At 35.3% G+C, this 72,089-nt stretch overlaps 2 protein-coding genes across 3 annotated transcripts; both read left to right on the top strand.

The window, feature by feature from the left end:
* The first annotated feature begins 32,212 nt into the window (after nt 1-32,212).
* LOC143917822 (uncharacterized) lies at nt 32,213-39,494 on the top strand. 2 transcript variants are annotated; one of them, XM_077439415.1, is made up of 3 exons: nt 32,213-32,748; nt 32,930-33,275; nt 37,736-39,494. In XM_077439415.1, exon 3 carries the CDS (start codon nt 38,608-38,610, stop codon nt 39,073-39,075), a length of 468 nt encoding a protein of 155 aa, XP_077295541.1. In that variant the 5' UTR covers nt 32,213-32,748; nt 32,930-33,275; nt 37,736-38,607; the 3' UTR covers nt 39,076-39,494. The 2 variants fall into 2 exon arrangements, with proteins under 2 accessions (XP_077295541.1, XP_077295542.1); XM_077439416.1 differs by lacking the exons at nt 32,213-32,748; nt 32,930-33,275 and adding an exon at nt 35,550-37,405 and having other exon boundaries at nt 37,765-39,494.
* A 1,197-nt stretch (nt 39,495-40,691) lies between these two features.
* LOC143917821 (cytochrome P450 4C1-like) lies at nt 40,692-48,449 on the top strand. The gene is made up of 8 exons (XM_077439414.1): nt 40,692-40,900; nt 40,966-41,075; nt 41,995-42,085; nt 42,159-42,341; nt 43,405-43,790; nt 45,681-45,918; nt 46,020-46,199; nt 48,163-48,449. Exons 1-8 carry the CDS (start codon nt 40,750-40,752, stop codon nt 48,321-48,323), a joined length of 1,500 nt encoding a protein of 499 aa, XP_077295540.1. The 5' UTR covers nt 40,692-40,749; the 3' UTR covers nt 48,324-48,449.
* Nucleotides 48,450-72,089: the final 23,640 nt, after the last annotated feature.

The raw sequence follows: 72,089 nt of genomic DNA, 5'->3' as shown, positions 1-72,089 counted from the left end.
TGCCCCGTTAATACTTATGTTTTTATTGAATTGAATTTCAGTAAGCTTTATTTTATTATTGTTGCATACTTCTGCTTTGTGGTTGTAACCATAGCATTTATAGCATCTAAAAATGTTCAAATCTTCAATAACATTGCACCTATCCCAATTTTTATTAAGCTTTATTGAACTTGGAGTCGTTCAAGCAATTATTCTCGTTCGTTCTTCTATCAAAGAGAGGACGTTTATGACGTTAGAATATATTCTAAAATTCGTCGATATACCATATGTAACCGACAAGTCTTTGTCTCGGTCATTTAATAATGTTTTGAATCTCTTGGCTTAGACTTGTAATCTATATTGAAGAACATTCGATTTCAAGATTCGGGATTAATTTTGATTCGTATAATCTCTTGATATATTCCTTATTTTTGAATATTCATGCCGAATCAATTTTAGTGTTGGTTTTTGAGAATATTGAAATATTGAAAATAAGTCTTTTTATACTTCAATCTCATTTTTGTTACTACATAATGTAGTCAGGATTTACAAACCATCATGAAAACTTGCACTGAACAAGTACTTTGTTGTCTGCCTAATCCAATCTTGCAGATGAGGAAGTCACGAAATCATTCCATGTCCGTGTCTTCTTTTGATTGCCTCTTGCGTAATGAATTGCAGAATTTAATATTCCAGTTCTACGGTTTTTGTTGTCTTTTTTTACATTTTGTTATAAAATGTGAAGCATTTGGGTAAAAGATCTTTAAGATCCCATTCGAAATATATTTAATCCGACTGTTGGCAATCTCAAATTCACATCCAAGCTTGTATTTTAATATACTGAACCGTTATTGATTTAAAATATAACAGTAAATTTTGTTATGTTAACGGTCTTTGAGAACGGTATCGCAATGTAACTTTAATGTGATGATTTTCCCACACCTTTGTGGGATGCAGGCTCCCATATTGCTTCAGGTCATATCTGACTCCTTCATCAAGTTCGGATGAAGTTATTATTGAAGTAACATTATAAGAAGCGTAATTTGTTAAACATATTGTAATCATTCTTAGATGTTCTTACTAAGAATGCATTTTGTATAATGTATTTTCGTTCTTCCTTTCTTGGGAATGTTTTATTTGAATCTATGCCTTTTTATTCAGCTCGTGCGTTAACTTATGAGGCACAGCTTCCTTATGCGATTCATAAAAAAAGTACATGCCCACATAAAAACGGGCTTCTTTCTTACTGTATGTATGTCTGTGTGTGTGTGTGTGTGTAATTTTCATAAAAAGAAAAACGCTCGATTTACGCAATGGCTGCCACAGAATTTCCCTATAAAAATTATTTATATTTTCGTTTTCGCTTTCGTTGTTATTGCGTGTTAAGAGCGGAACTTTTTCGCTATACGCAATGTTGCCAGTATCTAAATTTAAAATGATAGCATGCCTCATTAAATACGAGAACGTCAAATCCACTTATCTATCTCATAAAATCTGTCCGTAGCAGTGGCGTGTCCATTCCGTGACAAATGACCGTCGGAGAGAAGAGAAAAGTCGCGGGGAAAACAAAAAAAAAAGTAGGAGAAAAAACGAAAACAGGCGGCCAAATTTTATTGCGCACCCCCGGTTTTACGAGTGCGTAAATAATAACAGTTTTGAGAACAGTTTCGGCCAAAAGTTTTTCGCGGCCGTTGGAGAGCGAACAACACAACAGGAAACGGTTTTCTTGCCGAGCTTCGGGGGTAATAACTTAAAATATGTGAGCAACTTGCACAATTTAGCCATTTACGCGAGAAAGAAAGGGTTTGTCCAATTTTTCTCCCGCGAAATGATATACGTCGGCGCAAGTTTACGACGCTTTTGGCGTGTCTCGTTCCGCGAGGGTGACTTCCGGTAGAAATGAGTCGTCCATCACGGTTGATATTTTGCATATGCTGTTTTCAGTGCCGGGTGGGAGGAAAACTTTCAAGTTTTCCTCCCATCCGTGTTGGCGTAGTTTTTTTTACTATTATTATACATACATACATATATTCAAGTTTTTAAATCGATGTTTTATTTTGTACTTAAAAAAAAGTTTGAGTTATAGCTGTGATATCTTTAATGGAAACATCTACGGTTTATAATAAATAAGTAACGCTTTAGAAAACTTTGTATGATCTAAATTATATCAGCATGAAATAGTTTATCAAATTTGGTAGAAGTATTAAAATTGAAACAAACAAAAACTCATCTTTATATTGTATATTTTGTATGTGAGTCCTTCGATTACGCGCTCCAACGCTGAGCGACTAATATACCAAATTTGTGAGGTAATATACCAAATTTGATGGTTCTAAGTCGAAAACTGTGGCTTTGAACAGAGGAATCAATCCATACAAACAAATATGATTATTTTTATGTATAATTGAGGGGTACCAAACCATAACGTTGTAAGTGCCACATAGGCTCAAATTCGTTTTATTCGTAATTTGCGGTGTATGTGTCAGTCTTTATTTGCACCCTTAAAATAATTTAGCGGTGGAAACTTGAAGTAGCAATATATAACATTGTAAGTGCCATATTAGTTGCAATGTCACTTGTATTGTCAGTTTAATTTTAAGTTGATGAATATTGATGCTAGGGAGATCATTATCACCAAAATGTTGATGATCTTCAGCCACCATGATTAGGGTAACATCTGAGAGTTGAAAGAGACGACGCTATAGAAGTTTTCCATTTATTAATATGAAAGTGGTATATACAATGCCATTTAATGGTGATACAAATCATGGCACTTACAACGTTTTTATATATTTTTTTATTTGATTTTCATTTATTTTTCTAATATCTATGTAAGCTTTATTGATTGCTGATTGAGTGATTATAATACTATGCCGAAAAGTTATGGTTTATTAATAAATGTTGCTAGAGTGAATTATTGCATTGTTTATTTATTTAAACAGTTTCTCATGTCACTTGAAACATTATGGGTTGGCACCTCTCAAATATCCAATAATGTCAAATTTTACGATATCAAACAACATTTTTAATCTTTTCATACTAAATGTACAAAACAATTTGTTTTTATATTGTATCGTTTACAAAACTTGTCTTTGGTCTAAGTTTTGTGCTGTGGACTGTGATTTAGATTAGCATGATATATGCAGAATTGTAGTTTTTCAAAATTTAAAACTATATTTCCATTGAGCTAAATAAATATTGATCTTTTTATGGTGCGTATATATTTTTATGTGGCAGTATATTTGACGTATACAAGTCGTGAATACAAAATATTGCTGCTGTTTAGTATGCATTGCGTTGCCTCTGTATTGTTTTGGCCGCTCGTATCACACATGTCTCGCAGCAGTTAACTTTTAAAACTTAATTTCGACCAAAGTGAATTAAATATGTATTGCGTTATATATAAATATAAATATGTTTTTGGAATTTTTGCGAGAAAGTTTTCGATTCGTCGATTTTTCTTCTCGAAGTAGTGTTACTCGATTTCAAGTGTTGTTTCTTCCCCGTTATTACTGTCTCTTTGTTGCGAAGTTTTCATGGAATCATACTTTAGTTGCTGTCTCGAACTTATGTTCGTAAACGCCGTGTACATTTGATACTTTTTTTGCGTAGAACTACGCAATACATGCCGGTATATAGATCGAAAAATATTGCCTTTAAAATCTTTATGAATTTGTGACTATTTCTTGCATAGCAATTTTACATACTTATATGTTGAATAGAGCAACAATAATTTTTTGTATGAGTAGTAATTAGTCTGCAATATTGAATTTAAGTTATGTTAAAAGTGTACTTATTATAATTTTGTATTTAAAAATTACTTGTATAAATGTATGTAATATTTGAAAGTTTGTAAATTATTGTAATAAACGAAACTATTGTTAATTGTAATGATGTTCACAAAGCAATTGTATAAAAAAAATTGACAATGATGAAGTAAATGAATCATTGTAAAATAGCAACCTTGGTATTTTAATTTCCACAAAAAATTATACATTAGGGTGTACGTAGTTTTACGTTTAAACACCTTCAAAAGGGCGAATTCATTTCGGAATTACATAGTTATATTTATAATATTTTCCAAATTCGAATTTTCGTTAAATTCGTTTTTGAGATTTTGACTGATTTGTACTTTGAATCGGCTTTTATTTATTATTAATAATTGATTAGTTAATCGCCTGTCAATTGATTATATCAAAGAGTGCTGCTTTTGGAAAAGATTTCGTATTATGATAAGATTACTTATTCCATTACATGAAATGGCAGTGGGCGTTTCAACGTAGCTAGAAATATGGACGAAAGAAGTGCTTGAATGGTACTTGAGAGAATGTATAAGATGGGTGAATGACGTTAGAGAAATGTGTGGAATAAGATGGATGAAAGTTGAATGGATGAATAGAAAGCGTGTTAGATACGCCTTCATCCAACAGTTTTTGGCGAATAGCTGTAATTGATAATGACGATGATTCCGTTACAAAAACACACATAAATACATATTGCCTGTGCCTCATAAATACCATTTATTCACAAAAAGCAATTACAGTCATATCACATACATTTAAATGTTTCAAAATAAGAGATTTTCCGAACACTGTTACACAGTAAATATATTTGTAGAAACAGAGCATATTAATTAATAATTAATTGCTCGGTAATAACGCTATTTAAAAGCATCCTCAAATGCGTCGAGAGAGTATTAACGTTATAATAAATTATTTAAAAAAAAAAACATTTTTGAAACATTTTAATCGAAATCGTGTAACGGTGTAGCTAATTCCCATCCCCGTCGCATTTTACATATAATCGCCCTTAAATTAAGCGAGCTCGTTAAAATGACTTTGTAAGTACTTACCTATGTTCAGTACTAGCACACACACACACACATACCAGCATTAATGTATATATCAAACGTTATCAAATTTTAGCAGGTAGCCAGAGCTTACAGAGTTCGCAAGGGTTTTCTGATAAATCGATGGCCGGCCGTTTCGGGGTCGACCCGTGGCGTTAACACGTACAGATTATCGCGGCTCATCCCGGCAACGCGATATCCACGGATTTACGTACATTATTAACTCCACATAAGCCCTGGGAAAAGCCGGCCGACCGCGACCCTAAATTGAGACGCCCTGGACCTGCTTGTCTCCTCCTGCCACCCCCTTTGGCCCTTCGCTCTAGGTACCGCACTGGCTAGGATCGATGCTCGTGAAACCGCATTAGCCGATGTGTACCAATTTTTTATACTGTCCCCCTTTTTATCTCTCGTGTCCCCCCCCCTCCAACAACCCCAGCCTCCTCTCTTTCGGCTAATTGAATTCGGATTATCAGCAGGGGTAGTTGTGTCGGGAATGTGCGAAACGTCCCCCGCCAAATATTAATTCGATGGAATAATTTCGATACACTAATTCCGGGTACTTAATTTGTACGTAGCAATGAGTGCTAATAGGATTTTAATCGAATGTAAATTGAATTGCATAATGTTAGCAATTAGACGGTGTTAGAATTTGCAGTACGTCTACATACATATGAGTATATCCATTTTAAATAACGACCAGTAACCAGGTGCACGCATTCATGTATTTAAAATATCACACATCTCTCGTATATTACTACCTATTATATACACTAATGTTTCATCCGCAATAAGATGTATCTTACAATTATTTACTATTTTAACATTTATATATAAGATAAAAGTAGAGGTCCGAAGGTTGATCCTTATGGTACTCTATGGAGTATACTAATTTCATTTACTATTTCCATCCTTTGGTTTCTATTATTCAAATAACATTTGAACGTATCCAAAATTATATAATTTCTGGTTGAATTAATTATCTTAGTTTTTTTAAGATAATTTTATTAGTTTCAAACGCCCTTTTGAAGTCTAGATTCCACAGTGATATCTAAAACATAAACCACTTCCATACAATTCGAAACGACTAACTGTTAAGCCGTTTCAGTAGACCGTTTCTCCCTAAAGTCAAAAGTCATTTTTCACAGTGAAATCTTTGAGTTGCTTCATCACAACAACTTCTAGGATTATTTCGACTACAGGCAGAATGTTAGCTGACCTTAATTCTTAAGTTACTTTATTTGTACCTAGTTGAGAAATATCTCCATCTCTCTCCGCTAATTTTTTCCACAATACTTTGGATCTTTGGTGACAGTAATTAATTCCTGAATCTGCATCTTTAAAGGGTCTTCTTTCACAATTTTTATTTTAGTTTATTTTAAAATATTTTTTTTGCATAGTGTTTTTACAGTTGCCCAAAATAACACTGTGGCCAACAAAAAAGTCACGATTCAACAAATAATAACATATTCAAGAATTGATAATAACACAGAAACAATATATAAATATTTCTGATTTATTATTAACAAGCATACGTATAATATAAGCAATTAAAACTTTGTTTTTTCCGGCGGGGGGAAATCTTCTGGAAGACACCACCAACGTGTTTAATGCTGGTGGTAGTGTGGGATTTTTACCCACTAAAACTCCCCTCCTCTTCAGCTACCACCCGGATACTAGTTAAGTATTGCTCAAGGGTGGCAAACAGGATAGCCATCCAGGCTCACATCATTTTACGAAGTCCGACTTCTGTTTTATCGGTCGCGGTCTGCCTCTTCTTTCTCCTGCATGATGCATACTGCAAACCTAGTGCACGCTGTCCACGCCTTTGCACTTTCAAGCATAACAGGAATCATGTTAATCGTCGTTAATGGGTTAACACCGAGTACATTTTTACTTTATTTAGGTTCTTTGTACGTTCCATGCTGGACAATCGAATGCAGTGTGTTCAGCATCGTCGTTTTCTGCACTGCAGTGATGACATCCTGATGTTGCTTTTTTTCCTATCTTGTGCAGATAGCTTCCGAAGCTGCCATGTCTTGTTAAAATTTGAGTTAGGTGGAAGCACAGTTCACCATGTTTTCCGTTCTCATTGCATCCGCCCATGTCGGAGCGCCGTACAACAAGAAGGAGTGCACCACTTCATTGTAAAGTTTTCTTCTGCTATTTTTGGGTCCTCCTATGTTGGGCATCAACCTGGCCAAGTCTTCGGCAACTCCTGCTGCTTTTGCCGCCGCCTTTTAATTAAAACTTACGTTCCGTTAGTGTGGTCGAACCTTGACTCTTGTTTTCTGAAATTTAAAAGCGATTACTAAACCTTGTTGGTCAGTGTTTACGCAATTCCATAACGGATGTTTGGCATTAAAGTCACCAGCTACCACTACCGAACTAACAATGCTAAATATTTTGTTAATAATAATAATAATAACTTTTATTCCAGAAGATAGGGAGAATATTCTACTCAAATAAACAGTTTCACATTCTAAGAACCATGTTTCTTGCAATAAAATAACATCGGCTTCATTACACAGTTTGGATATGTATGCTTCAGTACATCGAAAAGAGCGACAGTTATAGCTGACGATTATTATTTTGTCTCCCATTGATATAATTTTTTCGGAAACGTCGGAAAACAATTCCAGTCGGCCACAAATCTTGCACAAGCAGTTTTGTTGCATTCGTGGCTTTAGTTGCAACAAAGAACGACTTGAAACCACATTCTGTTCGAAATGATAATTCTTTTATGGTAAATTTTAAATTTACTTTCGTCTTTAAATATTTACTACCTCGATATCCGTCTCTAACGAGAATCTGGAGATGTAAATTTCTGATTCTGGAATTTACAAGTGCCTCTTAAGTTAGCACTTCGTCTAATGTTTTTTTTTTTGATTTTACTAATATAAAATTATCATCGTTAACATTCTCTTCTAGTGGAGCGCCGGCACTGGTTGACTCTTCCCTGATTGTTTGCATTGTTCGATGTAACATTTTTCGAGGCGCCGACACTGGTTGACGCTCCCTGCTTGTTTACATCGTTCGATGTAACATTATTTGACACGCTCGGTACAGGAGGTAGTTTTGAATTTTTGTACATTGAGTCACTATTCTTTTTGTTGCTTTTATAATAAGTCTGCTTACGTGCGAAGTCCTCAAAGGTTCCGGTTTTTTTTTTAATATCTCGTCAACCAAGTTAAAAGCATTCAAACCGCGATTTGAGACATCGGATGTGATCATGTTCACATCTTCGTGCAACTCAGCTATTGCACCCTTGATGAGAGAAATATCATTGGCCCGACCCTGAGACTCTCACCTCTTCCTTCAAATCCTGAATGGCGCTCAGAAGGGAAGTAACATCAATGGAATCAAATGATACCGGAGGCAATCGTTGCAGGTTGACAGCGCCAAAATTTGTTAGTACAGACACATCGGTTTCTTTTAGCATTTTAATTATATCTTGAATGCACTTCAACATTTTTAGGTCACCTTGTCGTCGTGTTTCTCGCACCTCAGACATACAGTAGGTGAAATGAGCAATGAAACGTTAAGATCGGATATCAATAATCTTTTTGGGGAGGATTGTATGCGTATGCTACTATGTGACGGGTGTTGTTAATTGATGGTTCGATGGCGGCTAGTTCTAGATTTTAGTGGCGGAGTTATGTTTGATTGAGGATTTTATCAAGATGGCAACTCCCGCTCCATGCTGTTCTCGGTCTTCACGATAGCAGTTAAAATTAGGTAGGTTAATGCGGATGTGAGGTTTTAAGAAGGTCTCAGAGACTAGAGCTTTGACGAACTTGAGTCGGCAATCGGCGAATACTGTGTCGACAATCTTATTCCGATAGCATTCCATACCGAGCATTCCAAACTAGAATGTTCAGGCACCTCCCGTCAATCGAAGACATTGAGATATTAAACTTGCACGAGTGCCAGCTGTAGTTTGTCAGTGCAACCGCTAGCTTTGGCACGACTCTCCTGGAGGATCTTCAAGATATTTTGAATAGACACCATGGAATTTAGGTCTGATGTTGGTTAAAAGTTGGAGTTGGTTGATGAGGATTTTTGGGGATATTTGGTGTAATTAAAAGAGTTTTAGCAGTTGGTAACTTTAGGAAGTTACAATCGTTAACGACCGGAATATGTTGATATGACTGCACCACTGGGATTTTCCACGGGTTGGCTTTGACAGTTGATGATCGATTCTTAATCGATTCCAGCATTTTCAAGTAAATCTATCTTTTCGGACAGTCTTTGAAGTTAGCGGAGTGAGATCCCGAACAGCCTGAGCAGACAGCCTGGGTAACTATGTATGTATACCTTGGCTGCATTGTGCGGTGAGGTGAGCGCCAACGCATTTGACACACTTGGCCTAGCGATTGCAATTTTTTTACGCGTGTCCGTATTCCTGGCATCTGAAACATTAAGTCATATTTTTTGTTATTTGTATACTTAACGACACTGACCTTAGTGTAAAAAATGCACCGGATTTCCTTGATCTTCTTTCCGGCTATGGATGGCTCGAAGAACACAAAGTATACCTCGGTGGCGTTGCTCCTAGGCTACTTCGTTTTCATAAGTATCACTTTAGATACGGAGAATCCCTGGTTGACGATATCCTCTTTTATGTCAGCCTCCGACAGTTTCGAAAGGCCACGGATGACACTTTTGATTTCCTTTTCCTCCTACCTGGAGAAGGTATGGAATTGTCGTTCAGGTGCCAGTCCATCACGAAGTTTGTAAAAGTCTCCAAGACTTTTACATTGGATCTTTAAATTATTTTGACCAATGTATGTCATGGTGAAGTCTTTTACGAACCTTTTGATAGACTCGATCATGGTACCATGAGTACCGTTAGCGGAAATTTCGAAGGGCGGGATTCTTCCTCCACTCCTGGGGACATTGGATACTTTTATTATTTGGATAATTTATTTTTCTCCTGGATTTGAAATTCAGAAGCAACGTCTTTCACGTGTTTGGCAGTTTTTTTGGTGTCCATCTCAGAGGTCAGAGTGCAGTCGGTAAAAGGGGTTGGGACGTAGCGATCAGCGTCTTCATCCATTTCCTTATGGTGGTTCTTCGCATGGTGCCAACATGTTATGTGTTTCTTTTAGTGTTCATTGTGTGAGTGGTGTCTGTTTTGCGTACGTTGAAAAGGCGTGGTTTTTTAAGAAACGGCGCGAATTTTTGACTCCTCATTTCAACATCGCTATCCGACTTGTGGTGTAAAAGAGGTTGCGAATATTTAAATATTCAAGAATTAATAATAATAAAGTATAAGATCTATATTTTATATCTTTATTTTTATTTTATTACACCAATTAATCATGTATACAACAGATTGCTCCAAAGTGACGAGTGTGCTGAACAGATTAAGACACAAGAAATTATATATATTTAATACATAATTATTACATAAATCAACCATAAATGACATCTATGGTCAGACTATGATTTACTTTTTCGACGAGTTATAATCCGAGCAGATAGACCTGAAAGTAATGTGATCGTAATTATTGATATTTTCAATCATTGATAAATAATCATACTCATACAGTAATTGTATAGAAACAACTTATATTTTGCATAGCGACGCCTGAGCTTTGACTCTTCATTTCAATATCGCTATCCGACTTGAAATTTAAAAGCGGTTACGAATATTTACATATCCAAGAATTGATTATAATACAGGAATAATATCTATATTAACCTGTGCAGCCAACTTCGAAGGAGAATATTTCTTATTTATTTATTTTATTACATTTAATACCAGGAAGGCCTTACAGGTAAACCCCAATGCGCCATCCTGGCCAATTAAAAACAATGCAGAATTTTTATTACACAAGTCGCTGAATTACGAGTTATATTATTTCACAACTGAAGCAGGAGTAGGAAGAGTAATAGTTGAATCGGAATCAGAATCAATTTATAATTAAATAGTGGACATAGCAGAAGAGTATTCGCACGTATTAAATCATTACTATGACATTCTCCTTCATTTGCATACAAACTTGTGCTGTCTTCTTCTCTGTATTGTCTTTGGTCATCATCAGATTATTCTCTTCAGTGCGTACTGTCTGCGCTGGCCTGTGGTTTTTCCCTGGATTACTAGGCGCAGGATATCGTATTTCTGGTGCCGCATCACATGTCCAAGGTTCTAAAATTTGCGCCTTTTCACATTGTTGAGTACTTCGACATGTTTTCCAATCAGGGCCAGCACCTCGGCATTTGTTCGACGCGCCATCTGTCAGTGTCCATGCTTGTGTCCCATACAGAAGGATGCTTAAAACGTAGCATCGTAGAAATCTAAGTCGGAGTGCTATGCTGAGATCACGTGTGGTTAGGAAATTTTTAATTTTTAAAAATGCAGCTCTTGCTTGGTCCCCTCTAACGCAAATTTCTTGGTTACTTTTACACGTTTCACCCAGATTTCACCCAAGATATCTGAAATGATTGACTCTTTCCACCATGTTCTCAATTTTTAGAGTTGTTCGTATTATGAGTCGACTTACTGAATATCATCCCCGCTCTAAAGCTATGCACAACAAACGTGTCCAAACGAGTTGCGCTTTTTCCGTTGCGGGTACTTTATCATCAGTGGTCCTCTCCTCATTTGTGGTCTCTCTGATTGATCTTATCCTCGTAATCTTAATGCGACCGTATATGGTCATCTTTGGTAGGAAGCAGATAAGACTTCTGTTATAAATCCCGAGGTTATGAGGTCATAACATCACATACAATAGTATAAGATAGTTAGTTAGACAAACTTATGACCTTGAAATGAGAGAGTCTGTCATTATAGGTTGGCAATAATCTTACAAAATCTCATAGTTAAAATTCTCGTTATTATTAGATTGATTCCGATATTGGTTCCTCAAAGGAGCCAAATATAAATCCCGAGGTTATGAGGTCATAACATCCCTCCCTTCTTAAAGTAATTCACTAATATTTGAATTTAGTGAATTTGAATTGAATTTAATCTTTGTTCGGCTGTCATAGGCGAACTTTCATCATCTAGAATTTCTACGTTACTTGATTCTAAATTATTTCTTTTCTTGAAGTGTATATCGAATCTGGACTTATTTTTACAATATTTTTTAATTATGTATCCTTTAAGCATAAAGGTTATAATTATACTTATGATTATAATTATTGTTAAATATATATATAAAAGTATATGTGAATGTTTCACAATGATTGGTTGATTTTGATAATCTTCCAATTTGTCGTTGAATTTTTCCAGTTTATTTATGGTATTCATTGAATTTGAAAGTTCAACGTTTTCTAGTTCAATAGGATCTACGTTATATAAGGAGCTGTTAAAGTCTTTAATTAGACAACATTTATCGTTAATGATGTTAATATTAGAGTATGGATTCTCATATTCTACTTGTAATTGATCATTATATGAGATTTTTATAAGTCCATTATAAGTTTTACAATTCTTGTCTAAACTCAACATTCCTGTATGTATCAATTCTACAAATTTACTGATTTTATCTTTACATTCTATTTTAATTCTAGCATTTTCAGATAAGGTATATAACCATCTGTTAGCTGTGAGTTTTTGCCAAAGGTTTATTTTTCCTTTTATATTTCTAGTTCTGCAAGATTCTGGAATAATTCTTACATTATTGATTAGTAGACTGGGTTCACATTCATTGTTTTGATGGACTGACAACAGATTCAGTTCCGTGCATACATATTTTTCGTTACTTATAATCTTACATTTTTCCTTTATTATGTCAAACATGGCATAAGTTAGTTCGTCTTTTGACTTTATTATATAATTCTTATTTGGTAGTATTAGTGAGTAGATGTCAGTATGATCATCGTGTGGAATTGGTAATGGATACATTTTGTAAAGTTTGTATTCGTTTGAAGTTACTAGTGGTATTTTTAGTAAATATATTATTTTTCCATAAGTGGAATATACTATCAATTCTCCTATGTCCATTAACGTGTGTGAGGTTTCATATCTAAGTGGTAATGGCAATTCATATCCACTGGGTATCATTTTTGATTTATCTTCTAATTCTTTATATAAGGTTGCTGGTGATAATATGTCTGGGTGTAATATTTGCTGTTTTGCGAAAAGAATGGAGTAAACTATCGTCTCTATTCTATCTCTTAATCTATCTAGATTTAAAGTTAATAATTCCGTTTGTTCCCTATAAACTGAGGTCATTTCGGTTAAGTCTATCTCTAATTTAGTTTTATTTAATAGTACATCTATTTTATTTAATCCTATATTCAGGAGTTTTTCATTATTATTAAGGTTAACAATTGTTTTGTTAAAGCTATTTATTGCGTCTTCTGTGACGTGTATCTGACCTTTCATAAGTTCTATTATGTGGGTCTCGTCTTGGTTTATTTTATCAATTGATTCGTCATAGTATTTAACGTCTTCTGCATCTAAGGTTCCGAATACGGTTTTCCATACTGTACCTATTCCGTCTATAAGTCCTCGCTTGGTACGTTTTCTTGATACTAAATAAGTTATATCTTGGTATTTATTCTTGATTTCTTCATATAATGATTCTAAAGGATTAAGGTGTTTATTACATCCTACTTTTCTAATATTTTTCCTAATAAATTGACATTTCGTTGAAAGATTTGTAAGTCCTTCGCGTATTTGATCTAATTCAAGTTGAATAATAGTTGTATTAATATATGTTAGTACGTTCCAGCTTTCTTCGCTTATTTTGATCGCTCCGATTTGATTGAAGTAAAGGCCGTTGCCTTTTGGAATGGTAGTGATGTTTTGTGAGGATGCGAGTCTGGTGGTTAGGATGAGCAATCTGAAATATTTTATCCATAGAATGGTTTTATAATGTTTTTATGAACGCGTTTCAATCGGTTATTTTCGATTCGAATGGTGATGATTTGATTATTATGTATTTCAGTAATGCGATATGGACCTTTCCAGTTCGCAGTCAGCTTCTTGTTTAATGAACGTGGTATAATATTCATTTTTAACAGTATTAAGTCATTCACTTCGTAATTGTAGTCGTGAATGTTCTTATCGTAATTTCTTTTAGCTTGTATCTTGGCGCGAATTAAGTTTTCTCGTGCAAGATTTCTTATTTTTGCTAATCTGAATTTTAACGTATTTATATATGTTCCATATGTTACGTCTGGCTCTAATTCATTCAATGAACTAGGTAGTATTGGCGTATGTCCGAATACTAGTTCGTAAGGTGTGAATTTAGTTGCGGTATGTTGTGTTGTATTATAACACAGCATTGCGAATGTTAATAATTCGTCCCAATTGGTATGAGTATTGTTTACAAAGTTTGTTAAATAATCTTTAAAAGTTGAATGGGATCTTTCTAAGGCTCCATTAGTTTGTGGATGGTATGCCTTAGTTTTCAAATGTTTTATTTTTAATAATTTTGTAAGTTCTTTCGTGATGTTACTTGTAAATTGAGTTCCTAAATCCGTAAGTAATGATTTCGGTATTCCGTAATGTGAGAAATGTGTGATAAGGTTAATTGCGATTGTTTCTGAATTTGTTATTTTTATCGCGTACGCTTGAAAGTATTTCGTCAAGTCATCTTGTACAGTTAGAATATATTTATTTCCATTTTCGGTTTCGTTTAATGGTCCTACATTGTCTATGGCTATTCATTCAAATGCCGTCGTTGACGTAGTGGTAATTTCCATTGGTGCCTTGTATTTATGTCTATCAGTTTTGTTTTTCTGACAATCAATACAGTTTTTTATATAATTTAATATGTCGTCTTTCATATTGTTCCAAATATATTTAGTTTTTATTCTAGCTAAGGTTTTCATCAATCCTGTATGTCCTGCTGTTGGAGAATTATGATTTTCCTTTAAGATGATTGGTATTTGGCTAGATGTTGGAGTTATTAATTTATTATGACATATTAGTATTTTTATGTTCGTATCTTTAAATATGAATTCAATCATGAGTTTTATTTTAGCAGTTGACATAGTGTCATATTGATTTTGGAAATTTGCTATTGCTAATTGGTCAATGTTAAATTCGATTAATTTAATTTTTAAATTAACTAACGTTTCGAATATTATCTTAGTTTCGGTTTTATCGAAATAGTGAACTTTAGTGAAACAATGAAAGTATTTCCTTTTGAAATCTTTTGATTCTGTTAGTATCACATCTTTTAATTGTTTTTCTCTTTCTGATAACATTTCTTGACTGGATAAGTCTTCTAATATGGATAAACAATAAGGGTTGTTTTCATCAAGGTCTAATGATGTTGGATACGCAATATTTATATTGGTCAATAAGTATCCGTTCGTTTCCGTAACGTTTTCGTTGTTTTCGGTTGTTCCTAGTTTTACTGTTCTCATAAAGTTTTTAAAGTTAATTTCGCTAGAAGAATCTATCTCTTGTTCGTTATCTGAAGGTTGGTAATTTAATTGAATATCTGGTTCTTCATCGAACAGGTTTTCGTTGAAGTCCATGGTTTCTTCGTCAAGATCGTCTCTTGTCCGAATTAGTTCGTCTATATCAGGCGTTCTGATAGGTGATAAAAGTTCTGATTCGTTTAAGTTATTGGATTTACGTTGATTGGTTTTATATATAATTGTATATTTATTTCCGAGTCTCTAAATACGTATTGTATCATTTGTTTAATTCGTTTCCAAGTTAAATTATCTTCTCCACTAGCAAGTTTTGGTATAGCTAGGGTTTTTATTTTATCTTCCTTTAAAAGATCTCTAAGGTTTTTAAGCGTTTGAAAGACATTTTCATATGTCGGTTTGTCAAAGTATTTTGCTTTCGTTACTAAATGATAAATTATTTTATTCTCGAATTTTGAATGTAATATATCTGTTATATCTCGTCTCGTATTAATTAATTCATTATAGTTTTTTATTATTCCTTTTATTTCTTCTGCAATGCCTTTAGACATTTTCAGATCTTTAGAAACGCAGTGTGCAATATTACTGTCGCTTTCTAATAATGATTTCTGTATTTCCTGCATTTTTAAATTGAGTTTAGTGTGATCATATCGTAAAAATGATTCATAGCTTTCATTTTTGATTCTAGATAAGAAGTCTGCGTTACAGTTAATTCTTCCTTCTTTATACTGAATATCATAATCATATTCCTCTAGTCTGAGTCTCCATCTAATAAATTTAGATGTTCCGGGCTTTTGCATCTCGAATAGATATCTTAAGGGTCTGTGATCGGTATAGATAGTAAACTTCCTGCCGTACAGATATGGTCTATAATGTTCTACTCCCCAAATTATAGCTAATAGTTCTTTTTCTATGGTACTATAATTAATCTCTGCCTTGTTGAGAGTTCTAGAGCCATAAGAGATTGGTAAGTCTTTTCCTGATTTTCCTTGGCTTAATACTGCGCCTATTGCATAGTCTGATGCGTCAGTAGTCAATATAAATTGTTGGGTAAAATCTGGGTATTGCAATATTGGAGTTGAGGTTAATTGTTCTTTAAGAGTGTCAAATGGATTTTGCTGTTCATGACCCCAATTAAATAATGTATCCTTCTTTAACAAGGTTGTTAAAGGTTTAATGGTTTTACTAAAATCTTTTATGAATTTACGATAATAACTAGCTAATCCCATGAATGATTTGATTTCCTTCGGTGTCCTAGGTTCTTGGCATTCCTTGATGCACCTAATCTTGTCTGGGTTGGGCAATACTCCCTTATCAGTTATTATATGGCCTAGATAAGCTACCTCTGTTCGTAAGAATTCGCACTTATCTGGTTGTAATTTTAGGTTATTTTTCGCAAGTTTGTCGAATACCTTTTCTAGTTTTATGTAAAATATTTACTTTTTCCTAGTTGGTCAAGTATTTCATTTATGTTTGGAAGAGGATATGCATCTCCTATAGTGATGTTATTTAATTGTCGATAGTCGATAACTATTCTCCATTTCTCTTGTCCTGAGGCGTCTTTTGTTTTTGGGTACGACCCATAAAGGTGAGGACCAAGGAGAAGTTGAAGGTTTGATTATGTTTTCGTTCAACATTTTCTCGATCTGATCGTTTACTTCTTTTTTATGTACTTCTGGATACCTATATGATTTATTATGTATTGGTTTATCCGAGTTAGTTATGACTTTATGTTCTATGCAATCCGTAGATGTTAATTTATCTCCCGTTAAATGAAATATGTAATGATATTTTTCGCAAAGTGATATTCATGACATTTTTTCTTCTGGATTCAAGTGCTCCATTCTAATAGTTTTGTTCAATAATTCTTTTCTATCTTCGATTTTAGATCTATTGTCTCTATCTAATTTATATACTTCTTTATTCATTGGTTTTAATTTTATTTCCAATGTATCTAGCGTAATACTTTTTTCCGTTAGATTTAAAATTGTGCATAAAGCTTTAGAGTTTTTATTTACTTTAACTATGGCTTTAGCGAGATATACTCCTGGTATATTTAATTTTTGTTCAACAATGCCTTCCTCTATTTCAGGGTTAAGTACATTGATTTCTATTAAAGTTTCTGTTCTTGGTTTTAAAATATTAATATGATTTTCGTTATCATAATTTTCATTTACATAATTATTATTTTCATTCAAATTGTTACAATTGTTATTTTCATTTAGAGGACTTTTATGTTTCAGTTTTATTTTTAGGCCGTTGTTTAAAATCAATAGATTATTCGCGTAATCTAAGGTTGCCTTCTCTTTTTCTAAGAGATCTCCTCCGATTATCCCGTCATAATCGAGGTTTAAACTATCATCATCTTGGATGACTTAAAACTTATTACTGAGCCGATAACCATCAATATTGAGGTTAATAAAAATACTTCCAAGGGCTTTGATCGTGGAATCACCGGATATTCCGTTTAGATGTATATTTTCGTCTATCAACGAAACAGTTTCATCTATGCAATAATCTTTTATTAAAGATATTCCTGCCCCAGTGTCGACAAGGAATGATCTCGAGATGTAGTCATCTCCTTTCGGTATACTAAGTCGAAGGATTTTCATGTTTCCCAGACTGTAATCTAAAGCCAATCGGTTGAGTCGATCCGAGCATCGACCGATTGCCGCCCGTTTTTTGATCTGTTGATCATGTGGAGATGCGTCTTTTGCGCATTCCGATTGAAGTTTTGCTGCGGATTACCATCTTTGTCGTCCCGTCTTACGAATTTATGTTGAGGACGCACGGGAGCGTTGGTTCCCCAATTAAAATTACCTATGGGTCGCTCTACGGCGTTGCCCTGATTGGTTCTCTTATAACACTTATTAATTAAGTGTCCTTCCTTTTTGCAAAATTTGCATACTTTTTTAGTTGCCTCGTATGTGTTAATGTTTAAATTTTTGAATTTACTGGTAAAATCGCGATTATTCCGATTTACGTTTCCCGATTTTTTATAACAATTATTAGCCGTGTGGCCATCTCTATTGCAGATGCCACATCGTTTTCTGGAAAAATCTTGAAGCTTGTTTATCCTTTCTTCTTCAAGCGCTATGTTTATTGCTTGGTTTAAGGTCTTTGGGTTTCTTGCTCTAAGAATTGTTGCTAATGAGCTATGTATCCCAAAGTTAAATACTTGAAGACTAAGTTCTTCGATGCTTTCTATCTTGCCTTTTGCCATTTCCGTCGTGGCCGTTTGTTTTATACAAACTAGGCAATCTTTAACGCAGGTTTGAATCCTGTTAACGTAAGATGCTACTTTCTCACTGGCTCCTTGTTTTGTTTGTTGGAGTTCCATAAGTAATTGCGCGTAATGTTTCCTTTCGCCGAAATTCCTCCGTAGGATTTCTTTAAGTTCGTTCCATGATTTTATATCATGATTTGCACATACTATTGCCGCTTTATCTTTTAATGATGCTAGGATATATTTAAAGAGTGTTTCTGTTTGAGACTGACTAGCCATTAAAAGAGTTCTATCGCAATTCGTCAAGAAGATTTCGAGCGTTTCCCTATCTCCATTGTATGATGTTATGAACTTGAATAATATCGTTAAAGATATTTCACCTATCGTGAATTTCGTTAATGCTTCTGATACTTCTGGTATTGTACTTTCACCTGAAGTTCCAACCATTTTGAGTTTAATTAATTGATTAATTGCAAAGTTTAAGAAGTGAGTTTAATAATTAGTTATAATTTACCGGAGATACAAAAAAATGATATCTGATTCACAAGCAGATCAATGTTTGATCTACGAGCAAACCAGATAAACACTTTAATGTTTGCGTTTAATAAAAGTCACTTTGTATTTTAATTAGTTTAGAATTTATTATATTCTTTATAAAGTTACAGCATTAGTCTAAGAGAATTTATAGACACCTTTTTACTAAAAGGTCCAGATCACTTCGATGATTTTATGTTCGAGTAGAAGTTAAAGTTTATAAGCGCTAGTTTTAACAAAGGGTTTTACAAAGCTTTTCACTAGGCTTTTCACAAGAGTTCACAAGGGTTTCACAAGGGTTTCACAAGGGTTTCACAAGGGTTTTCACAAGGGTTTTCACCGAGTTGAGTAGAGAAGTAAAGCACAGTTATACGTGGTGTTGTTCAGGGTAATCTGCCTTATCGAGGTTTGGGTATCCTCTTTTATACTAAAGAGATGACGTTATTGCTTATGTTATCTATCGAATATGGTTTCCGTTTACATTACCTTGATACGGATTCGTCATTTAATTCGTCTAATGCGACCGTATATGGTCATCTTTGGTAGGAAGCAGATAAGACTTCTGTTATAAATCCCGAGGTTATGAGGTCATAACATCACATACAATAGTATAAGATAGTTAGTTAGACAAACTTATGACCTTGAAATGAGAGAGTCTGTCATTATAGGTTGGCAATAATCTTACAAAATCTCATAGTTAAAATTCTCGTTATTATTAGATTGATTCCGATATTGGTTCCTCAAAGGAGCTTTCCATCTTTATCTGTTTTAGTGCATGGATTAATCCCATGACGTGATTCCCCTTTGCGACGGTATTAAGAGCGAAAACACACAGTGGTGCACGTGGAACGTGGTCAGCACCCGTCGTCCGAAAATGAACCCCTGGAGTGTTTTCGGTAAAATTGTATCCTTGTATTTATCCTCGATAACGGTGTATCCCATATTTGAAGAAATGTAGGAGAACTTGTCGAAATAATAAGATCGTACGAAATAATAATGACATCAAGGATTTCAAGCTTTTATTGTTTAATAATTTAGTTTTAAACTTAATTACTCAACAATTAACAAAAATAGATAAGTATCCCGTGTGTAAAAAACAATTGATTAATATTACCGGGTAGATTTAAGAATTAAATACTCATTTGAAACGACATATGCCATTCATAAATAAACGGACAAAGATGTTTTCTGCATAAAATATTCTACATATATGTATGTAGTGCACTAATTATTGACCGTAACCAATTGATACGAAATGTATCTAAAATAGAATAAGTAGAAACGGAAAAGAAGTTGAAAATGTTTTTGCTTTCGAGCATTACATATATCCATCAACTATTTTCTTCTTACTCGCTAGTTTCTTTCTAATTTCTGTTTTCTTCTTAGTGTATGGTTTTTGAATGTTGAAGTTTTTGAACGCTAAGATAGTTTTTTGAATAGATAAAAGAATTATGTGTATTACAATTATACTACACAATTGCAAAATTTTAATATATTATACCACACAATTTTAATATACATATGTATGTAATTAATAACGGAAATTTATCATTATTAAATTGTTGATTATTATGGCCTGTATGTAAATTACATATAGACATATTGATAGAAGCTTTATCTTTTATTTTATATTATAAAAGCTACTTTGAAATTATTAGAAGATTGTTTCAATTATCTTTTGATAGGTATAGTTGATTTGAGCCATCAGTATAATCCTATTGAATCTGTAACACGAGTCATGTATTATGCTGTGCATTGAGGGTGCTTAATTATAATGTAATATAATAGATGCTTTCTGTAATAATAATAATAATTGTAATCAAGCATTATTCAGGTACATATATACATATTAATCGTAGATACATATATGTAGTGTTATTTCAATGGTGTTGTTTTGAAGACGAGGGTGGCTCTAACACCTTAACGCTGAAAGATAGTATTGTGCGTTGATGAATAAATGTATACAAAAGGGATGGGCGTTTCCGAGAAGGTTGGGACGAAGGTATCCTCGAAAATTGGTACACGGTCAGATATATTCTCCAAGGAAGTGAGGGTTCAAACGTCCTCATCACGGACAATCATCAAAGGTAACCAACCGCAGATAAAAGGGAACGGATTTTAATGAAAATGTTTCCCTCGAAAATATTGTCACTGCGAATTTACGTAATTGAAAGATGAATATTTCCTATGTGCATTTGCATTTACATATGTACACACTGTCACGTTCCAGGGGTTGTTTGTGTTTTTAAAAACGGTGATTAGGATGATTACAATTCAGTCAACATCCCAATAAATATTTATTTTTTAAAATTTATTTTTATAGTATTCAAGTTCTGAATAAAAGAGATTTTTTAACACTTAATCCTTATATTATATGTATGTATGTATATTAAAAAAAAAAACGTATCACTAATATATTCGAAGAACATTGGAACGATGAAATTAAGAGACACGTAGAAATGCTTATAATTTACTGCTCTGAATTTTAAGATTATAATATTGGAGTCTGATGTTCTGACTGACTCGCGTACCTTGGCACGGTTTATATACTGAATCTGGTGATGTCAGTGTTTATTTTATGGCGATTAGATTATATTATCGCTTTTATGGTTTTATAATATGTATATTCGGAAAGAATGCCTTTCCTACATGTTGTGGAGAGTCTATCTGAAACTGCCAGCTCTTTGAGGATGGAGATGTTTATGCGTCTTGCGGTCCATGGAATTCGCAGCACTCGCCTCCAACACCACATTTTGAAGGCATCCATGCTGTCATGTCCTGACGGACCGGAGATATAAAGAAATGGTATCTGATTCACAAGCAGATCAATGTTTGATCTACGAGCAAACCAGATAAACACTTCAATGTTTCCGTTAATAAAAGTCACTTTGAATATTAAGTGGGGTAGAATTTATTATATTATTTTATAATGTAACAACATTAGTCTAAGAGAAATTTATAGACACTTTTTACCAAAAGTCCAGAACACTTCGATATTTATATATAATTATTATATATAATTAGTTCTTCAATACTTTCCATCTTGCCTTTTGCCATTTCTATTGTGGCCGTTTGTTTTATGCAAACAAGACAATCTTTGACACACGTTTCTATCCTATTGGCGTAAGATGCTACCTTCTCATTAACTCCTTGTTTCGTTTGCTGGAGTTCCATGAGTAGTTGCGCGTAGTGCTTTCTTTCACCGAAATTCCTCCGAAGGAGTTCTTTTAGTTCGCTCCATGATTTTATATCGTGATTTGCGAACTCGATTGCCGCTTTATCTACTAGTGATGCTAGGATATATTTAAAACATTAAAGATATTTCTCCTATTGTGAATTTCGCTGTTATTTTTGCTGATCCCCTGATGCCGGACTTCCGCCTGGATTTCCATCGTTGTTACCCATTTTGAGTTTGATAGATTAATTGCAAAGTTAAGAAATGAGTTAAATAATTAGTTTTTAATTTATTTGCAATGAGATTACTTTTCTTGTGTAGTGTGTGTTTGGTTACAGTGTAGTATATTTTATGGTTCGTAATTATAATAAAGACCTGTGTACATTAAAATCTTCATGTTCATGTTGTACTGCCGTAATGTGTAGGAGAATTCTCTCTCTCTCGTGATGTGAAGTGAAGTAAGTTGAAGTGATGCTGTTAATGTTATAGATGTAGTAGTCGTAGTCGTCGTAGTCGTGGAGTCTTGGCTTCCTTGAAGAACGAAGTTCACGAAGATGTTGTTTGCCAGGATTTTGAATCTGTCGATATGTCTTAAATGATACTGTTCCAATGTGTCGTAATGAGCACGGCGTTACGTGAACGTGATTCACGAGTGAATATCTGGGTGAGATGAGTCTCTCTCAGCGAAGCAATATGTGACGAATGACGTTTCCAAATTTGTAGACTTAGTTGATGTAGAAATTCTTTTGAGTTGAGTTTCTATGTGAGGTTTTCCTTTAGGAATCCCACCACGCTGCCACCATTTTATGTTATGTCCTGACTGACCGGAGATACAAAAAAAATGGTATCTGATTCACAAGCAGATCAATGCGTGATTTACGAGCAAACCCGATAAACACTTTAATGTTTCCGTTTATAAAAGTCACTTTGAATATTAAGTAGGGTAGAATTTATTATATTATTTTATAATATTACAACATTAGTATTATTTTATAATATTATAAATGCCTTTACAAAGGTTTCACTAGGGCTTTTCACAAGGGTTTCAATGATTCGAGTAGAGAAGTAAAACACAATATAACGTTAGTGCTGTTCAGGGTAATCTAATTTATTGAGGTTTGGACGTCCTCTTTTATATTAGAAATATGACGTTTTGCTAGTTATCTTTATCGATAATGGTTTCCGTTCGTCGTTACTTTGATATCTCCATTTGTTATTAATTTGTCAATTGACTTTGTATGTGGTCATTTTTGTTAGGAAGAAGATAAGCTTCCGTATTAATTATCACTGTTTGTGAGGTCATAACATCCCTCCCTTCTTAAAGTAATTCACTGATATTTAAATTTGGGGATTTGAATTGAGTTTAATATTTGTTCGGGTGTCATAGGCGAACTTTCATCATATAGAATTTCTATATTACGTTATTCGTATTTAAATTATTTCTTTTTTTGAAGTGTAAATCGAATCTAGACTTATGTTTAGAATATTTCTTAACTATGTATCCTTTAAGCATAAAGGTTATTTATATACCTATTATTATAATTATTGTTACAGATATGTATAATAGTGTATGCGAATGCTTTACAATAATGGGTTGATTTTGATAATCCTCCAATTTACCAATTTGTCGTTGAATTTTTCCAGTTTATTTATTGTATTCATTGAATTTGAAAGTTCAACGTTTTCTAGTTGAATAGGGTCTATGTTATATAAGGAGCTGTTAAAGTCTTTAAGTAGACAACATTTATCGTTAATGATATTAATATTTGAGTATGGATTTTCATATTCTACTTGTAATTGATCATTAGATGAGATTTTTATAAGTCCATTATAAGTTATACAATTCTTGTTTAAACTTAACATATGTATTAATTCTACGAATTTACTGATTTTATCTTCACATTCTATTTTGATTCTAGCATTTTCAGATAGGGTATATAACCATCTGTTGGCTGTGAGTTTTTGCCAAAGGTTTATTTTTCCTTTTATATTTCTAGTTCTGCAAGATTCTGGAATAATTCTTACATTATTAATGCGTAGACTGGGGTCACATTCATTGTTTTGATGGACTGACAACAGATTCAGTTCCGTACATACATATTTTTCATTACTGAAAATCTTACATTTTTCTTTTATTATATCAAACATGGCATAAGTTAATTCGTCATTTGACTTTTTTATATAATTTTATTATGTAATATTAATGAGTAAATTTCAGTGTGATAATCGTGTGGAATCGGTAATGGATACATTTTGTAGAGCTTATATTCGTTTGAAGTTACTAGTGGTATTTTTAGTAAATATATTATCTTTCCATAGGTGGAATATATGTACTGTCGAGTTCGGTGTATCGGGGGTGTTGAAATGATAGAGCGTGTGTTGTTTATTTGCCCGTGTTACACCGAGTTGGGTCGCTTCTGTCAGACTCACCGAACCCGCGCATCCCAGTGTTGCCACCCTGCATAAAGGCCGGTGTGGCAACACTCAAGACCGTTGGTTCGGCAAGCCTTCACGGTACTCCCCCTCCATTGACAACGTTGCCAAAATTACAATAATCAAACATGTAAGTTACAATAGCTAACACAATGGAATTATGCTAGACACAACCGTGAAAATAGACTGATCAAAACATATAAGTTACAATAGTTGAAACAATGAAGTTGTACTAGACACAACCATGAAAGTTACAATGTTCCGTACACAGCATTAATTTGCTATGCTATGTCTAAACCTCATCGGTATTTGCCTCCTTCTCCCGGTCCGAGTGGGCGGCGGCGTTGTTCTCGCGATTTCTGTGTTCGTCGGTGGTGGTGAGGTTGTCCTTATAGGTTTTGTGCTCGGTGTCGTCGTTGTTCCTCGTCGTTTAACTCGTACGCTGGTTTCAGTCGGTCCACCGTTACCCTCACTTCCTTTTGCCTTATCCTGATTACAAATGTTTTCGGGGTTCTCTCCACCACCTCGAACGGTCCTTCGTACGGTTGCTGCAACGGTTCCTGTACAGTATCTGTCCTGAGGAATACTGCCGGACATGTTTTTAAATCCTTGTGGATGAATGTGGCTCTTGTGGCATTTTCTCCCGTAGCTGTCGGAGCAGTTCCGGTTGGTCATTGTGGTTGTTTCCTCCCTCCGTATACGAGTTCATACCCTCTCCGTATACGAGTTCAGCGATTGTGGCCTTCAAGTCTTCCTTGTATGCTGCTCGCAAACCCAGTAATACGATGGGAAATGTTCTTGTCCAGTACCCCGTTTCGTGGCATCTGATTGCCGCTTTCAGTGCTCGGTGCCATCGTTCCACTAGTCCATTTGCCTGTGGGTGGTACGCCGTTGTTATGTTGTGCTTCGTACCCAGCAGCTAGCTCAAGGCGTTGAAAAGCTCACTTTCGAACTGTCTCCCTTGATCATTCGTAATTTATTTTATTTATTTTTATTTATTTATTTTTATTGTCACAAATCAATACACACTCGCCATTACAGATTTGCTCCAATGCGACGGGTGTACGTTAATGAAATACATAAACAATCAGAAATCAGAAATACAGTAATACATACATATACAATCAGAATATATAGAATATAACAATTAATCAGAAATAATAATCATAGTGACATCTATGGATTTCAGATTACTGTGTATAATTAATACAAATTATACACAGGCAGATTTTTGTGACAACAGGATTAGATTTTTAATACCAATTTTCAGGAACCGTTTCAGCAATGATCAGATAAAATTGGCAAACTCTGATAGAGAAACGATCGATTTGGAGTCACAAAACCCCAAATCTAACCAGCAGTGGCGAGGACACGAACCTATGACCTCAGTGATGCTAAATATATACGCTATCACTAAGCCAAACTGCTGGCTGTAATGGTTTCCGGGCTTCCAAAACGGGCGATCCAGACCTCCAACAAATGTTATGCCACTGTTCCCGCTTTTATGTCCGGGATTGGGATGGCTTCAGGCCATCGTGTGTAGCGGTCCACACATGTCAAGATGTATGTGTGTCCATTGGATGGTGGTAATAGTCCCACTATGTCCACATGAACATGAGCGAACCTTGATGTTGGCGTGGTGAAACTTCCTATCGGTGCTTGTGTATGTCTCGGGGTTTTTGCTCTCTGGAAACTCGTACAGGTCTGTGTCCATCTTCTAATGTCTGTCGCCATTCTCGACCATACAAAGCGCTGCGTCACCATCTTGACTGTGGCCTTAATGCCCGGGTGTGCGGCATTATGCATCATCTGAAAAATCGGCCTTCGGAATTTTTAGGGTACATACGGGCGATTTCTCCCTATCGATGTGTCACAAACTGTCATCGCATTTGTGCTTCCTCCACAAGGTACCGACTCCAATTTCATGCTTGTGTTTCCGGTCGTTAGGCCCTGCAGTTCTTCATCTCCCTCTTGTGCTTTCGCTAGTTCTGCAAAATCTATTTGTGAAGGTGTTGAGATCGCGTATACCCGTGACAACGTGTCGGCCACTTGGTTGTCTTCCCCGGGTACATGGCTTATGTCCGCTGTGAACCCAAAGCTGCCACCCACCTTTGATGTTTTGCTGGAGTTAGCTCCCATTGCTTGGTCTGATGCGTCTGTTGTTAACATCAGGGGCGCTCCTGGCTCTGGGTGTGCTTTTTTTTTTCCCTATGCGTGGGAGGAGAAAATCTTCTATAAGACTCCCTCTAGTCCGCACTAGAAGGAAGTGTCAGATTTTTACTGACTAAAAAACTCCCCCGACTCACCTCACCCCTTTGGGAACCCCACTCGTCGGTGGATTGCTTCCGCAGGGGCTGATTTCGTCCTTATTGGCTTCTCCTTTTTGTGCGGATCCCTTCTTTCCGGTGCGTCTAGTTGGCCCGCTTGGTTTCTGTTTCCTGAAAAACATTCATATGCAGTATTAATGATAGGCTGGTAATAGTATATCTATATCTATGGATTGACATCTATTCATTTCCTTCTATAAGTCTTTCCGCTTTCCTTAGCCGTTCGGCCTCCTCCTTCTGCTTCATGACGCTCCTTGCGAACTCTGCGAATGCGTCCCAAGAGGCTACGTCTTTAGTGATGTTCTGTGCTATGTCTTCTGTGTTGACCGGGGTGCTTTCTTCGAGTGTGGCTCTTTCAGATTCCCATGCAGGGCATACGAGGAGTGTATGCTCCGCGTCGTCTCTGATTGATTCACAGTGGTGACATTCTGCTGTCGTTTCCTTTCCGATGCGGTTGAGGAATGCTCCGAAACACCCATGGCTGGTTAGTAGCTGGGTTGTGTGATAGTCCGGTTGTGCGCTTTTCCTCCTTGTCCAGGCTGCGATTGATGGGATCAGTCGATGTGTCTATCGACCTTTGTCTGCGCCGTCCCAGCGGACCTGCCATTCCGTCATGAGCTCCGCCCGTGCCGTCGCTCTTACTTTTTTCGTTCCCTCCTTTCTTCCTTCGTATACCTTCTTTCTTTCATGTGCCAGTAGGTCGATGGGTGGTACTCCAGCAATAACCAGTACTGCGCACTCCGATACTGTTGTATATGCCGATACGATTCTCAGTACGCCCCTGCGTTGTACCCTTGCGAGGTATTTTCTGTTTCTCTCCACTGCCATGCTGGGCGCCCATATTGGTGCACCGTATAGGATCACGGAGTGCACTACGCTGTTGAGTAGTTTTCTTCGGTATGGTTTGGGCCCTCCGATGTTGGGCATTAGTCGTCCGATGTTGTTGACAGCTCTTGCCGCTTTTTCGGCGGCATGCTCAGCTTGTTTCTTAAAGGTTAATTTGTCATCTAGAATTATTCCAAGATAAGTCAAATACCTTTTTAGTCTCACGTCGTATCCCGAAATGGTGATTTTCGGGGGTTCAATTTTTCTTTTTCTGGTGAACAAAACCGCCTCGGTTTTTTGTGGTGCAAGCTGTAGTCCGGCTCTCGTCATCCAGTCGTTCACCAGGTCGAGAGTGTCGTTTGTGGCGGTCTCGAGGTCCGTTATTGTCCTAGCCACAACAATGATAGCTACGTCGTCTGCAAAACCCACCAGCTTCGCTCCTCCTGGAAGTCTTAACTTAAGAAGTGAGTCGTACATTATGTTCCATAATGTTGGTCCCATGACAGAGCCCTGTGGAACACCAGAGGAGATCTTGCGTTCTGCCAGTCTTGTGATCAGAACCCTCTCCGACAGGTAATTTCCTATTATTCTTACAAGGTAGTCCGGTATTCCACCGAGCTCCGATAGAGCCGACATTATTTTATCCCATCTGGCAGAATTGAATGCATTTTTAACGTCCAGTGTCACCATTATACAGTGACTACTCGTTTTTAATGTTCCACTATGCGCGTCTTTTATTGTCTTTATGACCTCGGCTATTGCGTCTACCGTGGACCGACCGGGTCTGAACCCGTATTGCTGCGAACATAACCCGCCTTCCGTCTCCGTCGTCTTCGCTACTCTCTGTAATATGCGGCGCTCGAGAAGTTTGCCCAATCCGTCCAACATACACAGTGGCCGGTATGACGACGGCTCCTCCGGTGGTTTGTTGCCCTTGGGTATGAGCACGAGTTTCTGCCTTTTCCATATTTTTGGGAATTCTCCGCTCTTGAGGCAACTGTTGAATGTCCGCAGCAATGTTTCCGGGTTAGACTTTAGCAGATATGCGGAGAATTTCGTTCGGTATTCCGTCAGGTCCAGGTGATTTGTCAGTGGACAGCCGTTTTGTTGCCGAGTATAGTTCACCCAGTGTAAACTCTGGGATGTATTCGGGCTCTATGATCCACGCTTGAGGTGTCGTCTCGTTGTGTGTAGGGAAAAGGTGTGAAACTATCGTTTCCAAATTTCCATCTCTGTTTAAGAAGGGAATTTGGCGGTGGCCGGACAGCTTACCACGTACCATACGATACGCTTGGCCCCATGGGTCCAGGTCCACCGTCGCTATGAGTTGTTCCCACATCAACTTTTTACTCCTCCTGATTGCGTAGGTTACTGCTCTTCTTGCTTCTTTGTGGGCTTCGCTTGCAGTTTCGATGGCCGTTTGGTCGTCTTCGTGGCCTGATCTGTGTCTTCGTCCAGTCCGACAGTGCTCTCTTCGTTTTCTTGTGCAGGTTCTTCGCAGCTCTGCAATTTCGTCGTTCCACCAATATTGTGGTTTCCGTCCCACTCCACCCTTCTTCGGCATCGAGGCCTCGCAAGCCCGAGTGATCGCTGCCGTTGTCTCCTTGCAAAGTTCTGTTCCAGTTGTGGTTTCTTGAATACGGCCACACTCGAACTTGAGCGTCTCTTCGCACGTTTTAGTGTCTAGCTTGCCGACGGCCCACCTTGTCGGTTCGTTCTTATGCGGGGTCGAATCGGTCGTTCTTGTGTCTCTTAGCTCGTATGAGATGTATTGGTGGTCGCTTAGTGTTGTGTCGCTGAGCACCTCCCAGTTGGTAATGCGGCCAATGGTGTCCTCGTCCGCGAAAGCGACGTCGACTATGGAGCCAGTGCTTCCTCTGACGAAGGTATTTGCACTTCCGGTGTTCAGGACATGCAGGTTTAGTCTGGCCATTGTGTCAGCTAGTAGGCGACCGCGCTCATCGGTGATAGGTGATTCCCACTCTGTAGACTTTGCATTGAAGTCTCCGGCAACGACCACTCGTCCTGTGCTCCTGCTGACGCTCGCCTCCAATTCGTGAAAAAACAGTACGAAGTCCGAGTCCGAGGCGTTCGGCGAACAGTAACAGCTGTAGAACCGCACGCCCCGCACCCGAACCCAGACTGCACCTGCCTGTGGTGTTCCTGCCTCTGTGATTAACCCGCTTCCACGTGAGATGTAGATCGCCGAGCTTATTATTGTGATGTCAATTTTTTTCTCATAGATGGTCTGCAGGAGGAGGTCCTGCGCAGCCATGCAATGGTTAAGGTTTACCTGGAGGACTCTTATTTTTCCATTTGCAGCCATTATGTTTGTGTCTTCCCCTTCCTCTGTCTCTCCAGTTCGGCTTTGTATGCAGGACACTTGGGTGTCCCTGCCATGTGCTGTGTGTCCGTGCCGCGGTCTTTGCAGACAATGCAGCACAGACTGTTCTCGCATTTGGCCGCTATGTGGCCTCCTTTACCACATCGGCGACACAGTTGGGACCTGTCGCTTCCGCTGCAGGTGGCTGCCAAGTGTCCGTACTCCTGGCACTTGTAACAGCGGACCGCTTCTATGTGCTGTCGTACGCGGCAGTTTACCCATCCTACGCGAAGCTTACCTTTTTTTAGGATTGTATGTGCTTTGTCGCTTGCCATCTTTACAACTGCGACTCTTGTTCCGTTGTAAATGTTGAATAGGCTGACCACTTCAGCCTCCTCGAATGTAAACGGTCCCAGTACTGATTTGAGGGCGTCCATCACATCTTGGCGCTCTTCTCCTTCATCCAGGTCCCGCACCTCTATCTTCACCATCGTCGTCAATCTCCTGACCGTTGTGTCGTCACCTAGTGCTGTTTAATTGGCGTCTGCTAGCGTTGTGGGGTTGCCGCCGTTCCTTTCCAGCTCCATTAGGATCATTCCGTTCCGGGTTTTTCTGATGCGGTCCACCTGGCATCCAGTTTCAGCGATGTCTACGGTGGTTCTTATTTTTTTGAGAATTTCCGCGTACGTGTTGTTATTATTTTCGTTTCGCTTCAGTGTTATCGCTTCGGTTTTTGGGCGCGGTATAGTCAGTTTGGGTTTTTCCTGCTGGACCTTGTTTTGTTGTTGTCGTTGCTGCTGCGTCTGCGGCTGTGAATACGGCTGTGGGCGCTGCTGCTGTTTTTCTTCCTGTTGCGCTTGCTCCTGTTCCTGTTGCTTCTGTAGCGGCTTCTGGGGCTTCCACTTTTGCTTCCGCTGCTGTTGCCGTTGGGTCTCCCACTCTTCGGTCTCGGTCTGAGTGTTTTTCTCTGTCGTCTCTGTCGCCGTGCTCGCGTCGGAAGCTTTAGATGGAGTTTTGTTGGTTTTTTTCTTTTTCTGCTCTTCCTCGGCTAGGCTTGTCACTAATCTGTGTACTAGGCTTATTTTGGTTTTAATATTTTTCTTCGTGTTTTTGTCTATTGACACAAAATCCACGAGCATGTCCATTTCCACTTTTATTCTGTTTATTGGATCCATAATTTGTTGCTGTGGCTTTTCGTTGCCCATTGTCATTCATATCAGCAGATAATCCACGATGTATCGTTTGTTGTGGTCAGCTGGTCTAAGAATCAGCTGTGCATGTAATAATGTTACGTCTCTCGCGTATGGGGGCAAATAGTCACGCGCATGTATGTCAGCTGTTCATAGAGCGAACTATGTATGTCAGCGGTTCGTTCCCGGTGACGTTTACTTTTTACGATTTTTGCGGTAAAGATTTTTATTTGTGACCATAGATGTCGCTAGTGAATAAATAATTTAATTAAGGTTTTAATCTTAATTGGTTTTGCAGATAATTATTTATATTTATTTATTTATTTGTATGTATGCCGTATTGTACAGTGAGTGCTTTCCAACGATTGCCTGTGGCAAGCGGCTCGCCCGCGCCCCCGCGATTTGACAGCTAGTCAGCTGATCGTGTTCGTGTCGCGATCGAAACCGGCGTGGTGTAAACTCTGGGTGTGCTAGTTGTATTGCTGCCAGCAGGTCTCTCTTGGTGCCGTCGAAACATTGTTGCAGTTATGGGGTCCACATCACTGTTGTGCTGTCGTTCTTTTTTTATGTGCCAATGACCGCTTGTAGTGGAAGCTGTGACTCTGCTGACTTGGGCATGAACCGACGCTAGAAATTGATCATGGCCAGGTACCGTCGCACTTCCTGAACCGTTTTGGGGCGGGAAAAATTGTTTATCACATCTATTTTTTCTGGGAGCGGTGTTACCCCTTCTTTCGTGACCATGTGTCCGAGGAATTTTGCATCTTTAGTCGCGAATAAGGTTGCTGGTGATATTATGTCTGGGTGTAAAATTTGCTGTTTTGCAAATATAATTGAGTAAACTATAGTTTCTATTCTATCTCTTAATCTACATATCTAGATTTAAGGTTAATAGTTCCGTTTGTTCCCTATATACTGAGGTAATTTCGGTAAAGTCTGTATATTTTGATATATTTATATTATATATATAGTATTTTCGTCTGTCAACGAAACAGTTTCATCTATACAATAATCTTTTATTAAAGATATTCCTGCCCCAGTGTCGACAAGGAATTATCTCGAGATGTAGTCATCTCCTTTCGGTATACTAAGTCGAAGGATTTTCATGTTTCCCAGATTGTAGTCACCTAGATGGTAGATTATTGGATCTATTGCAAATCGGTTGAGTCGATCCGAGCGTCGTCCGATTGCTGCCCGTTTCTTGATCCGTTGATCATGTGACGTCTTCTGCGCATTCCGATTGAAGCTTTGTTGCGGATTACGATCTTTGTCGTCTCGTCTGATGAATTTATGTTGAGGACGCACGGGAGCGTTGGTTCCTCAATTAAAATTACCTGTGGGTCGTTCTACGGCGTTGCCCTGATTGACTCTCTTAAAGCACTTATCAATTAAGCGTCCTTTTGTAATGTAAGCGTTCTTTTTTGCAAAATTTGCATACTTTTTTCGTTGCCTCATATGTATTAATATTTAAATTTTTGAATTTATTAGTAAAATCGCGGTAATTCCGATTTCCGTTTCCCGATTTTTTGTAACACAGATGAATGTGTGATTTACGAGAAAACCGGATAAACACTTTAATGTTTCCGTTAATAAAAGTCACTTTGAATATTAAGTGGGGTAGAATTTATTATACTATTTTATAATATAACAACATTAGTCTAAGTGAAATTTATAGACACTTTTTACCAAAAGTCCAGATCACTTCGATATTTATATATAATTAGTGGACGTGTGGCCATCTCTATTGCAGATGCTACAACGTTTCCTAGTATAATCCTGAAGTTTATTAATCCTTTCCTCTTCAAGCGCTATATTTATTGCTTCATTTAAGGTCCTTGGGTTTCTCGCTCTAAGTATTGTTACTAACGAGCTATGTATCCCAAAATTAAAAACTTGAAGACTAAGTTCTTCAATACTTTCCATCTTGCCTTTTGCCATTTCTATTGTGGCCGTTTGTTTTATGCAAACAAGACAATCTTTGACACACATTTCTATCCTATTGGCGTAAGATGCTACCTTCTCATTAACTCCTTGTTTCGTTTGCTGGAGTTCTATGAGTAGTTGCGCGTAGTGCTTTCTTTCACCGAAATTCCTCCGAAGGAGTTCTTTTAGTTCGCTCCATGATTTTATATGGTGATTTGCGAATACGATTGCTGCTTTGTCTACTAGCGATGCTAAGATATGTGTATTTGAAAAGAGTTTGTGTTTGAGATAAGCTAGCCATTAGTAATGTTCTATCGCAGTTTGTAAGGAATATTGGTTTTGTAGCTTAAGTTTATATTGGATTTTTGTTGGAGACCCTTTGGTACGGAAACTAAATTACACTATTGCTAATACGTTTGAACTCAAAAAGCAAAATAATAATCAGATTATATAACTATTAAAAAATGAAAAAAACTATGTATGTATGTATGTACACCTATTGTAATAGAACACAGCGTGGAGCAGTGGCGCACACACGTGGATAATTAATGTTAATCTAAATAAAATGATAGCGTGTGTGCCTAATAAATAACGCATTATCACGCGGAAGGGCGAACGCATAAATCGGCAGATTTAGGGTCGCATTTAATGGCGTTTTAAATAATAAAATTATTTAGCACGGCCGCAAAAGTGTTATTAAAGCGCGACACCGGTAAAAAGTGTCGTTTATTAGTTGTGTACACACACAGGGTGGGGCCGTAAATCGGACCCGAACACATCCCCATGTGTCACCTCGCTTTCAATTATCGCAATTAATTAAAATGTTAATCGCGGATTTATGACACGAGTTGCCGTTTTGTTTGCCGTTGTTAACGATTGGCGTTTATTGCAGTGTAACCAAATCTCAGTTGAAAAATTGCATTCGATTTTCCGTCTACGCGCTCGGACGACTCTCAATCATGTCGAGTGTGTGGGAAATGCTGGGAAAACTGTCGACATTTATACTACATTCCGACTATGAACATTGCACGTTCGAATCTTTTTCATTTCTTTTTATTTATTTATTATATACAATAGACCACGTACGCGGATTATTGTTGGATTTCCGATTTGTTTTTACGATAGTTATGTACATACATATGTACATATGTATGTTTGTTTAGACTTTGGGGTAAACATATGATGTTGATATTTATTATGCAGTTTTATTTACGACCTGCGTTATGGACCGTTCATATTATCTAGCACACTGCACGGAAAACACTAGTTCTGTTCATACTATACAGCACCGCTCGTTTCTGGCACTTATATGTACAATTCAGAACGCGACGATACGGCGCAATATTACGGGTGCACTCGCCACTATGACGTCACGTTATGCGTAAATATTTCAACAGTGGCCAAAAAATCGGTTCTGCTTGATGCGTTTCGGTGACATGTTTCTAAACGATCTATATGACTTTATTAATAATGAGAAAGAAAAAAAATATAAAATAAATTGCAATGAAATACAAAAAAATTCGAAAAAAAATAAGAATAATGTATACATTGTTATGTCCTGACGGACCGGAGATACAAAAAAATGGTATCTGATTCACAAGCAGATCAATGTTTGATCTACGAGCAAACCAGATAAACACTAATCTTTCCTTTAATAAAAGTCACTTTTGTATATTAAGTAGGTAGAATTTATTATATATCTTATAAAGTTACAACATTAGTCTAAGAGAAATTTATAGACACTTTTTATTAAAACTACAGATCACTTCGATATTTCTATGCTAGTTTAACAAAGGGTTTCACTAGGGCTTACATTAATTGGTTTTATATATAATTGTATATTTATTTCCGAGTCTCTAAATACGTATTGTATCATTTGCTTAATTATTTTCCAAGTTAAATTATCTTCTCCACTAGCTAGTTTTGGTATAGCTAGGGTTTTTATTTTATCTTCCTTTAAAAGATCTCTAAGGTTTTTAAGTGTTTGAAAGACATTTTCATATGTTGGTTTATCAAAGTATTTTGATTTTGTTAATAAATGATAAATTATTTTATTCTCGAATTTTGAATGCCATATATCTGTTATATCTCGTCTCGTATTAATTAATTCGTTATAATTTTTTATTATTCCCTTTATTTCTTCTGAAATGCCTTTAGACATTTTCAGATCTTTAGAAACGCAGTGTGCAATATTACTGTCGCTTTCTAATAATGATTTATGTATTTCCTGTATTTTTAAATTGAGTTTAGTGTGAGCATATCGTATAAATGATTCGTAGCTTTCATTTTTTATTCTAGATAAGAAGTCTGCGTTACAATTAATTCTTCCTTCTTTATACTGAATATCGTAATCATATTCCTCTAGTCTGAGTCTCCATCTAATAAATTTAGATGTACCGGGCATTTGCATTTCGAATAAATATCTTAAGGGTCTGTGGTCGGTATAGATAGTAAATTTTCTACCATACAGATATGGTCTGTAATGTTTTACTCCCCAAATTATAGCTAATAGTTCTTTTTCTATGGTACTATAATTAATCTCTGCCTTATTGAGAGTTCTAGAGCCGTAGGAGATTGGTAAGTCCTTTCCTAATTTTCATTGGCTTAATACTGCGCCTATTGCATAGTCTGATGCGTCAGTAGTCAATATGAATTGTTGGGTAAAATCCGGGTATTGTAAAATTGGAGTTGAGGTTAATTGTTCTTTAAGAGTGTCAAATGCATTTTGCTGTTCATGACCCCAATTAAATAATGTATCCTTCTTTAGCAAGGTTGTCAATGGTTTAATTGTTTTACTAAAATCTTTTATAAATTTACGATAATAACTAGCTAATCCCATGAATGATTTGATTTCCTTGGGTGTTCTAGGTTTTTGGCATTTCTTGATGCACCTAATTTTGTCTGGGTTGGGTAGTACTCCCTTATCAGTTATTATATGGCCTAGATAAGCTACCTCTGTTCGTCAGAATTCGCACTTATCTGGATGTAATTTCAGGTTATTTTTCGCGAGTTTATCGAATACCTTTTCTAATTTTATGTTGTGTTACTTAAGCGTGGTTGAATATATGACGATGTCATCTAGATAAACAAAGCGACTTGTAGCGTTAAGTCTACTTAATATGTTATTCATCAGCCTTTGAAACGCGGCTGGTGCATTCTTAAGGCCGAATGGCATACGATGATACTCGTAGTGTCCATTGGGTGTAGAGAACGCGGTTTTTACAATGTCTTTTGAATCTACTTTGATTTGATGGAATCCGTTTGCTAAATCTAAGGTCGTAAAATATTTACTCTTTCCCAGTTGGTCTAGTATTTCATTTGTGTTTGGAAGAGGAAAATGCATCTCCTATTGTGATGTTATTTAGTTGTCGATAATCGATAACTATTCTCCATTTCTCTTGTCCTGGGGCATCTTTCTTTTTGGGTACAACCCATAAAGGTGAGGACCAAGGAGAAGTTAAAGGTTTGATTACATCTTCGTTCAGCATTTTCTGGATGTGATCGTTTACTTCTTTCTTATGAACTTCTGGATACCTATATGATTTGTTATGTATTGGTTTATCCGAGTTAGTTGTGATTTTATGTTCTATGCAATCCGTAGATGTAAACTTATCTCTAACTTATTTTTAGGCCGTTGTTTAAAATCAATAGATTATTCGCGTAATCTAAGGTTGCCTTCTCCTTTTCTAAGAGATCTCCTCCGATCATCCCGTCATAATCGAGGTTTAAACTATCATCATCTTGGATGACTTGAAACTTATTACTGAGCCGATAACCATCAATATTGAGGTTAATAAAAATACTTCCAAGGGCTTCGATCGTGGAATCACCGGATATTCCGTTTAGATGTATATTTTCGTCTATCAACGAAATAGTTTCATCTATGCAATAATCTTTTATTAAATATATTCCTGCCCCAGTGTCGACAAGGAATGATCTCGAGATGTAGTCATCTCCTTTCGGTATACTTAGTCGAAGGATTTTCATATTTACCATACTGTATTCACCTAGATGGTAGTTTATTGGATCTATTGCTAATCGATTGAGTCGATCCGAGCGTCGACCGATTGCTGCCCGTTTTTTGATCCGTTAATCATGTGGAGGTTCGTCTTCTACGCATTCCGATTGAAGTTTTGCTGCGGATTACCATCTTTGTCGTCCCGTTTTATGAATTTCTGTTGAGGACGCACGGGAGCGTTGGTTCTCCAATTAGAATTACCTGTGGGTCGCTCTACGGCGTTGCCCTGATTGGCTCTCTTATAGCACTTATCAATTAAGTGTCCTTCTTTCTTGCAAAATTTGCATACCTTTTTCGTTGCCTCATATGTATTAATATTTAAATTTTTGAATTTATTAGTAAAATCGCGGTTATTCCGATTTCCGTTTCCCGATTTTTTGTAACACAGATGAATGTGTGATTTACGAGAAAACCGGATAAACACTTTAATGTTTCCGTTAATAAAAGTCACTTTGAATATTAAGTGGGGTAGAATTTTATGCAAACAAGACAATCTTTGACACACGTTTCTATCCTATTGGCGTAAGGTGCTACCTTCTCATTAACTCCTTGTTTCGTTTGCTGGAGTTCCATGAGTAGTTGCGCGTAGTGCTTTCTTTCACCGAAATTCCTCCGAAGGAGTTCTTTTAGTTCGCTCCATGATTTTATATGGTGATTTGCGAATACGATTGCCGCTTTATCTACTAGTGATGCTAGGATATATTTAAAAAGGGTCTCTATTTGAGATGTGCCAGCCATTAATAATGTTCTACCACAATTCGTTAAATATATTTCGAGCGTGTCCCTATTTCCATTTTAAGGTGTTATAAATTTAAATAATATCGTTAAAGATATTTCTCCTATCGTTAATTTCGTTACTGTTTCCAATACTCCTGGTGCCGAACTGTCGCCTGGGTTTTCACTTCGATATTTATATATAATTAGTGGACGTGTGGCCATCTCTATTGCAGAAGCTACAACGTTTTATAGTATAATCTTGAAGCTTGTTAATTCTTTCCTCTTCAAGAGCTATATTTATTACCTCATTTAAGGTCTTTGGGTTTCTTGCTCTAAGTATTGTTGCTAACGAGCTATGTATCCCGAAATTGAATACTTGAAGACTAATTTCTTCAATACTTTCCATCTTGCCTTTTGCAAGATGGAAAGTATTTAATGGCCTCATTTCTGGGGCCAGGTGGGCGGCGAGTCTGCTTCTGTGGCTGCGTTGGTCTGGTTTTCTTCTTCTTTCGGCTCACCTCTTTCCATACGCCCTGGAGAGGAGAGGTATCATCCTTTTCCAGCGTCAATGGGAGTGGTGGGAGTGGAGGTCTGCCAGTAGAATAATCTTTTCTGGCCTTCCCTTCGTCATCTCCTTTGTGAGATTTGCTCTGTGGGCTTTGGGCGGACCTGGTTTGGGTAGCTGCTTCGCGCTGCTCCTTATAGAGTCTGAAAGCGGAAATCGCATTTGCAATTCCTACTTTGATGTCTCAGCGTGTAGTTATAATAACTTATTTTTCGAGTTCTTCCAGACTCCTCTCAAGTTTTGAAATTCCTGTATCCTCGAGGGAGTCCGCAGAACCCTTCCTGTCGCCCATTTCACTTTCCTTGCTGGCGTTTTGTGCCGCCATGTACCTGCGCGTCTGTGTATTGCGGTGTTACGGCCGCTGTCAGATGGGCCGTCGTCGCGCGGCAACTGTCAAAGTGACATTTAAGGCCCAATTTTTTGACGCACTGCAGATATGGTACAAACCTCGTACGGAGGCGGTGGATGTGGCAGGTAGAAGGTCAGGTGCATCACCTGCTTTGTCCTTCAACTCCTCGCAACCTCCGCTCACCACGGTTGACCACAACCGCATCCTGCCTATTTACCTGATTTCATTATCGAAACAGTTCCTCACCAAATTGGCAACCAACCTACCTACTACACATTTGTCACTTCTACTTATTTGAATATAATTTAAAATTTATAATCCATAAACACATATAAGTACATATTTAAAACCTTAGGTATCGCTTTTAGGTAACCTGTAATGACATTATGGTAAAAATGTAAATGAAAAATTAGTACATATGTATGTACGTAGTTGGAATTAGTGATAATGCTTTTCCATTGTATTTTTATATTACACTCTCTGTATACTAATATATGTATGTATTTGGTTATCATAGTTAATTTAGTTAAGAATTTAATTTAAGAAAAATGTGTATTTTAAGCTGTCAGTTTTATAGTGAAATAAAATATTTGTTATATTGAAATTCTTAAGTCAAATATGTATGTACTTATGTAAATTTGCAAAAGTAAACTATGTATTATTATTGCATTATTTGTTTTTTGTGACTTATTTATTTTAATAAATTATTTTATGCTGAAAAAGATCTTTCAATTTGTTTGTATATATTTTAAAAATCAACATAAATATCATATGTATAATATATCGAAACGGACATACCATATACCTATTATATATACGATTGTACGTTTTTCATATGTATGCATGTAAGTGCTTCATGTTTTATATACACATTTCACTTGAGATGATTTGATTTTGATTCTTAAATGCTTTTTATTATTACGAAATTATGTTCACAATACATATTATATCTATTTTAATAGCTACTGATCTACTGATCATTTTCTATTTTACAATTTAATTTAATTTGGTTAGTAATCATAGTATTATACTATTCTAATTTTAATGTACAGCATAATAGGAAAAAGAGCTCAAAAGATGGGTTTGTATTATTACTATGAAATGTATTCGAAATTCTCCGACATACGGACTTATTTTATAATTAATTAAGTTCTTCGCTTGGTCGTTTTCCTTTCAAAACCTTACTTTATTTTGTTAGAATTTGCTAGTGTATGATCAGCTTACAAGTGCATCGTCAATAAGCTTTCCGGTTAGTAATTCCATTGTATCCGGTGCATTATGCAACGCATCCAAGTGAAAATACATCCAAGTACATACACACGATACAAATGCATACGTATTGTACTAGTTCTCTTTTGTTCGAACGCTGCAAATATGTGCAGTAAATAGTATCAACGAGTAGGTACATAGTAATATAGTCTTGCGATTAGGGCACAATAAAAAAACGGTGCGTTATGATCATCATTGAAGATTTTCCCGACGTAATCATGACCATGTTTCATTTTTAATAAGCTGTCCCGTAAAACCTTATCCGACCATGAGGAGAACAAATTACTCGGAAGCGTTGCATTATTTCATTACTGCACATTCATCGTCGTGTGTACATAGTATATTGCGAAAGTGCGAATGTGTATAGCACCGGAACCCTATTTTGTTGAGATAAATTGTGTTGCATGCAGTGGAAACTGCGCGACTAGGGGTTTCCCGACCTTTTTGATTTATTTCCGAAAAAAAAAACGACTTTATCATCATTATATTTGAGTTGTATTGTTTTCATGATGTAAGGAGGTATTATATTATTTATTTATAGAAAAAAATATACTAAAAATAATTCGGAACTCAAGGTTCAAAAGATTGACTTCTATTTTATCTGAATGTGACCTCAGATATTATTGAAATTTTGATAAAATTGGTGGATCAATGATTACCAAGACAGTTGTGAAGTATCCGCGAATCGCATTGCACATCAATCATGCTGATTGCACTGTGTGTCATCGTTCTTTTACTTTACGCTCTTCACAATTACTTGTACAACAATGAAAAGGCTAAGATTTTCAATAAAATACCAGGGCCGAGGATTTTGCCAGTGTTTGGAAATGCTTTAGATTTCTTCGCCAAACAAGGTAATATTTGTTATTTGATTGTTTTTTAATTTTAATCTCGTTAATTTAATGTGTTTGAATTGCAGTTCCTATATTTTATCAAGTGAGAGGTACAATCAATCAATTCAAAGGGATCTTTAGGGTTTGGATCTTCCACATACCTGCTCTGAATATAAACAATCCGCATGATATTGAGGTATTTATTTTTCAATTATTTTGTTTTGTTTTTATTTTATGATTGCTCTTAAATCGCATTAAGGCGATTTGATTGAGAATCTTATCTTACATTTCTACAGTGATTATATTTTTGATATAAATTCATAATAATATTGATAAAAACACAGATTCACTTTGTATAACCACGATAAAAATATAATTAAAAAAAATATACTTTAAATAGTTGTCATTCTGATATGATCTAATCTTTTTACATACCTCCTTTACGTTTCACTTACGATTACAATTCAGGAAAAAGTTTGCCTCTTATCCGATCGTTTTCATACTTTGCCATATTGCTCATTTTGGTAATCAATATAAGTAAATGGATCCTCCGTCATTAAGATGGTACAAAAATATCGTGTAAGACGCGTTTGATATCTGCCCGGCGAGATAGTCGTTGACGTTTATCCATCGTTTGTTTATTAGTTTTAAACATAGATGCCGGTAGTAAAATAAAATTATTGTTTTTATTCAAAATAATAATTTTATATACAAATTATAGAAGAGGTATGTTTTTAAAAAACTTTTTTTAAATGTATTTTTTTTAATATCCTTGAACTTAAAATCGGAATTGTTTAGTCAAACTTATGAGCCCTCATAAAATACTCAGTAACTTTAAATGCTTATATGTATCAGTTAATTTGACGGTTACCTCATAAGTTGTGAAGTTCTATTGTGCGTAATGAATTATATTATACTTAATAAAATGATTTTTTAAATCTAAAATCACAATAGTTCTCTGACCGAGCTGATAAATTTATTGACCAAATAAAATCAATAAGTGATTAAAAATTTAGTTATCTTTTATGAGCTTCGCTCGCGACCATGTTAGTATTGAATAGTAGTCTTAATGTATTTTAATATAATTTTTCAATTTAATATTTTAATATTTTTAGTCTGTATTAAGCAGTCAGAAACACATAACGAAAAATCGAATTTACGCTTTCATTCATCCTTGGTTACAAGAAGGACTTTTGACGAGCAAAGGTAATCATTTCTCTCGAAATTCAATTCTGTGCAGATTATGCATGACTAAAAATACTCAAATTGGATGTTTCAGGACAGAAATGGCAACAGCGCAGAAAGATATTAACACCAGCATTTCATTTCAACATTTTAAAACAATTTTGTACCATTTTCGTGGAGCAAAGCGATCGATTAGTTGAACTGTTGCACAAAACCAAAGGCGAACCAGTAGACGTATTTCCGTTCATTACAGATTTTGCGTTGCATTCGATATGCGGTACTTTATTAACATAATTTACACGTACATACATTTGTAAAACCTCGATATAACGGACAAACAGGCGACAGGCAGGTAGTAGCAAAGGGGCTGTTTTTAGATGTATAGAACTTTAAGATGAAATGAAACACATATACATCGTGATAATGGACACGGTGCTGGCTTTATTGAAAGATAATGTTATGCTATTAGTGTTAAAATATGATTTCGGGCATATGGGTGCTGCGGCTGGTTCGAATAAAGCGCAATCTGGTCCAGTTTTCTAGGGCCGTGTACCGGCAATAACGTGGCGAAGGCTTCCAAGTCATCCATCGTCTCTGGTTTATCGGAGTAGACTAGCGACTTCACATTTCGCCACAGAAAATAATCCAAAGGTCAAATCACATAATCTTGGAGGCCAATTCATGATCGTAAGATTGTTGAACCATGATTTTCGAAATAAATTTGCACAATTTGCAAGCATTGTCATGACGTTAGTTTATTCATGGTGAAATGGCAAACCAAACTGAGAACAAATCTGTTGCCACCTGTCAAATTGGTTGTATCTCGAAAAAGTGTTACCCATTCGAAAAACAACCATGTAAAAAATACACCTTTATAATTGTCTGGCACGCATTAAAACTGCTGCAGCAATAACATTAAGGGTTGGGCCGCACCGTGCGACTTGCGAGCGACTTGCGAGCAACTTGGATGAGGGCGACCCGAACAATGCATGCAGGTAGATGGGACACGCTACACCCGTCAACTTGTTTGTCGCACACGTTTCCATACATTTCCATACGTGTCGCGGAACTAGTCGGCCGACAAAGTTGCACGGTGCGGCCCGGCCTTTAGGCTGCGCGCATACAATAGACTTGTTGTTGAGTGAGATCGGTTCAGATTACCAGAAAGAGATCCCGATATTATTATTAAATATAAATATTTTAGATGAAAAGTCGACTTTGAGTGTTTAGGATGCTTTTAAAAATTTTCACATTTGATCGGAAACTTTGTCCGTTTTCGAGGTTTTACTGTATTATATTATCAAGTGATTGATTAAAAATTTGAGTTTTATTTTGAGTAGAAACTGCTATGGGTACCAATTTGGGATCGACGAAAGGAATCGTCATGCAGTATAAAAAAGCAATTTACGATATTGGAGAGATTTTGGTCCACCGTTTCATTAGGGTGTGGCTGCATCCACCGGCAATATTCAACTTAACTCCGTCTGGTTGGAAGCAGAGTAAACTATTAAAAATATTGCATGGATTTACGACTAATGTGATTAGGGAGAGGCGACAGGAGCGAATCCTCTCGGGGAATAAGTTCGTAGCTGAAGATTTCACCGAGGAGGCTACTAAAGGTTTGAAGAAGAGGTTGGCCATGTTGGATTTATTACTATCGGCCGAGTCCGAGGGCACTATAGATGAAAAGGGAATACGAGAAGAAGTCGACACGTTCATGTTTGAAGTATGTACCGTTTTTATTGTGGACAAAATTGTATAATATATAAGATGAGTCTTTCATAAGCTGAATATTATATGTATATAACATACATAAATGTCGATGATTTGTAACGTGAGTTCGGAATAGTATTTTGAGATAAAGGTAGGTGTAAAAGGCCAAGGATTGAATTACATATTAAAATGGAAATTCAACATAAAATACAGCTGAGCCAGAGCTAGAGTTTAGTTTTTGAAATATTTATATTTATCTTTATATTAATGTAATATATTTCAGAGTTTTTTTGTGTTTTTAATGCTTTCTGAATTGCTTATTTTATATTAAACTTCCAATGTTTTAATGTTATTATAATATTCTAATGCTAATTATGCGCCGATGTGTTGGCTTTTTAGTTACCAAGCCAATTGGTTAATTTAGGCACATTTCAGAAAAATATTTTTTTATAACGTGCTTATTTTAATATAAAACTAATTTAACCCACTGACGGCAGACAAGTCAAAAAATCGCACAAACGGGCTAAATTTTAAGGTCTCAAAATATTGTTAAAAAATGAACAATATGCTTTCGCTATGTTATGGTTGCCTGAAAGTTTTTGGTCTTCGAATTGAATTTGGCAAAAAAAAAAAATTTGTTCGAGAAAATATTCTCAAGAGTGCTTGAATTTTTAATATTTATCTGTATACGTCTGCTAACAAATCTCTCGGTCAACGAGCAGTTTAAAGGTCCATTTATATCTATAAAGTAAATGTCTGTAGACGCACGCGGTGGAAATATCTTTAGTACATTGTCTATGGACTTGTTTATACACGTTTATAACTTGTATGAATTCAGCTATATAAAATACACCAATGATATGCTCTATAGGGGTCTACGTGACTTGACAGAATGTTAAATTACAGAAAACGCATATATCAGAATGCAAAAATCGAAAATCGAAAGATCTTAAGTCAAAAGATAAAAAAATGGTGCATGGTAAACGGTACATACTCACGTACATACTCACTTAATTTGCGCGAGCAGGATACAACAGGAACAAGAGGAACATGCCTTTCCTCCCGTGTTAATGTGCGCGCGCAGAATACGGGAGGAAAAGCATGTTCCTCTTGTTCCTGTTGTATCCTGCTCGCGCAAATTAAGTGAGTATGTACCGTTTACCATGCACCATTTTTTTTTTATCTTTTGACTTAAGATCTTTCGATTTTCGATTTTTGCATTCTGATATTTGCGTTTTCTGTAATTTAACATTCTGTCAAATCACGGAGACCGGCTCTATAGATATATACAATATGTAATGTATGTAGGACAATATTTTACAAAAGTATTTTTTGTGATATGAGTTCAAATTATCCAATGTTTATCATCATCATCATTCACATCCATTCACCATCCACTGCTAGACAAAGGCCTCTCCAACGTGCTTCCATTCGACTTTGTTTTGGGCAGCTCTCATCCATCTCCTCGCACAATTTTTTTCTGATTTCATCAACCCATCTCCCCTGTGGCCTTCCTCTTACATTCTTTCGGGTACCGTTCGAGCACATTTTTCGTCCATCTATCGTTCGTTTTTTCCATCTACGTGACCTGCCCATTTCCATTTCAATCTCTTTACTCTTAATGCATTAGTTCATTTTTTGACATACCTCTTATTTTTAATATTTTCGAAATTTAATCGCAATGCGGAATTCATTTTTTTAACCTTGTGTTGTTAGTGCATATCTATGAGTATATAAAAAATTGTTTTATTACAATAATAGGTTTGAATTAATAATATTTTTGGATTATGATGTATGTATTTGGCATTGATCATCCTATCAGCAGTGATAGGGAAGCCGAGGCCAATATTGTTTATATTTTTCTAATAAATTTAGTTGATAATTTAAACAAATATAAATTTAGGGTCACGATACGACAACGATGGCAATATCGTTCTGTCTGATGCTGCTGGCCAACAATCCCGAGGCTCAAAAGTTGGCCGCGGAGGAAATCAACGAAATTCTAGGCGAGTCCAACGCGCAAGTCACAATTGACGATTTGAACAAAATGCGCTACTTGGAGAGGTGCATAAAAGAGGCTTTGAGGCTTTATCCGAGCGTGCCGTTTATAGGCAGGGAAATCTTGGAAGATTTACAATTGAGTGAGTGCGATCATTGTTTTATATTACATAATATTATGCAGGGGTTTCGCGCGGCAGGGGTGTCGAGAGCTCGTTTGTTATTTTCGCATGTGTGTTTTCAGGGGATTATGTGGTGCCGGCGGGCACGTCATGCAATATTCATATATTCGATTTGCACAGGGACCCCGTCATTTATCCCAATCCGGAAAAATTCGATCCGGACAGGTTTTTGCCGGAAAATTCAGCAAAGAGGCATCCGTTCGCATATGTGCCCTTCAGCGCTGGACCTCGGAATTGCATAGGTATTTCTGTTGTTTCTTTTTTTCACCCAACCGTTCGATTTTTCAGTTGGGCTTATGGTTTACATAACTGTAATTGATCGATCTCAAAACTCATCAATAAATTTTTAATATACATATATAGTATGTGCATGTATGTATGAATGTATTACATACATATGCATGTATGTGATTCTGCAATTTTTCGGAAAATACACTTAATCTATAGGGAGTTTTGTTTCATTTAAATAATTGGAGAGGTAGGGGGGGGGGGGGGGCTACTGTTATCTTTGGGGCCATTCTTGCCCGATCGTATCTTACCATTGTTTTGTTAAACAAGAAATAATGGCATTTAAAGCAATTTTCGGAAGGAAATTTGTTTATTTTCATATAAATTTTCACCTGTGGCGTTTTTATACGTAAATAAGATAAATATTTTATAAGAAATTACAATGGCACGTGAATGGTAGAATTATTTAATTAATTAATTGAAATGATGGTATAATTTAAAGGGGTCAGTATTACTGGAATTAAAAGCTTTTGTTCATTTATTATGTTCGCAATACGACAGTCTATTTTAATAGGTATTGATCCAATGATCATTATCTATTTTACACTTTTTACAGTATTTATAATAACAAAATAAAAATTTCAAAAACCTATTTACAATTCTTACAGTTCATAATACATTTTATATACATACTCGTATATATTTTTACCATGGTGCCATTATAGACAGTCCCAAAGCGACATCTATGGTTTTAAACGTGTGCATTAAACGTGTGTTTATAAACTTATCGATTATAAATTTGAAATTATATTTAAATAGTGGTGACAGATAGTTGGTAGGTTGGGTTGACGTACTATTGGTTGAATGGACACTTGGCCGACGGACACATGGCCGAACGAGCACTTGGCCGAAAGGGACAGTAGGCTGATAGACATTTGGCCGAACGGACGGAAATTCAGCCGAATGAAATTTTTAATTGCTCAAATTTATCAAAAATTTAAAATGTTAATGATGTCGAGGTGATTTCTGAATAATTTATCTGTTTTCAGTTAGTTTCGAGTAATTTCGATACGCAGTCGGTCAAACATACGTCGGCTAAGTGTCCGTTTGGCCAAATGTCCGTTCGGCTAAGCTTCTGTCTAACGTCCGTCGTCCAATTTTCCATTCACGCACGGTTGGTAGGTTGGTTGTAAATTTGTTGAGGAACCGTTTCCACAATAAAATCCGATAAATTGGCAAACTCTGATAGGAAACGATCGACTTAGAATCATGTGGTAGCACTGCGGAAATACTCCGAATAAATTATTTTCAAACAAGGTCAAACCAAAGTGACTAGCTTTAACGCAACTACTGAGCTATAATACCAAATACTATATTAGCAAATAGTGTTTTAGTCATTTGTGTTTACTTATATTATACCTGAAGGGAATAGACATCTAGTTGTAATCACGGAGATTCAATGGAGACGAAATGCAATTTTGCAGCTTTAATATCTTGGAGCCTCATTACAGTATTATTTTTATCATGATCGCATCTTGTGTATGTATGTACATATTTACATGTAATATTGAGTATTAATTTAAAATATTATATTTTAATTTAATATAGTTTGTAATAGGGCGTATATTAAATTTTCGTTCTGAACAACTCGTTTTATTTCCACTACAGCAATTGATGAAAGCGCTTTGTCTGAAAATCTCTATTGAAAATACATCTCAGATATGAATGTTTTCAAACAATAGACACTACCATTCATTTCTTTTATTTAATAAACGAAAAAAGTTCCTTTTTAAAGGTGTGCTTGTATTATGTCTACGAATTTCGTGATCACAAGTTAAATGGCAAAAATATTTATGTACATATTATATAATACATTTTTAAATTCATAATAAAAAAATGAAACTTTCTGAAATTATGAAAAGTTAGAAAGCAAGTGTTTGAATTGAATAGTAATTAATGCAAACGATATTTTTTTAGGTCAGAAATTTGCAATTTTGGAAGAAAAAGCTGTGATATCGGCCATTTTGCGGAATTTCAAATTAGAACCAGTGACTCGTCCTAACGACATTATCTTCTCACTCGACATCGTCCTGAGATCCAGAGATCCCGTCAAAGTTAAATTCGTATCAAAAAAATAATGTAACATATGATAAATAATAATCGTAAGTGAAAATTGTAAATATATATTTTTTCAACATTTTCAACGCAGTTTTTTAAAAGTTTATCCTACAAATCGAGACAAAGTGAGAGGGATTATGGAGAGTCGAAAGAAAAAATTGAAATTATTTGATATAAAAAGCTTTGACTTCACCCTGTTTCGGTGAGCTTTTGTCCTATGATTAATGGAATGTCCCCATGTGCGAATATGGAAGCATTAAATTATTAAAAAAAATGTATGTATAAGCGTGCGATGCGATGGCGACGGGCAACAACAGTCTTTTTAATTACACGGTTTATTTTATGCGATATCATCAAAACGTAATTATTTTAAAGGATACTTTTTAAGCTGGGAGATAAATTGCCCAGCCTGTCCTTTCGTAACAGTCTGAAGGAAATGCGTTCGCACGTGCCCTTACCCATTCCCTCTATTTTTCCCTTTGTTCTTTGTTAAAACGAAAACGAAAATTATCACTGCCCAACAGACCAGAAGTTGTATTATTAATAAGGGCGAATGTCTACACGCGTTTTCTTTCCATATTTTTTTTGTTTGTATATTTGTCGTATTTATCTTTAAATTTATTTACTATTCCTATTTGAGCCATTATTCCGTTTTGAGCGGGACGCCACTGCCCTGGAGTAAACACCATTCGGATGCGATTAAATTGTTCGTAACGAATGGCTCATAAAAAACATACTTATTATTGTGAATAAATCATTTTTTATGCTTCGGTATTTAATGTACGAAATTATTGCTCTATATTTGTGACTGCGTCGGGGATACATAGGTGTTCGCGAACTTATCCGACGTACATATTTATTATGTTTGAGCGGGAAACTTCAATTTATTATAATGTACGTGTCATGTTTATGGAATAGTTTCGTACATTAATATAATGCGTTATAAATGAGAAATATCTCTCGTGGGATTGTTAGCGGTTTGGCGGTTTTGCGGCAATGCTCGCGCGTACATAAAGTAACTCTGGTGTTCACACGCTAAGCGTTTATTGCCGTGTTATGAATGCTGTAATTATTTCAGGCAAATTAAAATCAGCATTTAATACTATCATGCCTATTATCTATTCAGAAAATGATGTTGTGCTCGTAAAAAATTACATTACTTACATTTGTCCGATTCTTATCAATATGCGGGGCTAAATCTGATTCAAACTATTGTCGCGTAGGCGTGGGTGGAGGATCCAAATGAAAGGCCAAAGTCGCTTCACAGCATTTATTGGTGATTGAGGAGATACACGCACCGCCAGTGTCTTGATATCGCCTAAGTATCCGTTTATAAAAGACAGGTCACTCCCTGCATCTTTGACGTCCGGTTACTTCCCCATATTTTATTCACGTACCTGGATATGCAGTCCCACACTTTCGCGTTGTCAGTTCTAAGAATTCTAGTGGGAAGTGGCTGGGTGCCGTTACCGACCGCTAAGTCCATCCATTGTTTAGCCTACTTGCACTTTGTCTGGAGATAATCCTCGAAAACCGATTATAATGATCGCAAGAAAGCGACGTCTCACGCTCGTTCAGATTCTGGGAAATAGTGATGCCTAATACGAGGGTCTCCTTTGTTGCCCTCGAAACCACTTAAACCGCCTGATAATGCCGATTGCGGCGTATGTTACAATATCAATGGAATGAACGATAGTTATTAGTCAAATACATAATTTAAAAATACACACATACATATGTACATGTATACCAGTGAACTGAAAAGACTGCTTCTATTTATGCTATACAGCAGCGCACGTTCAGACAAGTTTTGTCCAAGTGCAAGGCAAAATCGAAAATTTAAAAAGTTTTTGAAGGAATTTTCAAAGCCGAAGGTACGTATACATATTGTAGAGTAGGCAAAGAGGCGCCGGCGGTTAATTAAATTCAGAGATTATACGCCGGCTTAAGTGTAGTCGGAAGTAGACAATGGAGACCCCTGGATTAGGCCGAGTGGCATCCTCGGTAGTTCCCTGAATCCGGATGAAAGCGTGAGACTGCGTAATTGAGACTGAGACCGTACCTGACTAAACAATAGGTAAACAAACGGGTTGAGGACGTCACAGTGAGCAACATGTCCTTTAAAAGGAAGTACACGACTTATTCTGGGGTTTTATTCTGGAACGAGTGCTGGCTACGCGTGGACTTCCTTAATCACCGAATAAATGCTGTGAAGCGACTTTGGTCTTTTATTTGGATCCTCCACTCTCCCCTACGCAACAATATTATAACTTTTTCTTATACTCCACTCCAAAGTATTGCACGGAAAAGACTACTATTATTAATACTATACAGCAGCAACACGTTCGGACTTGTTTGGATCGAGTGTGATGCAAAATCGGCTTACATGTACATATGTATGTACATTACAGAGTGCGTCGATACGACACAAGCAATCGACAAGTCAATATTGTCACAATATGACGTTTCTGAAAATTTTCATATGCGCATACACACTTTATTTAGTACGCGTGCACTCGCTACTATGACGTGACGTCTGGCTCGAATTTTCTCACAGCGGCCAAAGAAAACTGGTTCTGCTTGATACGTTGACATGCACTTCTGTATAATATGAATATATTTTGTCGGCTACTGCTGTTACATCTACGCCGTCATGTACGCATTACGAAACATATGAACGTGTCCATATAGAATGTCCCGAAGAATACTCATACTGCTGTTAATTTGCAGTTTCCAGCATGTGTTGTGCCAGTATAAATAGACCTTAGATTCTGTCCGTTGGTGCTGGTACGCCTCAACATCAAAGTGCCCTAATGGCCATCCGATGTTCATTCATAGATTTGTTGGAGTATCTCTTGCTACGGAAAATTTCGTAGACAGAATGAGTTTCCTTATGTTAAAAATGTATGAAAGTCCCGTAAATTACCCTAATAAATGGAAGTATTCCTAATTCCAATGATGTTCACAAGGAAGACAATAATTGTCACAACGATGAATCTTTTTTGTAAAACAGCAACTCTGTTAGTATTTTTATATCTGAAAGATACTTTTAGTTTCTTGTTTGAATAGTGTTGTACCTGATGAAATGTCATCGCATGGGTTTTGTCATATTAAGTTATTAAATTAAAAGAAATGTGTCGGTTCTGTGTTCGATCCGAACGCGGTCGAATCTTTTTCAAATACCTTTTAAATTGGTATGGTTCACGGCATCGAAAGTCGAAAGATCGAAAAGTAAATATCGGAAAGCAAAGATCGAAAAGAATGTATGCATGGTAAACGGTACTATGTATATATAATATACATACATATATCAGTGGCTTGCGGTGAAATTCTCTCTCTTTTTGTCGTACAGCCTTGCTTAATGTGCGCTGGCAGGATACGGGAGGAAAAGCCTGTTCGTCTTGTATCCTGCTCGCGTAAATTAAGTGAGGCTGTACGACGGGGGAACAGAGAGTTTTACCGCACGCCATTGATATACATATATATGTATACTACCCGCTCTTCATATGTATGCATGGTAAACGAACATTTTCTATTTTTCGACTTTCGCTGCGGTGACGGTCACCGCTTTTAAATATATTTAATTTAAAAAAAATGGTAAAATATACCTACCTACCTACATGTAAACAATATAAAACACCAATAGACAATATAATTAATTAAACAAATTTTCAATAGATGGCGGTAATCGCGCAGAGACTTAGCGCCGTCTATAAATGCCTAGCGGAAACATTGGTAACAATCAGTATATATATAAGTTTTTTTCTTTTGTTATTACGTATATTCGTATACGTTTTGGCGGTGGCTTAGCTGTAATTATTATAGTACAACGAATCTAAACGACTATTATAGTACGACGGGCGTTATCTCAGACCGAAACAAAGACACACAGAATAGCGATATTATACCTTTACTATTGTAGGGCCCGTTGATTTCAACGGGTGGTTTCGAAAAGAAATTGAAACTCGAATAAAAATAAAGTTAAAGATATGGATTCGACTGGTTTCGGAAAGACAAAGGCACAAAAAAATGAAAATTATGAAAAAAATGAAAAATATGAAAAAAATGAAAAATATGAAAAATATGAAAAAAATGAAAAAAAAATGAAAAAACTGAAAATAATGAAAAAACTGAAATCGGAAATTCTTATGAAATCGGAAACCGATTTCATAAGAAATCGGAAATCGAAAAAGATTGTCGACGAAAGCCGAAGATACGCGAATGATTGGTTCCCCATACTTCTATAGGATAATCGAATATTAAGTAATTTTAGAGCGTTTTTTCTGTCGAGGCTGTAGTTGAAATGGCTAGCGACCTGTTCTGGGCGAGGGGGCCTTAGTTCGATTCCGTGATTTGGAATTAATTTTATTTTTCAAATATCGCTAAAATATAAATTAATTTCAATAATTTCAATTAAAAATATATATTTAATTGTTTTATATGAAAAGAAAAAAAATGTTTCAAAACCTCGCTAAATGAAATTATTAAAATTACGTATTTTTATATGGCGAGAAGGAATATTTCAATTAATGTTTAAAAAAAAAAGGCGAAATGAAAAATTGGATTTGGCGTGATGTCCGAGACCATTAGCTCAATTTAGACCCATATTCAGGCTATTTGGGGTGATCGGTTCGAGTCGCGACAAAATCGTCTCGTCGAAAAATGAATTAATCGATTTTTATCGATTCGTTCATTATGTTCGGCGAGAGTTAGTACACACACACAGACAGATTACCGTCTTTATATATATGATGATGTGTATGATATAGTAAATCGATGATTCTAACACTCTTGAGTGCGCTAATGTCGGTAGGTTGCCCCGATTTTATTGGACGTTGGCGAAATTTGCGAAACGATATCAACATCGAAGGGCAGATGATGTGTAGGTGTGGCGTTTGGACCGGATCCAAACTTGTTAACAATATCGCGTCCGCAACAAACATGTCCGTAATTTGTGGTGCTATGGGAGGCCGCGAGACGCCCCAGAGTCCACCCCTGCTGTCGTCGGGGGTGGGCCGGATTCCGATACAGTAATTAATCCGGACCCGGCAATTAACGAATGTCTGAAATGCAAACAGCCCCCCTTCCCCACCCCGGCCCCCAGATGTGGAAACGTTGCCGAAGCTTGTCGCCGCTTATTAGCAACCGGGATTTGCTTAGCAGGCTAACACGACCCACGACAAAGTATGTGACGTTTTCCCAACAAGTTTTGGGAAAACGTCAATTAAAATTTTTCAATTAAAATTTTTCATCGCAACCTATTGAATGATCAGTATAGAAAAACATGAAACTATAACTATACATAAGAAATTAATGAAATATAAAATTATTCATACAAAATTTATCAATTCCATCTGTTTGTTTGTGGAATCGCTATTAGACATGACACACATGACATAAGCCAGCAGTATGGCTTAATAGTAGCGTATATGTTTAGCAGCAAGTGATCAGTGGGTTCGATCCGCTATGCTGCTGGTTAGATTTGGGGGCTTTGTGACTCCAAATCGATCGTTTCTTATCAGAGTTTGCCAATTTTATCTGATCATTGTTGAAACGGTTCCTTAAAATTGGCAAAAATCATCTTTCCTGCTGTCACAAATCTCCTATTTATTACAAACCTCCTTTACGTTTCACTTACGATTACAATTCAGAGGACTTTTTATCTCTTATCCGATCGTTTTTTGTATGTACAATACAATTTGTAAAAATTATGTACAAAATTTAAATCCATAGATGTCTCAATGAATAATTAATTTATAAATTGTTATTTCGTGTTCTTCAGCTTCTGGAAATACAGTGATTTATGTAATAATAAAATACTGCATTATTTGTAATTAATTGTCCAGGAAGGCGCATTGGGATTTTCCTGTCAAGCCTTTCTGGTATATATACATACATACATATATATGTAAAATAAAATAAAATACGATATTTTATTATTTTTATTATATACATATATACGAGGAAGGCATATAACAGGTAAACCCCAATGCGTCTTCCTGGCCAATTACAAACAATACAGCATTTTAATGACATAAGTCGCTGAATTACCAGACACTGAAAAACTCGAAATTAACGAAACATGTATGAATTTTAATCCTCTACATAAATTTTATTGTACATTAATCATACTCAAACAGTGGTGGCATGGTAGGTAGGATGGGTTTTAGCCAATCAGAAATATTGGCAAACTCTGATAGGAAACGATTGACTTTTTTCAAATATCTATTAAATATAGTTAATTTAATATTTATACTTGATTGTTTAAATATGAAAAGAGGAAAAAAAATACCTACATATAAACAATACAAATTACTAATAGAAAAATTAATTAATTAAATAAATTTTCAATAGATGGCGCTAAATTCTCTGAGACTTAACGGCGTCTATTACGTTTTGATGGCATTGTTTTAGCTGTATATATGTACATATGTCGAATCGAAACGACTATTATAGTACGGCGAGCGTTATCTCAGATACACAGACACACAGAATAGCGATATTATATACATACATATGTACATAAATATGTACATATATGATGATTTGGAAATTTGAATTTTCTTTTATCAGATTCAATATTGAAAAATTATATAATATTAGATCGCTCATAAAATATTTATAATTGACCGCAATCAATTCAAAGCATCTGATTTATGATTGAATAATATTTTGGGTTACGATTAATCGTTGCCCAATCGGATGTAACGATAAATCTAAAGGCTATTATTTATTATTTTTATCGAAATACTGAATACTCAAAACCAACTCTATAAGCGTAATCAAATTTTAATTTACAACAGAAAGTATTGAAGAAAGTTATCTCGCTCTCTATTAAATATAGTACTTATTTTTCATTAAATTCGAAGCGCTGACAATACGCAAGAAAACAAGAACTTTCTATATAAAAGCGATGATAATTTAAAACTTGTTTCCTCGCTTTTTGTTTGAAGTACATATTATCGAAAACATTCTTTAAAGATTTGTTCGGTAAAAAGTTCCCAATTTATGTAAAATATTACGTTTTTTTAACAAGCATATTATATACACATGTTTTTATGTAGACAGAAAATGTATACTTCATAATACAATTTAAATAATATATTGCATTTATAATAAATACGTGTTTTAAATTGAAAACCGATTTATTTCATATTAAACACAATGCCAATGGTGGTTCGTATTTGAAATTGAATATTAAATGTACATACATATTGTACACCAAACTGTAATATAATATTCGAAATTGTTTTCCCAGCATAGTAACGAGCCTTAGAATAATTATAATTTCACATCACACAACCGATAATTTGCATAAACAATTAAACGTTAAAACAAACCCATTCCGATTCGATTCGATACACATATAAATAGTGTCTATACATTTATACGCATTTATTTATTAAAAAAAAAGGCAATACAAGGAAAAGACAAATTGAGGTAACGATAAAAAAGAAAGAAATTAAATTACTTCGAGAACCTTAACGTAACAGAACGTCTACATATAAAAAAAAATGCAAAAAGAAAGACGAAATAAAACAGTGTATGTGTGTATATGTTGAAATTATATAAGGTTGCGCCGCTAAACTTGTCATGCCTTCTAAAGAGCCTGATATTTAGCCGTTGATTTATAGGAAAGAGTTTTTGTCTCTACGTCGAGTAATAAGGGGAAGCGAAAAAAAAACTTAAGTAAAATGTCCGCTTGGGAAAAGTCTTATCTACTTCTCCTTCAGTGAAAACAATATGTTTCTTTGTTAAAGTCCCATTATTGTGTAATATACGTACGTACAAGTACGTTCCGCAACTAAAGCGTACCAAACACTCGAAACAACTGATTTACATGCACGCCGGCACCAATTACGTCTAAATAATAATAATAAGCCGCGCTAATATTGCATGTGTGCAAAATTAAAAATAATAAAGGGGCATAAATAATGCGACACATGGGTGCTGGAATGCGAGGACGACACAGTAGTCTGAACATGGAATGTTGCATGCTAGGTGTTACACGTGCGGGTTGTAAATCAAATACATGGGTGTGATAAATTGCGTGGGTTGCAGATATCATCAAAAGGGGGGAAGCACTGGATTACCCGCAAGCAATCGAGATACCGGTATAACTTGTAGATGAATAAGGTCCTTAGCGATTTACAGTGAGATAACGAGGAAAGACAGGAAGCGGAACACATGGGTGAGAAGTATGACAAGGGTAGTGGACATATTGGATAGAGTAAGGAGATTGAAATGGCAATGGGTGGGCCACGTCGCTAGAAGAATGGACGGAAGGTGGACAAAAGAAGGGCTAGAATGGTACCCGAGAGAATGCAAAAGGATAAAAGGAAGACCGCAGGGAAGATGGGTAGACGAAATTAGGAAAATGTGTGGAGTGAGATGGATGAGAGTTGCGCAAAACAGAGACGACTGGAAGCGTGTTGGAGAGGCTTTCATCCAGCAGTGGATGGTGAGCGGTTGTAGATATTTTATTTTATTACATCAATTAATCATGCACACTCGCGTAATAGATTGCTCCAAAGTGACGAGTGTGCTAAACAGATTAAGACTCAAGAAATTAAATATATTTTTTTAATACATAATTATTACATAAATCGAAATCATACATGACATCTATGGTCAGACATTGCAAACAACGTATACAATACTATTTTTTATTTTTATTTTATTTTATTAATTGAAAAATCAACAGACAGGATGTACATAGATATGTATAAAAAAACAAATAGTAAATAAATAATATATGTAACATCCGAGTCCAATAATAGATTTTTACAAAAATGAAAAAGATAAATATGAGGAAAAAAAATTAAAAAGTAAAGAATAAAGGCATGACAAAATATGTAGAACATTGCATCAATAACATTTTCATGTAACAATACGAATATATGTATATACATACAATAAACATCCGCAGAGACATATATGGAGAGAAACCTGTGATATAACACAATAACTCAAGATTTCGCGGGAGAAATGGGGAGGGAAAGCCAATTTTGCAGGCATCGTTTCATTGAAAATCAGAAAAATTGGCAAACTCTGATAAGAAATGACCGACTTGGTTTCAAACCAAGGCCTAGCCAGCAGCAACCAGTGTGACTCAAACTCACAACCACACTGATCATAGCAAGACATGCTAACCACTAGTACATGCTGCTGGTTAATGAAAATGATGATGTAGTGGTACATCCAAACCAGCAGCATAGACTAGTGCTTAGCATATAATGTTTTCGAATAAAGTAGTGACTGGTTAATATTCCACCGGTTGCTGCTGGCCAGACCTTGAATTTTTCAATCCAGGTTGATTGTTTCCTTTCAGAATTTGCCAATTTATCTGATTTTTATTGAAACAGTTCCAAAAAATTAGCAACCTTACCTACATATATTCGCAAATTTTTATCATCTCGAATTTTGCTGAATTGCATAAAATGTTGAAAATTTGACCATATATGTATATCTCTGTAGATGTTAATTGATATTTTTATTTGTCTTTAAATAAATAAATGTAACTAATATGTTTGATCACAATGGCCAATTGGATCACTCTGTTATAGGCTACTGCGGTAAAGTAAATAAATAATATTAATTAAAAGTAGTTCGACAGTTGTATGTAGGAGTGTGCTGCTAAATTGTTAACTGGTTCACCTTTTTAAATATAAATATTCAGAAAAGATCCAATAAAAGGATAACTAATTGAACTAAGAATAGAGCTCGATGAGCATGTCAGTCAGTTGACCCGTGACCGTATATCAAGCAAACGACTCTCTATTAGAAATTAATGAATGATTACTAATAATACTTTTTTTAAGCAATGTTTATTTGTATACTCGTCTCAATTTATTATTATAATTTTTTTTTATTTTATAGTTTTGGACCATTGTGGCATTACAGGAAGAACCTAATGCGCCACGATGGCCTACATATGAAAACAAGAGAAAAAAATTATATTGTTTCAGATAGTTTTGCACTTGTAAAAAAAACGCTAGCACGCATAATCTATGCTATGGCACCCAGGCTTAAAATCCTTATATTGACATAGGTTTGACAGTGACCAATAACGGTGATTCCCATATTTGAATAAATGTAGGAGAAACTTGTCGAAAAAACGCCCCTATGGTGTGAGATGCTTTTTCACCTCAGCAGGCCAAGAACGCGCCCATGTCGTTCGATTCAGTGTGTTTGCGCCTTAAGTCATAACTATGTCTAAAATTATACAACGTACATATTTAGGTATACATATTATATATTAATAACTGCAAGCATTTATTATATTTTTTTTCGTGCCCCTCTACTTTTTTAAATGTAAAATATTGATTTCACATTTCCAATAATAAAAGTATTTTCTTGTGAAATATCGAAAAGCAGGAATGGCTACATTTTAATTTTTAATAGAACTACATTTGTATATGGTGAGTCATATATCGGAAAAAATTCAATAGGTATGTTACAATAATTCTAAGAGAACAATGAAAAATATTTTAATTTTGTTTTTATGTATTTCATAGAACTTCAGTATCAACTCGACGCTTTCGTTTTGTGTTAAATAAAAATATATATGTACATGTTAGGCAAAATGAAAATGTTTTGAAAAATCAATATTGGCCAATTTGAAATAAGGGGGAGATAGATTCAGCAGTCCGGCACTTCTTTTTTTGGCACCATACCACTGCGTACTCTTTGTCATAGAGAAAACCGATAGATTTTATATAAAGAAAAAGAGAGTGTGCCCTAATTGGTCAAAAAAACTTTCACTGGAATTAGTGGTTCTCGTATATCTGTCAATCAGCCGACCAGTGATCGTTTACCAAGCTCTCTTTTTTGAAAATATCATCTGAAATTATGCACTAATCAATTAAATAGAGTTTACCGGAAAATTGATGACACTTTATTGCTTTTAGAAGAAATCAATAAATGTTCTTTACCTAGAAAATATGTAAAATTGCAAAAGCTTTTATCTACATATGTATGTACGTGGTATTAAAATATGTCATGGAATAAAATGTTTGTATTTTTATGTACCTATAGTATCTTTTATTATTGTAAATACCGTTGTTTTGTTCTAACAACCAATTGAGTCGTACATAAAATCGTTTTATCGGTTTCGCTTGGATTTGTTCAACTGTAAAAACTCCAGTTTGAATTTATTGCACCACTTACAGTCATAATAGTGCAGACGCTACTACCAGATCTATCTGGGTATCTAAAGTTCGATTCGACAAAGAGTAATAAAGAAAAAAACTTTACAATCTCGGTGGTGCGTAAATACTGTCGGGAAATACCGAACCGCATTTTCCGGAAGATATGATCAAATTTGAGAACGAATCACCGGAAGGGGGCGGTGACAGTGTAGAGAACGGGGAAAGCGTGGTGAAAGTTTTTTGACGCCATCGAACAAAGTTCCCGAGTGTTTCTGATAGAGACAAGGCCTGTTCGAATAACCACTTTCAACGGTTCACATAGGAAATTTATTACATTCAAAACTATTTTGTTACACAGACCGCAGCTATGAAATAGTTAACGGGGTATTGAATTTGCAAGCTAACGTTTTAAACTTCAATCAGTGGTGTTACATTATACCTTACACCCAGTATTGTGAAATTCTAGAGAATATTCTTGAAATGCAGATTTTTTTTTCAGAATACCTTAAGTTTTTAAATTATTTCATTTAAATTTGAACTTCAGTTTCGGTTCAGTCAGAAAGTGCAAGTTCAAGTTTATTTCCATTTAAACTTCAGTTTCGGTTCAGTCAGTATTCAGTCAGAAAGTGCAAGAAGCAGTCAGTTCATTTGGGTTCATATGAACTGACTATTCTTTGAGATCAAATCGTATTTCGGTACACATATCATATTTTTCGGATACAAATGAATTAAAGAAATAGTTGGTAGAACAGAGATAATGAGAAATAATGAAGAATTACGGAGGAATCTGATTGGACATTGGAATATAATCTTACTTAATAAAGAAAGACTATCAATTATACATATATGTATACTTATATAAATACAAAAGCTTAAACAAAAAACAAATAAATATAAATTTTCCTCCTAGATTGTAAGGAAACAAAATGATCATTTTGAACAAACCTGGAATTGCAGTAGGAATGGAATGTTTTATTTATGCGTTCTAAAATGTTAGTATATACTCGATAGAAAGGATTATAAATAGTACTAGCTAATTCCAGATGACTTCTTACGAATGAATTGAAAAGCAAAGCAACAGTACTATGCGAAAGTTTAAAATTGAAACCCAAATTCCAATATGACTTGCTAATTATTAAATCGATATGAAAACGGAAAGATAATTTACTATCAGTTAAACGCTAAGGTCTCTCACACGACCAACTTTTAGTAATACATTCCTATTGATAAGAAAATAAAACAATATAGGAGAAGTTAGTCTAGAGAATGTTATGTAGAAACACTTGGTAGCATTAAGAAACAATTGACTATTAAGTAAGTTAGTGAAGAAGTCTAAGTATTTTTGTAAGTTTTGACAATCTTCAATGGAAGAGATTTTTTTTACTTTTATGTTGTCAAATAGCAGATAGCAGAAAAGATAAGTTCAAGAAGCAAAACCTGATATCATTAAGAGGGCTGGACACCAGCGCCTTGTTCATAGAAACATGTAAATTAGAAATATATTACATGTAAATTAGAAATAGTAAAGGACCTAAATGAGAACCTTGGGGTACTTCCGAGGGTTAATTTGTGTAAGATGAAATATGCTCTATAATACTTACAGCTTGGGATCGATTGGAAATATAGAAAGACATCCAATTAAAAAGCTCGCCATGAATTCCAAGATATTTTAGTTTTTTGAATAAACGTTATGGGCAATTTTATCAAAAGCCTTTGAAAAGTCAAAATAAATAGCGTCAGTCTGGCGTTTATCCATAGAACATATTATGGCAAGAATCACTTATCAATTCCGTGTGGAATATTTTATCAACAATATTTAAAAGTGATTCGGATTCCTCTAAATGTTTCTGAAAAGAATTTTGTGTACTCTAAAATGCTTAATGATTATTTAATGATGATTTCTGATTATGAAAAATAAAAAAATCTAATTTTGAGAATATTCTCTAATGACATTACTATATATGCCTAGAATTATTTGGAAGAAAATTTCTGTATACGTTTCTTACAAATATCGTGCAAAAATTCTCCAATTTCAATTGTCGGAAATGAAATTGTACCTGAATGATGCCACTGTATAAGTAAAATATCATTTGGACTCGTACATCAACGTTGAAGTGTGATTATGCATAATGTTGACGCGTGTGAAAATATGTAGTTTTTTCCACATATCCTTTGCCTCCCCGTACTGAATATTTTATGCAAGTTTTTCCAAAAAGTATTGCGAAAAGCGCTTGAGTTTTGCCAAAACTTGAGAGTCGTTTAATTCAGACGAAAAGGCGGCCACTATTCAAAACTGAAAACGAAAAAATAGTAGATCGTCTAATCTCTTTGACCTGCTTGTTTTGACTTATGATTTTTTATTCAGTGGTGGAATATTTTCATGAAAAATATATGTATATTTCGAAGCAGAGATCAAATTTACTAAATAAAATAATAGCATGTTCGTTTTCAATCAGTGCCGTATGAACTTGAATGCATATTGGAGACTTTAAAATAGTTATTACTAAATAAAAACCTGTTAAATGTGTCCTTGCAAGTTAGAGTGAAACACGTTTAATGAGTTTTTTAATAACATCTCTCAACGCTACACAACAGTCAACAAGGAAACTAATATCGATGGAAAATAAGGTAGGTACATACATACATAGATACAGATGTGAATGGATGCTTTCCTGCTAATAAAACTCTTGTAAGAAATGATGAGGAAGCATTTATCGGAGCTGAGTTTTTACTTTGAAAAGTATTTTCTTGAATATTTAATAAAATTCAATGGATTTCCACTACACATGGTTTCAAAATTTAATTTCAATTACGATAGTTCTACGGAGCTTTATGACATCGGTCAATATTTCTATAACAACCCTTGTCATGAATACTGCAAATAACTCACCATTATTCTGTCATCTCAAAATAATGGTAGGTATTAAAGCCATAATGTGCGTTATAAGACTTTTTAATTATTTTAATACTCATTTTATTGTATCTTAACTCATATCTTAGGTATATTCAATAGTCATTATTTTTATAAGATTTTTATTAAATTCATTAACTGTGTTTAAATGGCGCAATATTTGCAATCTGATTTTGAACAACTTCCACTCTTCCAATCATTGATATTCTACCAATATACAAAGGTTACCTCGATTTAAAGCCAGCAAATTTCTCCAACATAATGCTTAAAGAGTTCATTCATTAGCGAAATAATCAAAATTTAATCAGAAACAACTGTCAGATCAACGTGATGACATTCAAAGTTCATGTCACACATTCGTATTTTCAAATTTTATGCGATTCAACATTTTTTTTACTGTTTTTATTATTTATCATGTTTCTCTTTTATAAAGTTATAGTATTTAGTTTGGTTTGAAAATTGCGCAGTAGTATATTTGGGTCATTTTATTGTATGTATGTACATACTGTAATGTGGGAACATGAGAGAGAGTATCCACTGTCTAAGTGCATTCGTGGGTGAAAAATAGAGACCCCGGATTAGGCGAACGGGTCTCAGAAAGTGCCCAAACAAAGGATATGTTAGAGTTTTCACAGAAAAATAGACTCACCGCGGTAGCTAGACAATATATACATAAATGGATCGAGGAAGCTGCCGTGGGCAACTTTTCCTTTATAAGGAGGTACACACGGTAGATCAGATTATTCTGTAGCGAGCGGTGGCTCCGTGTGGACCTTTTGAATCGTTGAATAAATACGGTGAAGCCTTTAATTTGGATCCTGAACCCACCCCTACGCAATAATACTATCGGTACATAGGGTTAAAATTAAAACTGCCACACCTATGTGTATTAAAGTCACGAGAGAAGTTAAATTTATCACTCCATATGTATGCATATATATTCATAATTAGAAATTATTCATGAGGAGGGGTGTATGGATAGTACTCTACGTGTATCTATGTATGTCGAGCTTTATACCATCATGTACATACATACATACATATATAAAATTTAATGAACTATGCTTTCAAATGTGTATAATTATAAAAATGATACCTTTGAATAAGTTTTTGTATAATCTTAGCCTAATTTGTCTTGTCTTTGATTTTTAAATGCTTTTTATTATTAAGAAATTATGTTCATAATACATCTTATATCTATTTTAATAGCTACCGATCAACTGATCATTTTTTTATTTTACAGTTTTAATTTAATTTTGTTAGTAATCATAGTATTATATTATTCTAATGTTAATGTACAGCGTAATAAGAAAAAGCGCTCAAAAACCTATTTACAATTCTTATAAATGCTCATAAAACATCTAATACATAATATTAACTAAACACTCTCTTTAGTTAATATTATGTATTTTGTAAGTTGATGACCTAAAGCAGATTGTGTTTAGGCAATCCTGTCTTGTCTTTATAAATGTACGTACATACATATATACTAGCATAAATATAATTATATCTTTGCTTCGTTGAGAGCCGAGAAATGTAAAAATATTCACTAAAAAAGACACACACTAATGTGAAAAATTATGAAAGGCATTTTTATACGAGGAAGCAGCTGGAACTTATTTCGAGATCAAGTGAATTGTGCTTAAAAAGTATGAATACCTCCATTATTTGAACATATCTATACATATTTTCATATACAAAATTTTCTAGGTATTTGCACACCGGTAATAAAAATTATAATATGTTCTCGTATAAATTGAACAAAGGTATAAAACGAAAGAAAAAAAGCCACTGCTAAATTCCATTGCAATTATTTGCTTAGTGTAGATTGAATTTTACTGTTTGATTTTCCCAGTTATGAGAGTTAAAACCGCTTTTCATTTACCTTGTATATGCCTTCGTTGTGTATATGTTAGTGAACCCTGTAAATTCATCATGTATTTAAATGGAATGAAAATAGTTTCAGCGAAACAATTGGTCTTTTGAAATAATAAATAATTCCAAAAGGGCTATTGTTTCGTTTCTGGACAAAGATAAATAAACAATAAACGAAATTTGTAGACGCAGGCGAAAAATCTATCATGCCATTTAAAAGGCGAATCGCCGTTTAAACAGGAAACGATGAAAATAGTCCAACGAAAAGAAAATGGGAAAATGCTGTAGCAATCAAACATTTTCCGGTTGAACGTTTCAATACGGCATCGACGTAATTTTACTTTAGTACACTTTTAGTTGCACTCTACGACTCGGATTAATTCATTTACTTCCCAGTTTTGATTTTTGCAGATGCATTTTTGATACCCGTATTTAAATATATGTGTATTCATTTACTTACGTGTAAGTGCAAGACGTATCGAAATAGACATGCCTCGCTCTAAGCGTGCTTCGGATGAGACGCTTTTATCTCCGGAATTCAATTTGTATAACTCAAACATAAAATTCAATTACGAAACTTAAACGTATTATATATGAGAAACGCAGAAAACTTAAATAACGAAGTATATCATCGTTTGCGTAATTACATATGCATACGCACACACGAGACTGTGAGCTTAACAACAACAAAAACAACAATATACGTAGCTTATTTGAATATATCGAGTGCGTCATTTCGAAAAATGTTTCAATTACACGTTAGTACATTGTGATTTGTGTATGAGTGAAGGCAGTTGTGACAATGATCCTAGTCACAAAAAATTGGTGTATATTTTGAAATTATCAAATAACTGTTACAACTATCGTCTTCCGAGAAACCCCATGTGGTGCGTCAAGATAACTATCATGATTCATGACCACGTTGACGATGAGACATTGATAGGGTTATCAGGCGTCCCGATTAATCGGGATTGTTACCAGTTTGAAGTCTCGCTTCCCGGTGTCCCGAACAAACCTCTCGGGACGCCCACAAGTCCCGGTTTACTACTTTTTAAATTCCTACAGAAGTTTTTGACTCAGAATTAACATAAACTATAAACAAAAAGTCAATGTCTGGACCAGACAGTCTGGTAAAAACTGCAGCAATATTCAACAATGGACTATTTGTCTCTGTCTTATACTTTCTGGAGAATTACGTACATATGTATGTGTAGAAGGAATACAAAAAATGTGTATCAGGCATCAATCAATCTATCTTGCATCGATAATTTTCTCACACTCAGAATGAGTCATCACTAGACACCGGATAGTCACAGTGCTATCCATTGTTCCATTGTTGTAAATCCTTTATAAAAAAGGTTCGGCAAACCTTTAACAATGCATTTACAACCTTTGAACAATACACGGCACCTTCTGGGTCCGGTGACTAGTCATCACACGCAGACGCGGAATAGACACCGTCAGAACAGAAAGACTAAAATATTTCTGTGATCTTGCTAATATTGAATTTAAAAATCTACTCTCACGTTCAAAAACTAGGTGGCTATCACTATTACTTGCAATAGAACGCACTTTAAAGCTATTTGAAGCTTTAAAAGCTTTTCTTTTAGCTGAAGAAAAAGCATCAAAAACCTCATTAGATTTTTTCACTAATTATCTCTGTGAAGTCTGTTTGGTTTCTTCATTTTAATTGTAGCACTTTTCATTTACATATATTAAAAATAGAAGGGAAAAAAATTAACTATAGATATTCTAAATATTATCACTTCGATTGAAAATATATCTATATAAAAACCAAAAAACTGATTTTTTGAAGGGGGGGGGGGTGTCCCGGTTTGACTTGCATAAAATCTGACAACCCTAGACGTAGATGATGTATTATAGTTAAACTAAAGCATTCGGCCAATTTGTAGCAAGAGTTGCATAGATTTAGGTGAAAATCACCCAGTTGGATCAAGCTGGCGGGAGAAGTGGTATAGTCCGTATCACGAGGTGCAGCCTCGTCAAATATGTATGAACTATGGTTGTCTTATTTTCTCTTCTTCGCTGGAGATCTGCTACAAGGCTATTGAATATTCCCACATAAAGATTTTGTGGATCCAGGGGCAAACTGACAACTGCTCTCAGTAACTTGCTCCACTCAATTCAGGGCAGATCCTTTGTTCCCAGGCTCTATCTAGACTCTGAAACCGACTGGTGCGGCAGGAAGATTAGTAGACATACTAACATAACCATTTAACATGCTTACTAAGCCATGTTTATACAAGAAACATAGAACAGTGGTTAGCATGTAATGCTTTCCATTGTGTAGTCACGGGTTCTATTCTTGGCTTTGTTGCCGGCCAGACTTCGGATATGTGACTCCAAGGTTGATCGCGTCCTTTCAGAGTTTGCCAATTTATCTTATTTCATTAGAAACAATTTAGCAATACTGTCCTATTTCTCGCAAAATTTGAGATTACATCATCTCATAATTTGTTGATATTTAAAAATGTTGCAAAAATTTGTCCATAGATGTTTCTATGATGATTGTAATTGGCCTTGAATAAAATAAATAATATATAGTTATAATAAATAAATATTTAATATATCAATGTGCATGTTACGAATGAAATAGTTCACAAAAATAGCACCATATTGTATAAAACAAATTACAACTTCACAAAAAAATGCTATAATTCAAAAGCGCTTGGTTAGCTATAACTACATATAAAATAATATAATTTATGGCAGGATATCGCGTCAAGATTTTTAAGACAGGTACAAATCAGTCAAAATCATAAAAAAAATATCGATTGATATTTCGTACATACATATGTATGTACATAAATAGATAAAGCGAAAAATTGTATTTAATTTTATAAAACGTTCATCCTATTGTTGCGTAGGGGTGGGTTCAGGGATCCAAGTGAAAGGCCAGTCTCTTCACGGCATCTATTCAACAATTTAGAAAGTCGATCAAAGTTTGCTAATTTATCTAATTTTCATTGTTGAAACGGTTCCTAAAATTGGCCAAAATCATCCTACTCGCTGTCACAAATATCTGGATTTGATTTATTTACAATATGTAAAAAAATATGTACAAGTCTAAATCCATAGATGGATTAATTAATTAATTGTTAATTTCATGTTACATGTTCATGCCTCTCGAAACAGCGATTTATGTAATAAAAATACTGCAATATTTGTAATTAATTGTCTAGGAAGGCGCATTGGGGTTTACCCGTTAGTCCTTCCTGGTATATAGGTATGTATCTATGTAAAATTATGAACAAATGAATAGTGTTGTTTTCTTTTTAATGGTTATAAACTCTTTCCACTCGTATGTCGCAACTGAGTCGCCAAACTGATTTTGCGTTCCACTCGTATGTCACCACTGAGTCGCCAAAACTTTAAACTCGTTTATATACCATGTATTATATTCGATTAATTATTTTTGCTATTTATTATTATATATTATGCATATTTACACAAAATGCATAATTTAATAAATATTTTCATTATTAGTTTATTTTCATTTTAAATTTTGAGTATAAATCCTGAAAAACGCACGAAAATAATTACGAGCTGGGGCAACCCGACACAAAATAAGCTTATTGTAAAAAACTAAATGTATGTAAGCTTATTGTAAATCATATTAACAATTAGATACAACATAACTTCTTATTGAATACTTATCTCGCAGATAAAACTCACTGAAGAGATAAACAGTGAAATGTCAGATCTGACATATTTGGCCAAAAATCAATATATATCGTGTATTACATTACATGAAGCTAGACGCCAAATTTGAAATTTATATATACATATGAGAGTTAAAACTATAAATATTTAAATATTAGAGATAACGAGAACCTATAGAGCAAATTTTATAAAATATAGAGTGAATTATAGGCGTTTAAACAATTAAAATCTGATATGGCCATATCAAGGCGAACATGTTGGAAGACACGGGACGAACGCCGACCCACACGAACTAAATGTCACCCAACCCGATAATGTCGATATTAAATAAGCATTGTATACGATATTTTATCTCCAACGTAATGGCAGACGATACATTAACGTATATTGATGACCAAAATGAGCAATATAGCAAAGTATGAAAACGATCGGATAAGAGATAAGAGATATAAAAAATGACCACTAACACGAATACCATGTGAAATGCAAAGGAGGTATGTAAAAATTGGAAAGGAGTTGAAAGGGTAGTATTTGAGAGAGACACGTTATTGTAACTAAAAAGGCATGAATAGTATTATATTTTCAGTGTTTTGAACGTTGTTGAAATAGTCTTAATATTTTGTATAATCTTGTTCAAACAAGGTAAAGAATGGTTCCATTTTGTCGCCGCTTTCGACGTCCATTAACGAGTGCATAAACGAGACGCCCTCGAATACATCCGTTTTGCGAAAGGGGACAACTCCATCGAGGAAAATTGTGCTGAGACCCTCGCGAAAAATCGAAACATCGCCGAAGCTGCGAAGAGGGATGCGAAAGAGAATAAGAAAAAAGGAAAAACAACAAAACCGAACGAATAAGAAAAAATAAGTGTAAGGAGGGAAGGAAAATGTAAGAAGAATAAAAAAAAAAGTGTGTCGACTAGTTGCAGCGGACAGTCCGAGGCTTTTAACTAAATTGACTTCGGATTCTGTGCGGAGGCGATTCGTGGTTTTGGAAAAGAGATTTAGAAGTTAAATTTAGCGGAAAGGCGCCCGCCAAGTGGGTCGGTCAAATCGGGAACGATTTTAAACAGTCTAGCGACATTTATTTCGGAAGGGTAACCTTTCCGAGTTGAAAAAACACGACAAAGTCACTTTGCATAGGTTGACTATTGACGTTTCGCTAAACTAACAATAGTACTGGCTGATTACTATTATTCTTCTTTGTATGTATTTCAGTCGATCGTATATCTGGTTGATATATCGAAACTCAAATATACATACATATTTGTGACGGACAAGATTATCTGTGTATACTGAGGGCAATCGGTTGGTTTTTATCAATTAAACCGATAATGAAATATGGATATAATTTATCACACTCGATCACTGTAAAGGTTTGTTTATATTTCTGGGTAGATTTATCGTTTAATACAATCTTATTAATTAACTAAGAAATATTGCCAGTCATGTATACAAGTTTCAGCATTGTAATGCTGAATCTCGTGCCCAATTCAATTTAATGTATTGCTATTAGACTTGAAATTTGTGATCTATTTTTATAATACAATCACATAATTTATAGAACACATTATACATATGTATTCCAATACATATAACACGATTGTTTTGAATAAATTTTTATATAATGTATAATAAGAGTCTTATGAAATTCGACAATTAATATGTGTATGCATATATGTATGTAGCTGGCAACAGAAGCAATTATCCACTGATTTCAGTGTTTATGATTTTATTGAGATATAAAACTGCAGTTATAATGTATAAAAAACGATGAATAAAACTACTGTTCTGATTAATATACATACCTATGTACATATATTTTTTAATGAAAAATCAGTAGACTCAGTACAAAAATGATTACTATTTGACAAAAAAATATTGGAACTGATTTGGATCCATTTGATGTGTTCAAACGTAGAACTATTAGCTTACGATTTATTGGGAACATGTCTGTTCTGAATATTAAGTCAATATCATGAAGACTAAGAGGAGATTCTCGAGGTTGGAATATGCACATTCTGAAGCTTTTCAATGCTTAGATGTCACCATGAAGTAGTCTGATAGCCAAAAAGAATGTAACTCGAAACAACTTATGTATATACATATGTACATATGTATGTAAATATATGAATATTTTAAAAGTACTCACGATTTTTCCGCTTCGAAAATAATAGCTATCTTTAACCAAGAAATAATGTCCTTTTCTTTCCATATTTTGATTATCCATATTTCGCATTATTCGGACTGACTTCATCCCCAAATAGTCAGAATAATCAAGGTTCATCTGTAATAACTGTGCCAGGGCTACTGATTATACCGAGTAACAAAAAATCATGTTTTTCTAATTTTATTCCCTGAATTCAAATACAATAATGATTTTTTTATGCTTGAGAGCGTGAGCGTTTAAAAAAATTCGCAATTTTTTGGCTTTTGCACAGCAAAATCTAGTATTGCTGTGCTAAAAAAAGTATTGAAATCAATAATCGGATGTTTATTCTATTTTTTTTTGTTTTAAAATACGTATAATTAATTATCTAGCGAATTTTAAAAGTCTAAATCATATATTTTTTACACACTTTTTTTTCGAGCTATCATGCATTTATTGGACCAGTTATATATTTCACTACGTTTACAAGGGTTGGTTTTCAATCTCAATATTTTTTTATTTAATCTGAACGTTCTTATTGGAGCGGTTATTGATTTTAAATTATAATTTAAAATTTTCTAGGCTAATTTCACGCTTTCTTCATTTTTAATTTCGCTCTTGTATCATAAATACATACAGTCATCAACAACGGTATTTTTTTACATAATTTAAAATCATTTACCGCTTGAAAGTACGCATAGATAAAAAAATGAGTTAAAAAAACAATCCTTATAAATTTGGTACAGTGAAAAATTAGCTCAAAACATTACCGGAAAAAATGTGTAAAAAAAGTAATATATATTTTTGACTTTTAAAATTCGCTAGATATGTAGTTAATTATACGTATTTTGAAGCATTAAAAAATGACAATCAATATAAAAAACATCTGAATATTGATTTCAATATTCACTTTTGAAACAGCTATACTAGATTTTGAGTTAAAAATTGCAAAAGCTAGAAATCTGTAAAGATTTTGCATTTTTTTACACGCTCGAATCTCACAAGCAAGAGCAAATCAACAAAAATTATTGTCACATTCAAATTTGGTGGGCTTAATTTAGTAAAGATTAATTATATATTTTTTGCTGTTCAGTGGTTTTATTCTTACAATGTATCATTCCAGTTTTCTTCAACAATACAAGTATTTCCATGCAAAATTATGGCAAAATTTCTTCACGAATTGTTCACGAATAGAATTTCGGATGAAATTTTAGTGACATAATACATACATACATACATAAATCAGACCCAATTAATTTCAATAGTGAAATTTCGCACTAGTATTATTTTTCGAGGAGTCTAATTAAATTTCTACAGTCAGAATTGGTGGAACGTGGCAATTTTCCGATTGCGGATAAGTAGATACGTACAACAGCGATTGCATGCGAATTAATTAATTAAAGTTCACGCAGTTGTGTATACGGCTTAGCAGTGATATATAGCACTTCCTATAAATTGTTAATACACTTCTTAGGCATATACATAAACTTGTTCGTTTTCCACTTCGCTCGAGTATTAAAACTTTACGGGAACCTCCCCCCCCCCTCTTTCCCTCCCTGTCGAGTCGTACTTATGTATGTACTACACATAGATACCATAAACACCGCTTCGTTCATTCCGGATACATTCCGGATGTAGACCGACGTGGAAATTCGATTTCCCACCCACCCCCTCCCACCTCTCATCATCGGTGAAATGTATGTGCAATGCTTTGAAAAATATATTAAAAATATTGAAGTGTTTACGGTGAGATTTTTTGTCGCGAAATGCCGATTTCGAACGGTCCACATTGAAAGGCAAAAAAAGTGGGGAACGGCAGAAAAAAGCAGGGCATATATTGACGTAGAGTAGGTGGAGCACTGAGACGGCAATAAAGGGCTTTACTATGTATGAGCAAACACACATAAGCGGCGCACAGCTCGCCGGACATTTTATTATCCCACTTTCCGAACCGATTACCGTGCTAAGCTCATACGAACGAGACGACCTCTGCGTCGATCCCTACTTTTAATTAATAT

The sequence above is a fragment of the Arctopsyche grandis genome, chromosome 10 (assembly GCF_051622035.1).
Source record: "Arctopsyche grandis isolate Sample6627 chromosome 10, ASM5162203v2, whole genome shotgun sequence".
NCBI lineage: Eukaryota > Metazoa > Arthropoda > Insecta > Trichoptera > Hydropsychidae > Arctopsyche > Arctopsyche grandis.
Note: the sequence above shows the minus strand (reverse complement) of the source record. Positions and strands in the feature narration are given on the sequence as shown.

What these genes read in the sequence shown, in the direction of transcription:
- LOC143917822 (XM_077439415.1), top strand. Translation starts at nt 38,608, where the DNA reads ATGTCTCAGCGTGTAGTTATAATAACTTATTTTTCGAGTTCTTCCAGA.
- LOC143917821 (XM_077439414.1), top strand. Translation starts at nt 40,750, where the DNA reads ATGCTGATTGCACTGTGTGTCATCGTTCTTTTACTTTACGCTCTTCAC. An exon ending in AGATTTCTTCGCCAAACAAG is followed by an intron (nt 40,901 to 40,965) that starts GTAATATTTGTT and finishes TTTGAATTGCAG; the next exon opens with TTCCTATATTTTATCAAGTG. An exon ending in ACAATCCGCATGATATTGAG is followed by an intron (nt 41,076 to 41,994) that starts GTATTTATTTTT and finishes TAATATTTTTAG; the next exon opens with TCTGTATTAAGCAGTCAGAA.